This window comes from Grus americana, chromosome 3 (assembly GCF_028858705.1).
Source record: "Grus americana isolate bGruAme1 chromosome 3, bGruAme1.mat, whole genome shotgun sequence".
In the NCBI taxonomy this organism is placed as follows: Eukaryota; Metazoa; Chordata; class Aves; order Gruiformes; family Gruidae; genus Grus; species Grus americana.
This window is the reverse complement of record NC_072854.1, coordinates 12,059,317-12,131,405: the sequence shown is the minus strand read 5'-3', so window position 1 is coordinate 12,131,405 and position 72,089 is coordinate 12,059,317. Positions and strand designations below refer to the sequence as shown.

At 41.9% G+C, this 72,089-nt stretch overlaps 2 protein-coding genes across 3 annotated transcripts; both read right to left on the bottom strand.

Annotated features, from left to right (window-relative positions):
* Nucleotides 1-22,785: 22,785 nt before the first annotated feature.
* Nucleotides 22,786-28,405, bottom strand: RDH14 (retinol dehydrogenase 14). The gene is made up of 2 exons (XM_054821599.1): nt 27,996-28,405; nt 22,786-24,609 (listed from the first exon to the last, which is right to left on the bottom strand). Exons 1-2 carry the CDS (start codon nt 28,359-28,361, stop codon nt 23,992-23,994), a joined length of 984 nt encoding a protein of 327 aa, XP_054677574.1. The 5' UTR covers nt 28,362-28,405; the 3' UTR covers nt 22,786-23,991.
* A 6,852-nt stretch (nt 28,406-35,257) lies between these two features.
* On the bottom strand, nt 35,258-42,826 carry NT5C1B (5'-nucleotidase, cytosolic IB). Of its 2 annotated transcripts, XM_054821596.1 has the most exons (6): nt 42,474-42,816; nt 42,224-42,391; nt 38,980-39,109; nt 38,346-38,468; nt 37,170-37,354; nt 35,258-36,188 (listed from the first exon to the last, which is right to left on the bottom strand). In XM_054821596.1, the coding sequence occupies exons 1-6, from the start codon at nt 42,600-42,602 to the stop codon at nt 35,850-35,852; spliced, it is 1,074 nt and encodes a 357-aa protein (XP_054677571.1). In that variant the 5' UTR covers nt 42,603-42,816; the 3' UTR covers nt 35,258-35,849. The 2 variants fall into 2 exon arrangements, with proteins under 2 accessions (XP_054677571.1, XP_054677573.1); XM_054821598.1 differs by lacking the exon at nt 42,224-42,391 and having other exon boundaries at nt 42,474-42,826.
* Nucleotides 42,827-72,089: the final 29,263 nt, after the last annotated feature.

Below are 72,089 nucleotides of genomic sequence, written 5' to 3'. Positions count from 1 at the left end.
TGGAGGCCCCATCCCTGGAAGTGTTCAAGGCCAGGTTGGATGGGGCTTTGGGCAACCTGGTCTAGTGGAGGGTGTCCCTGCCTATGGCAAGGGGGTTGGAACTAAATGATCTTTGAGATCCCTTCCAACCCAAACCATCCTATGCTCAGCACTGGCCATAAGCCACCAATGGGTAATGAAGTCATGAAATTGAACACAGGTCAGCAAGCTTGGTTTTCTATGTAAACATTTGTACAGATCTCCAGCACCAAAAGTCAGTGTCATCAACTGTTTTATTTGAAATCACATCTTATTCAAACGTTTTTTCTCAATGTTTGATCTGAAGTAATGTTTCCTTTGCCATGTGCTTCCTTGGAACATGCTTATGCTGCAGCCTGAGTTGGTACTGGGGTCATGTACTTAGACCAACAGTCTTAGTTTGCCTCAATATGGATTATGTACTGGGCGATATTAACTGCTGCAGATTATTGTAGTATTTTGCTCTTTAACAAATCTTTAATCTGGAAATCCTTCAGGAACTATACAAATTTTTACTGAAGTATGAAAAGACTCCTGAGAAGTTGGGTAGCATTAATTTAAGTATTCTGCAGGTGAATAAATATGGCAGACCCTAGGGTATGAATAAATCTAAGCAGTATCAACTTCCAGTCTCTTGCCATAACCACTAGATAATATTACGGAAAATACACTAGGTTAAACTAAGAAGTCTTATTAAAAAGTCTTTTTGGTTGCATTTACATCATTGTCATACTGCTGAATTCAGTAAGTTTTCACTAGAGGTTTTTGTTTGGGTGTATCAGCGTGCCCAAAACAATGATCATTCAGTTAAAAATCTTCATGGAAAGCTGTGCTCAAAGTGAGATTTTTCTATTTGGTTCTTTGGCTTTTTGACTTCTTTTCCAGGACTTTCTGTTCTGTACAATGCGGAGGTGCTTCCAAGATGAGTCTCAGAGATACTCACGGTGCTCCTAGTTTGCCGCCAGTGGGCTTTTGGCCGGTTGTCCCAGCCCACAGAACTGGCAGAGTGTGCTCAGAGCTATTGGCCAGGAACCCAGAGCCATTCCCAAAGTAGAAAAATAGTCCTTAAAAAATAGTGGTCTGGCCCCCACAGCTGAGGAACAGTTTCAGTACCATGCTTATAAGAAGTAATTTTCGTTTCCATCAAAAAGTTTTCTAACTAAACCCAATTAGATTATGGCTGCAATAGGGTTTGTATCAACTGCTCAAAGACAGCTTAGTGTGACCCGTTAGATACGGTCTGGGAATCCAGCAAACTGATTTCTACTACTGGCATATGAGTGTTCACGGGAAAAAATATCTGAGTTTTCTGCTCTTTCAACTCCTGTGTCTGTCCAAAGCGAGAAATGACATGGACTCCATTTATGAAGCACCTTGAGATCTGCAGAGTACTACTCTAACAGCTGGGTGTTATTATTAGTCTGTTCAGTTGATGTTTTATAGTATATCCATGGCAATGGTAATCTGAATGACTTCCAAAGGTAAAAGTAAACAATGTGGTTATTTAAACATTATTTCTCCCATAAAGGGAGATGTGTATTTATTTTTAGTTCAATATTAACAAATATTAGCAAAATCCAGATTGGAAGGATATGCAGAAAGGAAAGTGCAGGGGAAAAGGTTGGATTTGGACTGAAAAGTGATGGTGAGAATTGTATAGTTCCCAGTGGAATTAATTTTATGATTCTGATTTATAAATCTTACCTTATGTACATGAGTTTAACTGATTGAAAAGTTCCCAGAGAAAGGAGCTTTTAACAATGGTTAATATCTTGATGGTGGGAGAGTCCATCACATACTTTAATCTCTCTATGCAAAAAAAATAACAGGGGTTTATATTTATGTATCATTAATAAATGCTTAATATTGTGGGGAAGGCACCAGACTTCAAAAACTACAAGTAGTTGGTAGGAAGGCTTGACATTTGACCAAGGACAGCTGCAAACTCTTTTCCTCCTGTATTATGAAAAACAGTTAGAAAGATTTACCTGAGACTCCAGACCAGTGCTTTGGCAAGTTTTTAACATCACTTCAGAGTAAGTTATAGTTACATGTTTATTCTCTTGTTGTACTAGATTGCCTCAGCATCAATTTTAAAGATTCCTGACAATACTACTTGAAGAGTCACCTCCACATCTTAATCTATCAGGCTTAAAAAACCAACAAGTCATGAAGTACATGCTGTCCCTAGTGATGTATCCGATTTCTCTAGTTGTACTTTCATAGCTCCTTTGTTGTCCATCTTATCCCATGAAAATTCACGATGTTACAGGCATAGCTCTGCAAAAACTCTTCGAAGGAAGGATGAGGAACTAGGCCATAGAGGCTGCTTCTGTTGCTATCCTATATGCTAAAAGCATTTGCCCCAGGGCCTGATCACCCCCCAGTACAGTCACAGCCAGACTGTCCAGAGCAGACTGACCATACCCACACAAGATAGCACTTGGCCATGGGTCTCCTCTGTCCCGGTGTGGTACTTCCGTGGCCTTGAGACTTGATTATTTTATAACTTTTATCAGTTTATATGTTAAAAAAAATTCCGGGCTCTCCTGCAGCCCACTAGAATAGTACCTTTATGGCATGAGACAGATGTAATGTCTCTTATACCTTGGCGCATGGCACGATAGCATATGGGAGTGCTTGAAATCTCCAAGCAGCCTGCTGGGAGAGGGTTAGAGGTTAGTGTAGAGCAAAGAGATCCAAGCCCGGTGCACCTATCTGTTCTGCTGTCTGTGAGCAGTCTCGGAGCAGAATTTCCCCAAGAAATGCACCTGATGTTTTCTAAGTGAGCGAACTAACCTACTCCAGAAGGAAGTCCAGAAGTGAACTGCATTACATTTATACAGGGTATACTGCCAGGGGACCACGATCGGTGAAGGAAGTGAGGACATAATCACTTAAGAGTACAGACATATCCAGATGAAAAAAGATACGTACTCATGAGCTGAGCTAAGTTATAAATGTAATTAACAGACTCTGTCCTTCAGAAGAGTCCATAGGGAGAGCACAAAGACAGCTCCCTAAAGCAGCCAGTGGGACTATCCCAAAGAGCCTGTGGAAACACAAGAATTTGAGCTAAAAGAGAATGATCCCAAAGCACCCATTTCTTTGTTTCTTCTTCTACACAAATGTAAATGCTTTTTTTCTTATTACCGCTGATGTCTCAAGTGTCAAACACCAGCAACTGAGTCTCCATAAACAGTTATTTTGGAAGATAAAATATGTGTGGCCAATTTTCTCTATGAAAAGTTCATTTGATCTGCAACTGTGGTGGGCTGACCCTGTCTGGAGGCCAGGTCCCCACCAAAGCCGCCTTGTCAGTCCCCTTCCTCAACTGCACAGAGGAGAGAAAATATAATGAAAGGCTCGTGGGTTGAGATAAGGACAGGGAGAGATCACTCACCAATTACTGTCACAGGCAAAACAGACTCATCTTGGGGAAATTAGTTTAATTTATTACCAACCAAATCAGAGTAGAGTAATGAGAAATAAATCCAAATCACAAAAACACTTTCCCCTCACCCCTTCCTTCTTCCTAGGCTCAACAGCCCCCTCAGCAGTACAGGGGGACAGGGAATGGGAGTTGTGGTCAGTTCATCACACGGTGTCTCTGCTGCTCCTTCCTCCTCAGGGGGAGGACTCCTCACACTCTGCCCCTGCTCCAGCATGGGGTCCCTCCCACGGGAGACAGTCCTCCATGAACTTCTCTAACACAAGTCCTTCCCACGGGCTGCAGCTCTTCATGAACTGCTCCAGCCTGGGTCCCCCATGGGGTCAGAAGTCCTGCCAGCAAACCTGCTCCAGCATGGGCTCCTCTCTCCATGGGTCCACACGTCCTGCAAGGAGCCTGCTCTAGTGCAGGCTTCCCACAGGGTCACAGCCTCCTTCAGGCATCCATCTGCTCCGGCATGGGGTCCTCCATGGGCTGCAGGTGGATATCTGCTCCACCATCAATCTCCGTGGGCTGCAGGGGGACAGCCTGCCTCACCATGGTCTTCTCCACGGGCTGCAGGGGAATCTCTGCTCTGTGCCTGGAGCACCTCCTCTCCTTCCTTCTTCACTGACCTGGGTGTCTGCAGACACATATTCTCACCTCTCTCTTCTGGATGCTGCACACAGGTTTTTTCCTCTTCTTCACTCTGTTATCCCAGAGGCGCTACCACCATCACAGATGGGCTCAGCCTTGGCCAGCGGCAGGTCCATCTTGGAGTCAGCTGGCATTGGCTCTGTCAGACATGGGGGAAGCTTCTGGCATCATCTCACAGAAACCACTCCTGGAGCCCTCTGACTACCAAAACCTTGCCACGCAATCACAATACAGCAGCTAAAGCAGGAAGCAGGAATCTGAAGCTGCAAGCGGGAGAGCAGAAAGGGAAGAACCAGGTATTATAGATTTGTTTATTTAAATCAAATAGTCCACTTCGAACTGCAGCTCTGTCAGACGTGCAATTCACACTATATGAGTGCAGGCTGAAGTGTTGATTCTTGCTCAGAGTTATTCTACAGCCTATTGTCACTTCTGCCATGTCAGGACACTAGCTTTTCCCAGCTGTCATACTCCAGCAGTGAGGTAAATGCAATCAGATTCATCCAATCCAGGGCAAAATGAAAATTGCAGGGACATCCTTTGTGAAAGATTCAGTTACTGCTCATTTTTAACTATAGTACATCGGATACAATACAAAGATTTAATAGCAAAGCCTGTGGAAGCTCCATCTCAGAATACCACATAACACAATGAACACCAATTATTTAAACACTCAAATAGCTGGAGATCTGCCTGTAAATCTCATCTCCAAAACAGGCAGAACCTCAGTTCAGTCTAAGCATTTGGGTATCATAAGGAGTTATCCTTTTCAGGTTTTCACACCCAAAGTTGTCCTGGTTTAGAGACTTCAAGAAATTGTTAATGGTCATTAAAACAGCATGTGGGATGAACTCAGTTCTGTGCAGGGCAGCTGAGGGTCAGCTCAGCCTCTTCAGCATTTCCTTCTGACTACTGCTGGGGGCTTCCCACTCTGGTTGTTGAGCTCTGGGATCTCAATCTTTGATGCTCAAGTCTTTCTATCAACTGTGCAAGGAGACTGGACAGATAATTTTTTGCCTTCTGATTTTTGTAGCCTGGGACATATCTGAAAGTAAAGCTTTGCAACACTGAGTTTGTCCATGCAGCTGAGAGTAGCACCCTAATATGCACTTGAGCCACAGGTAATCAGTCTAGGGGCATCTAGTGTGAAGTCAACCAGAAATACTCCTTTCTATGCCAGAGGATTGGCGTGGGCTCTTTACCTGTGACTAGCCATGCACCCCTAAGGATGCATGGCCACCATGGAGAGAATGGTTCCTAGCAGCACAGTGTCTGGCAAGTGAGAAGGGCAGTTTCTCAATCTCTTACCTGGTGTGCTCAGTGCAATGGCTGGAAAAGGAAGGTTAAATCACAACTGAAAGTACTCAAAGAATGATTGGACTTATCAGTAACTTTAGCAAGTTTCTTACCACCTGTCAAGGATCAGTAAGTGGCTTTTGAATAAGAACAGAAGCCTGCCCTGTAAGCATTTCTAATCCACCTCTGCGTACTCATTTAAGGTCCCTTGTTTGCCTTTTGCCTGGATGTGGAGCACCCAGACAGTTGATTATGGATCAAAGGCAATTTAAGGAACCATTAGCTCCAAGGTAGGCAGGTCTCTGGTTGTAGCAACATCCTTGGCATTAGCACACACCATCACACTGAACGTGCCAAGACAGAAATGGAAGTGTGAGTGAGCTAGTGCTGGGATACAGACACCCTGCCTTGTTAGCCTACAGGTTTGATGCCCAAATACCTCTTCAGATACAGCCCTGATGGCTTCTTTGTTGGGTGCCCAGCAGGCAGACCATAGGATGTGTGTGGCTATCAGGACAAATCACTGACCCAGTGATCTCGCCTTGATCACCTTTTTTTTGACACTAAATAAATCTGAAATAGGCAGACATTCACCCATATACATATATTATATACCTAGTGTTTCAAGAAAACATTACCTTAAGGTATACACACTGCTGAACTTTCTTTATTCTAATGAAGAAGGAAAACAATATTCTACAATGTGTCCTACTTAGTGAGAAGGTCTATGCTCAGCCAGTGTAGCTGAATTATACTTGACTAGTAGAAGTGTAAAGCACCAAATGAAGCACCAGTTTCTTCTAAATAATGACACCACAATTAACACAAGTGTTTCTCCATTCCTCTACAATATAGCTGCTTGTGAAGTCCACTTATAATAATGGCATCTGATGGCTTGCAAGCCAACACAAAATAGTTACTCCATTGTTTTATATGAAGTAGAGGATAATTATTTTTGGAATTTTTATTAACAGACCTAGAAGCTGCAGTAGTTTATGCTTCCATTGAGGCATCAGAAATGGTGGATAAAGGAACAGTTCGGTTTACATTTTCTTTCCACTCTGCTACTGCACAGGGCTGGGGAGAGCTGAGTCCCACTGTTCCTACAAAGTGATGTTATCCTTACAGCTACTTGTGTCAGCCAAGCCATATGGACCATGTATCTGAAGACTGACCTCTGTTCAGGTTATATTTTCACAAAATTTTAAAAACAACAGGATCGTTTCCTTTTGTTTATCTGTTCCCTTGTTCAAATAAAAGAAGTTGAAATAATATGAAACATGTCGAGTTTTTCTATCAGTTGGACTAACTTACATAGGCATAGAACTATTCTAAGTATTTAGAGCCTTTAATTACTATGTTTTCATAAACGGACATTTCTAATCTCTTTGGACTTTCAAGCAGATGTTTTTGAATTAAAATCATTGTATTTCAAAAGACATCACTGGGCTTATTATAATATTTAAATAATACATTCTTTTGATCATGGTATTGTGACATTCCTCAGACATCTTCATTGTTTGTGCTATTTCTTCAGAGCACCAATGAAAGATGATACTGTGCTGGCATTGAATCAACTGGTTATGCTGGGCACTGCTCTATGTTATGCAGTGTTTATTAAAATCAACCCTATAAACAATTTAAAGCTATTATTATTACACAGGAGGCCTTTAAATTAATTTGTGCTGACAGAAGAACTACAAACTGTGACCTGCTTCAGCAGTTTGCCTGAGAAAGCAAGAGTAATTTTTCAAATGTCATACATAAAAGAAAAAATTCTACATTTTATGATACCTGTTTCAGAAATGACATTTGACTGAAGAAAATATTCAACCAAAATAGCAAATGTGAGCAGAAAGAAGGTGCCAGGTACATTTCAAATGGACTGGCCAGTTCACTTTGGTTTTACTTTGGCTCACATCTACTGTATACATAACATATTACACACTGTTATAGATGTGAGATTCCTCATCACTGCTGCAATACTATATTTGATATAATTACTGGCACAACTGGTTTAAAAAAGAACTGCCATTCCTAAGCTGCCATTTGGATGTCTCCATTTTCTAGAGAAAGCAAATCTATTGTCTGAGGAAGAGAAGAAACAAACCTTTTCGACAGAAAGGTTTTAGCAGGTAAAGGGAGACCCTACCTGGAGTACTGCATCCAGCTCTAGGGGTCCCAGTACAAGAAGAACATGGAGCTGTTGGAGAGAGTCCAGAGGAGGGCCAGGAAGCTGATCAGAAGGCTGGAGCACCTCTCCTATGAGGACAGGCTGAGAGAGTTGGGGTTGTTCAGCCTGGAGAAGAGAAGGCTCTGGGGAGACCTAATTGTGGCCTTCCGGTACCTGAAGGGGGCCTACAGGAAATCTGGAGAGGGACTGTTTACAAGGGCATGGAGTGATAGGACAAGGGGTAATGGGTTTAACCTGAAAGAAAGTAGATTTAGATTAGATATGAGGAAAAAAGTTTTCACTGTGAAGGTGGTGAGGCAATGGAGCAAGTTTCCCAGAGAAGTTGTGGCTGTCCTGTCCCTGGAAGTGTTGAAGGCCAGGTTGGATGGGGCTTTGGGCAACCTGGTCTAGTGCAGGGTGTCCCTGCCCATGGCAGCGGGAGTGGAACTAGATGATCTTTGAGGTCCCTTCCAACCCAAACCATTCTATGATTCTATGATACTATAAAAATGTTTTATGTTTATTAGCTATTGTCTCTTGATATGAGTCAAAATTCTTATATGATAACAAATATTCAAGATATATTAAAGGATGATTTTCATCTGAAATGAGCTTAACTCTGTCCCAAGTAGTCTGAGCCTTAACTCAATAAACACTTACACATTTTTTACACTTCAAAGGAATTTAGGCATGTGTGTCAGTACCCTGCTGAATTTCTAGATATTGTTTTCTTTTCTGTCTTGTTTAGCAGCATTGCCAAAGCTCTAGGTTTCAGTCTCGGTGACTAGAATGGGCACAATGTGCACATAGTAAATTTAGTCAAAGAGGGTATTTCACTGCAATAGTCCAGACACCAGCTTGCAAATAGAGCAATGCCTTCTAAGAAGTGAAGGCACCAGTGATATCTGGCCTCTGTCACATGCATTTCTGTTTGCCAATGTATTTTATACAAAATGTATGATTAACCCTTCAAGGCATACAGAACATTACATTTTCAATTTCTCCCTGTCTTCTTAAAATGTAAAAGAAAGGTCTGAACATACTCTTTTTTTCTGCCCTTTCTAAACTTTAGAAATATCAGAAACAGGACATTTTACTGGAAAATAAGTTAAGTATATTTCTTTAACAAGAAGTTAAACAAACAACTTCCTTTACTCAAAATGTTCATTTGTTCAGGGTTTGATAACACATTTTAAGCAGTCTGATTAACATCCTTGACTTTGAAAACCTCCCAGCCTTCAGTTATTCCTCAAGCCCTCATTTCATTGCCTCTCCATTCATTTATCAAGTTTTCCAGGCAACAGAAGACCCAAATTTCTTACCAGTGAAAAGGATGTAGAAAAATAAAACCATATTTTGTGCAACACATCGGCAAAAAAAAAATTGAAAAAATCCATAGATAATTCTACAGGGTGGGGTTTTTTGCTGGTTACCTTCAGAGGCTGATTATTGCTATTAAAAAGTTCAGCAGTCATGGCAAATATGCATGAAATTATTTCATTTCTTCCTTGAAATCTCACTGGATCCTGAACTAACATCAAACTCAGGATGAATTCATAGGAAGTAATGAAAAGCAATTTTGTAATTTATGAACAGAGAGCAGATCCATCCTTGAAGCATATGTACAAACACATGGCCATGCCCCAGTGCAAATTTCAAACAAACAATATGTTTCATAAGGAACAGTCAATTTGCTCATTTCTAGAGAACTGGCAGCCACTTTGACTTGCTGAAAGATCCAAAAAACATAATTTAAGTACTGTGTTTAAAGTTAATCTAGCTAACAAAAAACAGGGATAAACTTTCCTACACTAAAATTGTAAATTAGATGCAAATTGACAATAGGAGTGGAACTTTAATGAAGTACGGTATTCCCCACTGCTGAGGAAGTTAATTTGATGGTTAATGCCATTCATTTACACATGGCTTCATTTGCCGACTTCCTCCAGCACAATGGCACTAGCTACCCTGTTGGTAGTTAGCAATCAGGAAGGAGGGATTTTTTTTAAAAAAAACCTAATCTAACAGAATTAGGAACAAACAAACAAACAAAAAAAAGGAAAATCAATGGGACTGACACTTCTGAATTTCCCCCAGTGAGCAGTGGAAAGTTTTAAGCAGAAAGACCAAAACTTGATGTATTTCTCTAAGGCAGATGCAAGTGACTCTACGATGCTCTAGGGGTACACAGTGGCCTGCCTAGCGGGATGCCACATGGGCATGTGGGGTCTATTGATGAAGCACACTCAACCCATTGGAGCAAGCCCATCACAATTTGGAGGAGGTGAGAAAAAAAGAGGAGGAGTCTGACTTTTACGGTCACAAATTCCCAGGCTTTTTCCAAGCCAGCCCAACCATGATCTGCCCATTACCATTTTCTTCCAGTCATTCTATACAAGCCCTAACAACGCATTCAACAAAGCTGTGACCAAGACCTTAGCTCTCTCTTGGCAGAGATCAAATCAATAGCACAGCAAATAAATTACTGAGTCAACAATGTAAATGGATTTCTCACTATATTAACTGGCTGACTATTGACTGTGCCCTACTTTATGCTATTTCAATCATCTTCAAGTAATGAAGCTCCAACTTGCTTAGCTGCTCGGTTTCCCTACCAAAAAAAGAAAGCACAGAGTTTATTAATAACTCTGTGAATTACATTGGATTTTGGACTGTTTTCTATGCAATATTATTTATTGTGCATAGGGTGCGCAGGAACCTACGGGAATGGAGTTCCAGCATTTTAACAGCAGCAGCTGAGGAGAATTTTTTTTTTTTTTTCAGATGGTAAAATACATGTTTTCTGGTTTTTTTTAATTTGAACAAAACAAAGGGAAGATTGAGAGAGAGGAAAAAGTAAAAATGAGAAAGACTTTTATTAGATTCTTATGAAAAGATTTTGCCATGCATACTTTGTTTCAAAATATATTAACTGTAGACTACTAAGATCAGATCAAACTACAGCATAAAAAAGAGTGCATTTATTTTCTCTATACTCAGTAGGATTATTCATATTTGTTGTTTCATCAGACATTGTTAACATAATAAATTGCACATGTTACACTAACTGGCCTTTGTCAACATTCCTAAATTAGTCTTCAAAGAAGCATCTAAATGATCTTCCACTATAAAGGGAAGAAAATGCTGAATGTACAGTGCACTAAAAATAACAGAGCAGCATCATAAATGTCTGCATGCACGTTCATTTTTGCTAGCCCAGTCTGCTCAGAGGGCCTTCATTGCCAGGGCTCTGTACAGCCAAACTAGACCAACGGTGATATATGTGCCCAGGAAGTACGTGTTTTAAGTAATCTCACCACTTTGATCAGCAGCAAAAGTGCCAATCTAAAATCAACGGTGGCAGAACAAACCTTAGAGAACAAAGGCTTGCCAGATGGGCAGGTGCTGAGAAATATTAGACTGCTGGTTTAATGTTTAACCTCCTTACATGGTGATGAAAGAAACACTGTATGTGTCATTGAAGGTGATGATAATAAAACCTAATGAAAGTAATAATGAATCCCCACTGTATGTCTGCAACAGGATTTTGTCTGGCTTATGCCAAATCAGCTACCATTTCAAATTATTCCTTAACACAGGTGCTTTTTGAGGTAAGAATAGCAATTTACGCTTTTTCTGTGTTCACATGAGTTAATATTAAAGCCGGCTTATAAGTGAGAAGAAACTCAAGGCTCCTATTTATGCTTGCTGATAGATTTATCTTGGGGACTGAAACAGTGATTATACCTGCCATCCCTTCCACTCTTCCTGAAGAGTTACCGTACTGCTCAACAGAGCAGGAATTCGATCCAAAACTTCCACAATTCACAGCCCAGTCTACAGCTGAAACCAGCGCCAGTCTCTGCAATGAGAGTCTCATATTCACAACTTGAATATGTGAAGCAAGGAGCACTGTCTCTTGGAGAAGGTGAAGATCAGTTGCAAGAACCACCCATAGCTCTTACCTAACCAGGCACATGCACGAATGAAAGCCCTTTATGTTGCCTACAGCCTCCATTTGACAAGACATTAATACAAGTTGTATTTCAAAAGGCAAGTCTACAGTGTTGAATAAAAAGGTCAGCCTTGGTCTCAAGACCAAATAGTGCAGACTAACGTGCCTCTATACTGCTTATGCTTAGCTCTCTCTAGACTGGATGTAGACAGTATGATTTTACAGCATTAAATGTAGCTATAAGATGCAGAGTGGGAACACGCAGAAACATTTAAGGATGCACAACTTGCTAGAACACTGTTGGAAGACTACATCAGCCAGCCTCCAAGTCTTGTCCACCCATCCTGTCTGGAGACAGTTAACCCCACCCCACGGCATGGAGGAAGAAGTTTTAAATTCAAACCAGAGTCAAGATACATGCTAGAAATAAGCCAGGGTGGACAATCAGTGAGACAAAGTTATACTTTTGCTCATCATTTAGTACTGTTGCAATGGTGTTTGCACCATTTTAAATACATTCCTTTAGTATAATACCTCTAAATTAGCATGACTGAATACAAACAAAACAGTGACAAATTAAAAGTCCAAGATATATTTTTGATGTAAATACCCTTACAAAGCAAACCAGCTAAGCTCAAGTATACAGGTAAAGAGTTTACTAACGAAAATGAACCTAGGTGTATACTGAAAATGTTTTGCTGTGTCTGAACTTAACCTCCTGTAAGAAAGAAAAGAGATATAGCAGGTTTTTCCACTTCTTACACCAGAACAACTGGATCTTTCCAAGCTCTTCTGGGAGCTTGGAGGTTGGGAACTGACACCACTAAAGTTATGAAATCCTTCAGCTGATTTCAAGTGTTTTTATTTTTTTAGATTGGAAGAGAAAATAATTAACACACCCATCCTGTCTGAGGTTTAAGGACACGGGCACAGACTATCCTCCTCATTCAGTGTTCCTCGTAGCCTTTTCTGGAAGGAAGGAGGTGGGAGCGAAGAGTCTCAATCAGCAAAATGTCTACACCATGAAGACACAGGTTAGTCTTGGGACCAGCAAATGTAGGATCTGTTGATTATTTCTTGTATTGCTGTATCATGGGAAGCACATTTAAAGGAGAGTCTAACCCAGTGTCTGAATTTTGAAAACTCAGAATAGGAGGCTTCATTTCATGTTCAATTCCTACAGTAAAAGTCAGAGAAAATTAACTACAAGTCTGTTAATCATATCCATCCAAATATATCTATCAGTAATATTTTTTTACAAAAAATACTTCTGTGATTCAGATGCATAAGTGCCATAGATAGGAGTGATCCCCATAGGAGTAGGAGTCATTGCACAAAAGTGAAGCTGAGTAGGAGTCATTTCACCTAAGTCTTGTTGTGAAAAGTTAGACTTGACTTGGGCTCTTGATTGTCCAAGTACCTTTTTATCATCAGTGGTGAGGTGGAGAGAGGCTAATCTACCAGACAGAGAATCTGTTCAAAAATAAACATCTAAGAGAAATGAGGTGAATGAAAATCAGGAGATGCTGGTCTCTGACTTGACAATGTCTTCACCTAACCGAGGTGACCACATATCTGACTCCTAGGTTCTTAAAGTAAATAAGAGAAACATGTATTTATTTCATACTTTCACTAAATCTTAAAATATCGGTGATGCTTTGAGCATAACTGGGAAATCTTAAACTACACTACCGAACACAAATATGCCAGAAAATGTTCCTAGGCATTAGTCCTTGAACATCTGTACCACAGGATGGTAATTTTCATCCCTGGCATGATTTTGGCCTCTGCCAGCATTTTCCCCGATAATTCCCAAACACAGCCAAAGTGTCAGGAATTGCCAGGAAGCATTCCCGAAAAGGAGTTTGGATGCAGACACCCTGTCATGGAAGGTAAAGAGCTTTCAAGAGTAGAGATGCAGACTGTGATATGCCAGCCAGCCTGAGTGTCAGGGAGCAGCCCTAGGCACACTTAAATTAGTGATCGCCTTACAGCAACAGAGGGAAAGCATTGAGAAATACTAGGGTTGCCTATAAACGGACCCATGCTGAAGTATTACATCCAGTTCTTGTTTCCTCATTTCACCAAAGAGGTAAAAAATTGGATAGGACGTGGAGGAGAGCCACAGAAATTATCGGAAACCTTGGAAAAGGGCCTTGCAGTAAGATATTAAAGGGGTTTGGTCTGTTGAGTTTAATAAAAACATCTAGTGATGATTTCAGTGATTACAATGTGCGAGTATTACCACAGGGAGAACATACTGAGCAGTAACAGCAGCACTCTCATCTCACAAAAAAGGCATAATGAGAGGTGATAGCTGGAAGTGAAAGCCAGATAAATTCAGGCAAGAATCAAAACACATTTTTAAGAGTGAGGGTGATAACCATTGGGTTGCACTGCCAAAGGAAGTGATGGATTCTCCAACTACCGATGGCTTCAGATCTAGACTGGACACCTTTCTAGAAGATAAGCCTTAGCCAAACACAAATTGCTGGACTCGACGCAAGGCTAACTGGGTTAAATTAAATGGCTTGTGTCATTCAGGAAGTCAGACAAAATAATCTAAGGGACTTTTCTGGCTTTAAAAAAAAAAAATCTATGGATCTATAAAGTGCAACTGTGTAACTGTGAATTCTAGTCCAAGAATAACACATTTTGATAAAATAAGATTTCCATAGTCCAGTGCTACGTTAGCGGACACAATTCCAAGAGATCAGACTATAGTTATAAAATTGAAAATGAATAAAGCATGATGACATGGTGATATTAATAACAATACTGATTCTCCATGTGTTTACAGGGTCAGTCAATAGAAGTTGCAGCAAAGTCAGTGGAATTTTAGCGCTATAAAATTATTAAGAGAAAATATGCTTCAGTTTTCCAGAACGGTCTCTGAATATGATGGAAGTAGATTGAAAAATCACATCTATTTTGTTAACACTTGAGAGAGGAAAGAGGGCATTTTTTGGCTATGCTTATTCCACTCTATTAAAGAGTGACAGGGTGCCAGCCCAGGCATTGAAATTCGATTATCTGCACTGTTTAATAGTTAGGGCAGTTCTTGGCACAGTTTTGGCTCTGGCCAACTAATGCTTTTTGAAACGATACAAAGATGAACCATTCAGGAGCCAGCACGGGCCAAAGACACTCCTGGCAAGCAGTCTGGATGTACCCATGCCTCTTCTGGGGGGGGAATGGAATATGGTAACATTGCTGCACATCCCATTCAGCCTGTGGTTCGGGAAACAGGTCCTGGCATTAAATGCTTAGTGATGCAGATGCAGCCAGTGAGTTCAAAGTGTCAGCTGCTCTGCAGGAACAGAGCTGAGCTCTCAATTCCTTCCCTACCTTGCTACAAAATTATCTACACTGTATATATTTTAATTTACCATATAAATTATATTGATCTATCTCTGAACAAAATCAGCACTTTAACTGTCCTTAAAATCAAAAAGTCAGCTTCCAAAAAGGACAATTGCAAATTGAACCATAGCGTTAACTTTTTGAAGTGACCTATCAAGGCCAGATCCAATTAAAAAACCGGAACTGACTACAAATAAGGCACAGTTAATATTTAAATCTTAGATCTTTAGACCTCAGAGTGGAATTTGCAGCCAAAATAAGAGACCTATTAGGCACACAGACTTAGGCACTGCAGAAAAATCACTCAAAACCCACATGTTGAGAAGGGAGCCATTACATTGTCTGGAGCATAGAAGAGCATCAGAATACCAACCCCTCCCTAGAATTTAAGTACAAGGATGGACGTGAATGCCTCCAGCTACTCATAGCTTGGAATCTGCTCCTGAAGGCACAATCTTCTAATTATTTTGCTTCCCCAAATAACCACTCAAGGCTTGCTCTTTCATATTGCAGCAAAAGGAGACAGCCTAACATTAATGAAGTAGCTAGATCTTTTGCCTGTTAAATGGGAATATCCTGATCTGGAGACAATTTTGGTTCAGGTTAGGAACTAGGAGAGCTCCTTAACCACAAAGCTACTCATTACAGCATACAGCTGTCCTGCTGAAGCAGCTTTACTTCCCAGCAAGAATACAAGTGTCATGAGGTCGGAAAGGGACCTTACAGGAGCAAACACAGTTATCATCAGGGCAAGGATACCAACCTAGGGATGGATGCCAAGTGCTCTGGTCCCATCTGAGCTTTGAGGCTACATGTAAGTGTTGAATTCAGTGGGCTAAAGCCTGAGGAGAACTGGAGTGAATAAAACCATGAAGAGAATGAAAAGGAAACATCAAGCTCAGTCTGGGTAAGGAAAATGCTTAAAAAAGGTAAAGGCATGACGAATTTGGCATATCCTTTTCCTTAATATTGTTCTAATTTTAAACAGTCTATTGTACTGTGCTGTTGATAGCCTTGTGTGAGCCATCTAAGGTTCAGCCAACTCAGCTGCATGATCAGTAAAGAGACAATGCTACCACACACAGGGTTATTTGGATTAGTGAATACCATACGCAAGTAAATCATCTGCCAGATGGCATCGGAAGAAAGCTGCAACTCTCTCACTTTCATTTCCACAGCAGCAAACAATGTTCCATGTTTAAAATAAACTCTTCCAGATGAGTAAAAGATAAACTTTGTGGTTCTTTTTCTTGGTCTTCTCTTTGACTTCAGCTTTTTTTTTCTTAAAAAAACCCCCAACACAAAACCAAAAAAAACCCCACCCCACCTACTCTGATTGGTTACATTAATGAAAAATCCCAGTTTAGACCACCATAGTACAAAGCTGTCCCTCTAGGCAGCATCAAAATTCCATGCTATTTACTGAACAAAAGACAAAAATGAAATACAATATTTTCACTCATCAACTTCTGTCAACAGAACCCTTAAAAATGAACACCTACCACATTAAGCCATTTCCTGTCATTTAATGGGTTTTCCACAGTGAAGAACTGTGCCACTCTGTTGAAACATGACTGTTTTCACATTTTCCGCAGTTTTAACCTTTTTTTTAAAATAGTAAATATACAGAATTAAACACAAAAAACCCCACCTCAGAAATAGGAGGGGAAAAAAAAAACCACACAACAAAAAAAATTCATCAAAGTTTTTCAGGGTTGGTTTTTTTTTGAGTTTTCGGGTTGCCTCTCTTGCATCTATAGATGACAGCTCATTATCTCTTATTCTGTTCTACTGTCCCAGGACTCCAATGTAGGATGTGCCTCTGAGATGCAATTAGTTCATAATATCATCTGGCCACTATATAAAATGTGAAATCATGATTTTTGGAAGTCTCTGCTTACAGCAAAATTTTATGGACAAATACCTCCATAAAGCAAGCTTACATTGTTTCTCAATATCTGCAGAGATGCATCTGAGATGCATTTAGACCTCTGGAGATTTGCAGGAGGGGACACTGAATATAAGGAAAATGATGCTCCTGCCTCTTCCTCCTCCCTCCTCCCAAGTATTTTCGAAGCCAGGGGAAGTCTCAAGCAACTAGAACTACCAGTGACTTCAACTGGACCTGTAGGATCTCAGCCCTTCAGAATAGCAAATGGACTGTACTGAATCACTTCTTGATCTGCTATGTTTAACCCATGGGCTACATCTACTGTGCCATACATACAGGTCTTCGAGGCAGGTTGAAGTCTAAATTACCTTTCCATATACACCAGAGAAGGTGTTCCTGCCTGTGAATGAGGATGATACCAAGCCTACTTGTTGCAGTGCATGTAGGTTCTGTGCCTCCAGGTGTGTCACTTGCCTTTCTGCAGATGACTCCTTTCTTGAAGCATCTGGAAAGACCCTGACATTGCTTGTCTCAATAGCAGATGGGATTTGGAGAGCGAACGGTCATGCAGTGACTTAGGAAGGGCCCAGGACACTGACCTACTGCCAGGGAAGGTTGCAACAGGAGTTAAACTGAAATAACATCACTCATCACCAAACTGCAGTCCAGGTGGCAAACTGACAAATGTCCCAACAATTGCACAGATGGGTAGACTTTTTTTTTTTTTTTAAAAATACACACATTTCTGGAGACTGTTGCATAATATTTAATATATACATAACACCACCACCCCACCCTTAATTTGTGAGGTATTTTTTAAAAAATGACACACATAAACAGAAGCATATAAAGCCTCATTCATCAAGCTTGGAAGAATCATCATCCAACTGGCTGTAAGAGTCCTACTGCCCAAACCTAAAGCCAGGAGGATCAAGATCAGGAAAAATATTTAGGTGTCTGACTCCCAATGCTTTTAGTGGGACCAGGATTTCAGACTGCTTGCTTTGGCCATAAAGCAGATGGCAAGAAATGCTCAGTGAATACTATTGATTATGTGACACACTTCTGAATCTTTCATGGCAAATAAGCTATCGATTCCTTCCCTATCCAGATCAATTAAGTTTCTTTCACATTACCTGGAAAGAAGTGATAATTCTTAAATGTAGAAAGAAAGAGTGATCAACCTTGTTAGGTGGTCAGTGTGCCAGTCTTCAGACAAAAAAGCAATTAGGAAAGCGCTCCTTTCTCTGTGTTACATAGGACATTTGGAATCAATTAAATATTCAAATTAATTTCTCTGATCTGAATCCAGTTACGGCAGGTGTGAGGCTGCTAGTGGTAGCTAAAGCGGTAAGTAAAAAGTCTAGAGGGAGGTCGTCATTTTCTGTTATGAGAAATAGCAGCACCATTCTGGGACAGATCAAAAATAATAATTCAACTGTGGAGGCCTCCTGGATCGTTTTGCAAGTCAATTACCCTCTAAGAGATTAGTTTGGAAAAAGTTATGTGAAAAAGGGAACAGGCCTCCCATTTTAAAATTATTTGTATGACTCTTACAAGTTGTTTATTTTCTTTATAGCCTTAGGTGGAAAGAAATAAAGTGTGCTTGAAGTGGGAATTATCCACATTTTTCAGCAAAAGCATAATCACACCGCACATTCACAGGGCTCAGGCTTTGAAGCCTGTGAAGCATTCACTTACTAGGAAGCTTAGGCAAACCAGGCAACCGCTGAAGAAAGAGAGGAGAGTTTAAATACTTCTGGTTTTATTGCATCATGGAAAAACTGATCATCTATCTCATTAAGATGGAGAATTTTTACAGGAGAACCCCAGCTAGGTTTATAAGCTTGCCTGCTGTGTTGACTGTAGTAACTGAAAGGGCAGCGTTGTCCCTTTGCCTGGGATAGATGTTGGCCTTTGTGGCAAGGTAAGGAAGGTAAATTGGTGACAGATTCAGAATTATTTTTTTTAAAACTACATAAGTCTCCCTTGACTTAAACAGATGTGACATATAAAATAAATACGTGCAACTGCAATTTAGTTCACTTACAGAAACCTCAGTTCTAATAGCTACCTGTGTGCAGGGAGGACTGGCTTACAGCTAGGGCCTGGGACTGAGAATCAAGAGAGAAAGAAACAAAGAAAGAAATGTAAAAAAAATAAAAAAGGAAATAATTTCTTTCTTAAACTCTTGGTCTGTCCATGAGGGAAGTTGGTCACAGGGGCACTTTCAAAAGTACCATAGCCAAAGATGAATAAATTATGCTGAACTGGTTAAAAACCATTCCCCTTAAGACACTTATAACCTGTTTTTCTTGACCACTACACAGAGATGTTTCCTGCCCTCGGCTGTGCCTGTGTGCTCTCCGGAAGCAAAACCAGACAGGAGGTATGTCTGGATGCAACTTGAAGCAACTGAGCTCAATACTGAGCTCAACCAACAGATCTGCCCCCAAGCTCGACGTCTCATCACGTACCAAACCGGCACAAGCAGCAGGTGACACTCCCATGCTAACAACCAGCTCCCTTCTCCCCTCAGTCCCTTGGTAAATCCCTGACAGCCCTCCCTGTCCATCCTTTAAAGTGAAGGATTAAATGGCACCTACGCACAATTTTAAAATAACCCTTTTAGAGTACGGTTAGTCTGCGATGTTGTTGCCGTACAAAATGCGACCATCGAGAAATGTGGCCACTTAGAAGCGTTTCCACTCACTGCTGAGACCGGCCAAAGGCTCCAGTGGCCAAAGTTTGCAAATAGTCAAAGTTAATTGCTGCTCTGGCCCTCCGCCTCTCAGCTATGGCAGGGCAGAGGCCTTGCCCCTGTGAAAAGCAAAAGGGCAGGGGCTATGTTCTCGGGGGTCACTGTGCCCTGTGCACATCCCAGCCAGCTTTTAAATCCCCAGGGCACAGATACGGAGTGCTGGCCCAACACCGCTGCTGGACCCAAAATCAAACACTCAAATTCTAACAATTTAGGTAAGATAGCTGAAGGTACATTCTGACTTTGGAAAGAGTTGCTTCATAACATTTATGTTTACCAAAGACCTCAACAGGCTGCCTTAACCGCAGCTGTGGCTTCCTTGGATATCTGTAACATACTTGCCAGCAATGCTATCAGTGTCTGTACCTGCCAATGAAAGCTGCATTTCCATGGGCTTTCCATGCTATCCCTGGTCACTGTCTGCCTCTTTCACCCCTTATTTTTTAACAAGTTTAATTCTTCATGGGAAATAAGTTCAGTTTGAGGGTGGTGGTGATCATATGGTTGTGACAGTAGAAGGAGGCATCTGGAATGCGTCCTGGTTTTGGCTGCATGCTCTTGACATAAACTGTTTATGTAATAGTAACATACAGAGCTTGTCACATCTTATTGGAGGCACTGTGGTATTGGGGTGAAGTGTGAAGGTGCTGATCTCCTCCTGGAGTATCCTCTACCATCTCCAAGAGGAGACATTCGGCAGACAATCCTCAAATCATACACATGTACCTGAGCTTACTAAGATCGAGTAGAGCAGAGCAGAGCAGATACTTCCTCAGGCAAAATGCTTGCTTCTAACTTAGATGGAGACAGCATTACTGTTTGTGAAATAAGGTCTTTTCTTCAGTTTTGCACTTATATTTTGCAAGATCTGTTGACCTATGAGGTCTCCAGTTCCCAGATGCTACTAGAATAACAAAGGCATCACATAAACAAACATTGACTGCAGTCTCAAGAAAGTAATCAAAGCTTTCTGGTCCACAGAGGCTAAATTACATTCAACCTCAAAAGTGACAAATTTACTTATTTCAAATGTTGAAAAATCTTACCTTTTGGTAAGTTCCTAACAATCCATCCTTTTAAATTGTTTTCAGGCAATATTCATTCATTAATATTCCATTAAGGATATCACTGTCCTACTCTGGAACGAGGGCTGTAATTTAGTAATGATCGCAGGAATGCAATCCGTTTCTGACAATGGCTCTTATTTCTGCAGTGTTTCAATAGAAAATAAAAGCAAGCACCTGGTAGATGTCTGAAGCATTACACGTTACACAGGCATATTACATGGCTGGTAATTCTTATTCCACATCTCTTATTTCAATATAAATCCACCTTTGCCGTTTTGAAGACTAGTGCATGTGCCATGTTGGTCATTCAGTCTGAAAAATTTTATATTCCTCTGCTCTCCAGACAGTTTCAGTGCAGTTCTTCACTACAGTATTTTCAGACTAGCCATCTTCTCCATTTTCCACCTTTGCACCCAAGGCTTTCTTTGCAACAGGTATACACGTTTCAGCAGTGAAACAATACAGTAGTGTTCCTTTAGTATTGCTACAGTAGTACTGAAAACACAAACCCGAGTTTTGCTCAGCTTCTCTGTATCTCTTTACAGAGAAGTTCATGTTAATAAACTTAATTCTTTAGCTAGCTGTTTAAAGGTGCGGTGTGCAGCTATTTACAAGAATTTAGAATGAAAAAGTGAAATGCACTTAAAGAGTTGAGGTCACAGCTCGATGTTCAAGTGGAGAACAGTGACGAGTGGTGTTCCTCAGTGGTCAGTACTGGGACCAGCACTGTTTAACGTCTTTGTCGGTGACTTGGACAGTGGGATCGAGTGCACCCTCAGCAAGTTTGCCGACGACACCAAGTTGTGTGGTGTGGTCAACACGTTGGAGGGAAGGGATGCCATCCAGAGGGACCTTGACAGGCTTGAGAGGTGGGCCCATGTGAACCTTATGAAATTCAACAAGGCCAACACAAGGTCGTGCACACGGGTCAGGGCAACGCCAAGCACAACTACAGCCTGGGCAGAGAATGGAACAAGAACAGCCCTGAGGAGAAGGACTTGGGGGAGTTGGTTGATGAAAAGCTCAACATGAGCCGGCAGTGTGCGCTTGCAGCCCAGAAAACCAACAGTGTCCTGGGCTGCATCAAAAGAGGCATGACCAGCAGGTCAAGGGAGGTGATTCTGCCCTCTACTCTGCTCTTGTGAGACCCCACCTGCAGTACTGCATCCAGCTCTGGGGGCCCCAGTACAAGGAAGACTTGGACCTTTTAAAGCAAGTCCAGAGGAGGGCCATAAAGATGATCAGAGGGTTGGAACTGCTCTCCTACGAGGACAGGCTGAGAGAGTTGGGGTTGTTCAGCCTGGAGAAGAGAAGGCTCCAGGGAGACCTTATAGCAGCCTTCCAGTACATGAAGGGGGCCACCAGAAAGCTGGAGGGGGGCTGTTTACAAGGGCATGAGTGATAGGACAAGGGGTAATGGCCTTAAGCTGAAGGAGAGTAGACTTAGATATTAGGAAGAAATTCTCTACTGTAAACAGTGATTCCTTACTGGAACAGGTTGCCCAGAGAAACTGTGGATGCCCCACTCCTGGAAGTGTTGAAGGCCAGGTTGGATGGGGCTTTGGGCAACCTGGTCTAGTGCAGGGTGTCCCTGCCCATGGCAGCATGGGTGGAACTGGATGATCTTTAAGGTCTCTTCCAACCCAAACAATTCTATGATTCTGTGATTCTATGAAATGCAACACTGAAGATCAAAGCAGAATCTTCTCTAAGCATGTTACACACCTCCCTCCGGCATTACTTAGAGAACTTTAACACACAGAGTATGCTTTGACAACATGTCCATCTCTGCACCTTGCCTTACAGTGAGCAGTGCAAAGCTCAACATGTTACAAAAACCTGCCCCATTTCATAGCCTGCCTTGTGATTTTCTGGAATGCCACCTTCCACTCCCACCCAAGTCACTTGCCCAAGAGCACAATCTTTCAGGAGAAGGGTAAGGATAGATCAGGTCCACTCCACTGTGCGAAAGTTAAAAATATGCTGAGAGTCTGAGTAAACCAGAGAAAGAATCTCAAAAATTTGGTTAGTTTCTACTTGAAGTGCAGAACTGATATGTACTGCTAAGTAGGTCATAAGGATCTACTAAATACATCATTTATTATTGATACTCCTTCCCTTGAGCAATATTTATTGATAGATCACTCTAAATCATTCTTCCATATTTAAATATTTTAACTGTTAGAACATTTTATTAATGTACAGCAAAACACAAAGTCATAAATGTCAATATGAAAACATGAGTTATATGACTTAAAAATAATAAATCAGTATAGCTTTGCATAATACCCATGTATTTATTTGGAGCCCATTTTATTTCTACCAACCCTACATGACAGACTCCCTCAACCAATACAGGTGAATGTTCTGCTTTGAAACTGTGTCAAGACTGCCAGTTTCTGATATATCCACCACAGTGAAAGAACGAATGCTAAGTCTTTTTTTAAAAGATTTTTATTAAAGAATATTCAGTAAGCTCTATTAGACAGATTTATCTAATCTCATTACTGAGTTAAAAGTGCCATCAGTCAAGCCAAACATGCTGAAAAGCATATTCTCTTCGGTCTAATCCACGTGAGGTCTTGTGAACTTTGTATGCACACAATTTGTGACATGCAAAGCCCTAGCAAGACCATAATACATCTGTCAACTACATTTTTAATGAAACTCAATGTGTCTGCATATCAAGAAATCACAAGTTCAGCACACATTAAAATAAAAATACAGCCTGCACAATCAAGTGTATAGACTCATTGAATAGCAATGACATCACTAAACAAAGGTGACTTTGTGCTTCACAGCTAAACTGTATACGGCTCAACAGTTTGGTTCACTGAATCATTGGGGCTGACAACAAGTCTGAATGGCACTCAGAGGCCCAAATGATTACAGTGTGAGATATCTGTAAAACTGTTTATTCTGTTTTGTCATTGTGATGGCTCAAAAAAGACAACAATCCTATCATTATTATTATTATTAGAACACATTTGCAGATCTTTTTTACAGGACAAGTGTTTTACCATCAGTACCCTGCATTGTCCAGCCCAACTACAAGTAGTGGAACATGACAAATATGCATATAAATTGCAAAACACAGTTTTAATTTTTATTTTTGAAACGTGAGTTTCCGAGCAGATTTCACCAGAAATTATATTCACACCCTCAAACTCTATTTCAGATTTTTTTAAATGTCTCTATTAAATAATCAAGATTGTCCTTTATTTCAAAACAGAGTTCCAGCATAAATCACTCCTCTCTTTAATACTTATTGAGCAAAGTAATCTGTACTCCTACAGCATTTCAAGTAAGAATTGCACTGTTGCAAACATGTATTACATAGTTATCTGCTTTTTTTTTCTTTTGCAGATACACCTTGGCACTTATTTCAATAGACCAACCATAACTTCACTGATATCCCACAACTTTCTGGCAACCAAGTTATCCATGGCTTTGGGCAGGAGTTCCTCCTCTTTGCAGTCCCCAAAATGTTTTCCCGACACGCCTTCAACATCAGGAGAAGAGGCCAAATAAATAGAAGTCTGGGCTCCTTCCAGAGGTGTTTTGAAGAAAGCCCATGACACCAGGTTGAAGAGGGGTTTTGCCAGCAAAGGAATATTCACATATCTGCCTAGATTTGTTCTGACAATCCCAGGATGAAGTGAATTGACAGTGACTCCTGTTCCTTCTAACCGACGGGCTAGCTCCCTTGCAAACAATATGTTAGCCAGTTTACTCCGACTGTAACAAAAGCTTTTATTGTAACTTATTTCACTGTTCAAATCTTCAAAGTTGATCTCTCCATATTTGTAAAGCTTTGAGGATACTACCACAACCCTGCTTGGAGCAGAATTTTTGAGGAGGCCCAGAAGAAGGTTGGTGAGCAAGAAGTGACCCAAGTGGTTTACACCGAATTGCATCTCAAAACCATCCTCTGTCTTCATGTACGGACACTGGAATATCCCTGCATTATTTATCAGAACATCCAGCCTCGGCTCTTCCTTTAAATAGGAAAGAAAAAAATAATTCCATTTTAGAAGTCATGCAAAACATACTATTATGCTTAGTATTTCTCATTAGCCATTGTTAGAAATAAATAATTTCATTCCTAGTTTTCTGAACTGTAACTCACTAATATTCTCTTAAAGCACTGCTGAAAAAAACCATGTAAGTTGAACTACCACAAAACTGAGGACTTGACCCCAGCAGGATGCAGGTACATGAGAGTAACTCTGTATCTACTCTTAACGCAGGCAGAGAACACAACCGCCTGCTTCTCCAGGAGCATCTTTTCTATAGCAATTCAGTGAGAATTTACCTTTGTGATGCAGTTCGTTTTTCTCTAAAAAGTAACCTGCTTATTGCACTGCAAAAGCACACACATTAATTTATGGCAAACCTCAGCCATAGGCAAGGGGTCTGCTGTGCAGAAGACACGCAAACATAGAACAACAAGTCTTAGCTCAAAGAACTAACCTCAGGGTTAAAGACAAACTTTTACATTGTAGACCCACCATCTCACTGGGGTGATGCAATGAAAAACTTTGCAAAACAATGTTCTCATGTTTGAACACTACCTTATTTTAAAATCACTATATGTCATTGTGCTGCTTGGTGAGAACTGTGGAGCAGAATGCATCATAGAAAAGTAACATTCATGTTTCATACAATTTGAGTCTAATAGGTCTACCCAAGAACTAAGGTGTGTCTATGGGACTGAGGCTTGAAATACATGATGGCATGTTCAGTACATGCTATTTGATGAATCAGTGGTCTGGTACAGGTCAGTAGAAAACAAAGACTCAAGGATGCATGTTATACTCTACAGAATCAGGAAACATAAGTAATCAACAGAAAGGGTGGTAGGGATAATTTAAATTGATGTATAATACATCATGCACCTCATGCTCCAGCATCCACTTAAAAATTAAGAGCCCTCCAATTTACCCAAAACAGTAACTTTTTCAAAAAATACAGATTAAAGCTGCCTAAATAAGCTCTGAATTCAACACTTTCACCCACCTCTGACAAAAGGCTGTGAAAGTATCACAGTAAACTTATACTTGCATGAATCAGAAGCAAATGTATTCACTTTATAGAAAAAGCAGGATGAGTTTTCTTTGCTGCTAATTCTTTAAACCCAATGCAGAGACTGGAAGGCAAGCTGAGATCGTTTTGACGATACAAATAGAGAACCTCAAAATGAATTTTGCACCATTTGCCTTTTATTTGACTGTCATCAACAGCAATGATACAGAGAGCAAAACCCTAATCTGCACTTGGCATTCAGTTAATGATGCTGGCATTTGATCACACAAAACATCAAGTACTTCCATTTCAGACTGATTTCCACAGGACTTGAGGTTGCTCAGTGTCTCATATAGTTGGGTCGCTGAGGCATGATACAAACAGCATCAAACTCACTTCTCCTCTTCACCCAAAGGGAACATAACGGTTACTATCACTAAACAAGGATAGGACTGAAGAAGTACTGACTGTAGATCTGCTCATTGAAGTGATACTTCTTTCTTCTATACAGGAAAAACATTACTTTAGAAACTTTCTGTAGCATCTGACTGGAGGATTTATTTTGCCAGACTTAACACCTCAAGAAGCAAGACCTCCACTTGTGCTGTTTTTTGAGACTCCTAAATTTAGTAATCTAGAGTAATGTGATCACTGCCAAGCACACAGCTGCGACCAAATGCAACAGAGAGCACAAAACATTGCTTTGATGGGCAATGCTATTCCTTGTAGCTTCTGAGCTTGGCTCCATTTTTCCATGGAGCCCTTCAACATCTCTCTTATTTTTTGCAGTGAGGCTAAGGAATGAAAGATGTAATCACTTGCAGTTCTGGAAAGGAAAAATCCCGCAAATTGAGTTAGGCAGTGGGAGTGCATTGTTTCCCCATCCTGCCGATATTTAAGTCATCTTCATCTCATACAAAGAGCATCAAAAAAACCCCACAAACAAATGGCTCCAAAAAGGAGACACAGGTTAGAGAAGGTAACATGAATGTGGGTGGGACAGCTCTTGAAAATACTACTTGAACTCACATCCCCTGTCATTCAGCTGCTTTTGGAATTATTTTGAAAATGCAAGTTAGAATGCAGGTGTCTGCAGCACTCTGCAGATAAACACACTCCTTTTCTCTACCCATTTCTCACTCAAAGTCACTTGTACTGGCTTTACCAAGGAACTGAAGCTAATAAATTTACATTTGGGGGTATTTTACACTATAAAAGATATAATTTTTACAAGTTAGGCAGTATGTTTCTTTTCTGCTGTTTATTCTGCATATCATTTTGTATATTCATATTTTCCCAGGACACAGAAGCAAGATTAGAGCTTATCACTGATTTGTATGTATGAATGTACATAACCACACTGAGCCCCACTAGAGAACTTAAAACTTGACTTTTTCCACACATTTAAGTTTTAGAAAAGCTATTTGAAAATTAATGCAATAAAGTCCCGCTCTGTTTTTCTTCCCACTCACAACAGCATCGAAGCATCTTTCAAGTACTTAACAAGCAGTTCTCTGAGCAGCAACAGCAGCAGAATGTATCAAGCCTGGCTTCCCACGACTTTGTGTCTCATGGCTTGTGATGCTCGATGTGGTGAGATGAGAGTCCCCACTGATGCTTTTCATGGGAATGGAATAATTCCTCCCACAATGCCTCCGTCTGCTCTGTGGTATCTAATAACACAGCAGAACTCATCTAGTGGCATTTCTGTCAGGATAATCAACCGGATTTCCTAGTTTTCAGGAAATCTGCAGAAGCTTTATATATTCAAAAATGTCTGTCTACTAAACTTAGCTAGCACTGGTCAAAAGATTCAAAAGGGGGTGGGGGGGTGTCAGTCTGGGGAGGAGGCAGAAGGATGGCTGGAGCTGGGAGCAGTGCACTCATGTGAACGTTTATTTCTTTGGCTGAGACCAGGATGAGCTGCAACACTAAAATAACAAAGGCAGGTTACTGTCGAGTGAAAAGGAGGGAAAAGAAGGCAAATAATTTATCTCATACAGAAACAAGTGTTTCCTTTTCAGAACAGCAAGTCCAAACTAGTATGAAATTCGTGCTTCGAGATGCTGATTTAAAATCATGGCCAATTTCCTTATACCCTCCCTCCAAAGGCTGCGGTGAACTCGCAACGCCCCCACCCCCAAAGCGGAGTGCCAGCAGGAGGAACGAGCCCTGAAAACACGGAGGCCCGAGGACGCGGCCACCACCGCGCCGCTAGCACCCAGCTCACCCACCCCGCGTCCTCTCACGGGGAGCCCGGGGCCTCCGCGGCTGCCCAGCGCTGCCCTGTAGCTGCCGGTACCCCGCCGCGGGAGCCCCGGCGGGCCGAGCCCCGCGCCCCGCAGCCGTCCGGCCGTACCTGGAGGACGCGGTGGCAGAAGGCGCGGACGGAGCGGAGCGAGGCCAGGTCCAGCTCACGGACCACCAGCTCGCCGCCGCCCTCGCCCTCCGCCCGCTCGCCCAGCTCGGCCCGGATCTCGCGGGCCGCCCGCTCGGCCCGCGCCCGGTCACGGCAGCCCATGATGACGCGGGCCCGCATCCGCAGCAGCTCGGCCGCCGCCGCCCGGCCCAGCCCGCTGTTGGCCCCGGTGATGATCACCGTCTTGCCCCGCATGGAGGCCCCGGCCCCGGCCTGGGCCTGGGCCCGGGCCGCGCCCCGCAGCCAGCGCCAGGCGGCCAGGAGGAGCCCTCCGCCCAGCGCCAATGCCGTCGCCGCCGCGGCCATCCCGCTGGGCCGAGCGGCGCTCCGCCCGAAGTGGCCCGCCCCCGCCTCGCCGGGCGGCCGGCCCCAGGGTGCGCTGGCATTGGCCCGGCGGCCGCTGGGCATTGTGGGGAGTGTAGTCCGCGCCGCCCGCGGAGGAGGGGCGGGCCGGGGGCCGAGAGGCCGTCCCCGAAAGGTGCTTAGTGAGCTTAGGGCCTAACTGAAACGTCCACCGGCACCTCGGTGGTCTTCCCGGCCCTAGCGTGGTCCCGAGGGCAACCCAACTGCGGGTCACGGTCAGAGTTACCTCTGCAAGGCTGCTGCTTCCTTCCTGGCTCAAAAGTAAAAGGCAGCAGGCTGTCCCTCTGTCTGTCCAAAGGCCCTTTTGCTAATAGCAATGTCCCTGCTCGTAAATTAACTGTACGAATTAATGAACTGGTGCAGAATAGCCTCTTAAACCTCCAGTCGTCCAAGCTGGTTCTTGGTTTTCGTCCCGTGCTGACTCGTGCCGTGTATCCTGGGCATCGTCCAGCAGAGAGCTAGCTGGCCTGGGCCAAAACCAGACCAAGGACTGTTCTAACAGCTGCAGAATTAGGAGACGATGACAATTTAATGACCTAGAGATGGTCGAGTTCTAGGGCCCAAGAGCGTTTCCCAGTAGCATTTAATTGCTAGCAGAGATTTTACCAAAATGTTGTAGTAACATTTATCAGTCTCACAGAGGTGACTCCATCACAGGGAAAACAGACATTAAGGGCACCTATAATATTTCGTTACCAGTCTTTGGGTCTCATGGCGGACCAAATGCGTCCGGAAAAGCCACGTTCAATTCTGTCTGCCTTGGGTCTTCAGCTTGAGACGGAGCTGCTGGAGCAGTAGCTGAAGCAGTACCAGGCCAGGAATGCCCAGGCCAGGAATGCAACATCTGCGCTGTTACACTGCAGCAGCAGCCTGTGGCAGTTTTGGCCCAAGGCTGGGATCTGGTTAGGGCTCTCCCACCACTCGTGAGCTCCCTCTAGGCAGTTTGGAAGCAGCCGTCATGTTTGGGAGAGTTATCGTGCACATGGACTTTTCCATGCCATCCGGCCTTTGTGCCAATGAAATGTTCTGGGAAAGTTTAGTGTAAGTGGAGCAAGAGAGTATATCAGAGTGGTGTGCTGAGACCTCCCCCCATGCTGCCTTCAAGACCAGATATCTTTCTTAGGTATTTCAACAGGTTCTGTGGCTCTGGATCAAGTTGGATTGTGTGTTTGAGCATAGCAGAGGTGTTAGTACAAGGCCAAGCATGTCTTGATAACCTACCTGCATGTTGCAAGCAGAAGCAATGGAGTGTGGGAGCGTTACAGAAGTCATTATGGTGGTGTCTGCTGTGATAGCTACTCTAGAGTCTGAACATACCAGTGAGCTGACAGTCAGCCCTGCTGAACACTTGCCTCTAGGACCAACTTCAGCTAAGTAATATTAGCTTAGACATAGCCTGTTTGAAGTAACCAAATTTAGTGGACTTCAGGACTGAGGGGATCTGCCCCATCGCAGTCTGGTAGACGGGAGGCTGCTTGCAGAACACATGCGTACATCCAATCCTTCACAACTGGAGAGCCAGGGAGTGATCAGCAGAACCTGCTCACCCTTTAAGAGCCTCATGTGGCCAGTGCAAAAGTCTATGGAGAGTGGAGACTGACAGTAGACTATCACGGCCTGAATGAAGTCACGCCACCCATGAGTGCTCCTGTGCTGGGCATGCTAGAACTTCAATATGAACTGGAGTCAAAAGCAGCCAAGTGGTACGCCACAACTGATACCATGAATGTGTTTTTCTCAATCCCTTTGGTGGCAGAGTGCAGGCCACAGTTTGCTTTCCCTTGGAGGGGCGTCCAGTACACCTGGAACTGACAGCCCCGGGGGTGGAAACACAGTCCCACCATTTGCCATGGACTGATCGAGACTGCACTGGAACAGGATGAAGCTCCAGAACAGCTGTGATACATTGATGACATCATCGTGTGGGGCAACACAGCAGAAGAAGTTTTTGAGAAAGGAAAGAAAATAGTCAAAATCCTTCTGAAAGCCATTTTGCCATAAACCAAAGTAAGGCCAAGGAACCTGCACAGGAGATCCAGTTTTTAGGAATAAAATGGCAAGATGGGCATCATCAGACCCCAGCGGATGTGATCAGCAAAATAACAACTACATCTCCACCAACTAGCAAAAAGGAAACACAAACTTTCTTAGGTGTTGTGGGTTTCTGGAGCATGCACATTCCAAATTACAGTCTGATTGTAAGCCCTCTCTGTGAAGTGACCTGGAAGAACGATTTTAAATGCAGCCCTGAGCAATGACAAGCCTTTGAACAAATTAAACAGGAAACTATCCATGCAGTAGTCCTTGGGCCAGTCCGGGCAGGGCAAGATGTGAAAACATGTTCTACACCGCAGCCGGGGAGAACGGCCCTACCTGGAGTCTCTGGCAGAAAGCACCAGGGGAGACTTGAGGTCGACCCCTGGGGTTTTGGGGTCGGGGATACAAAGGATCTGAGGCCCGCTACGCTCCAACAGAAAGGGAGATATTGGCAGCATATGAAGGGGTTTGAGCTACTTCAGAGGTGATTGGTACTGAAGCACTGCTCCTCCTGGCACCCCGACTGCCAGTGCTGGGCTGGATGTTCAAAGGGAGGGTCCCCTCTACACATCATGCAACTGATGCTACGTGGAGTAAGTGGGTCACGCTGATCACACAGTGGGCTCGAATAGGAAACCCCAGTCACCCAGGAATTCTGGAAGTGATCATGAACTGGCCAGAAGGCAAAGATTTCAGAATATCACCAGAGGAGGAGGAGATGCACACTGAAGAGGCCCCACTGTATAATAAACTGCCAGAAAATGAGAGGCAATACGCCCTGTTCACTGATGGGTGCTGTTGCATTCTGAGAAAGCATCCAAGGTGGAAGGCTGCTGTATGGAGTCCTACGCAATGAGTCACAGAAGCTGCTGAAAGACAAGGTGAACTGAGTAAGTCTGCAGAGGTGAAAGCCATCCAGCTGGCTTTAGACATTGCTGAAAGAGAGAAGTGGCCGATGCTCTACCTCTATACTGACTCATGGATGGTGGCCAATGCCCTGTGGGGGTGGTTACAGCAGTGGAAGCAGAGCAACTGGCAGTGCAGAGGCAAACCCATCTGGGCTGCCCCAGTGGGGCAAGATATTGCTGTCCAGCTAGAGAAGCTGCTTGTAAAAGTACGTCATGTAGCCCACGTACCCAAGAGTCGGGCCACTGAGGAACATCAAAACAACCAGCAGGTGGATCAGGCTGCTAAGATTGAAGTGACTCAGGTGGATCTGGACTGGAAACATAAGGGTGAACTATTTATAGCTCGATGGCCCCATGACACCTCAGGCCATCAAGGAAGAGATGCAACATATAGATGGACTCATGATTGAGGGGTGGACTTGACCATGGACACTATCACACAGGTCATCCATGAATGTGAAACACGCTCTGCAATCAAGGAAGCCAAGTGGTTAAAGCCCCTGTGGTATGGAGGACAATGGCTGAAATATACATATGGGGAGGCCTGGCAGATTGATTACATCACACTCCCACAAACCTGCCAAGGCAAGAGCCACAGGAGGGGAGTGATAGAGCGGTTTGGTGGGCACCTGGCACCTAGCGAAGTTCAACCCACCACAGCAACTGATAATATTTTTCAATAGGGGGAATAGAGAAGAGTCCTATCATTCTGGACTGCCCTATCAGCCTGTTTATAGCACTGTAAGACAGACTCATGAAAAAGAAACTGTCATCCCAGCTGAAACCTGTAAGAGAATTAATGATAACACAGATCGAATTCTGTGCTGAAACACAGCCTCGTCAGGCAAAGCCGGTCCTTGTCCCTTTAGCTTCTAGGTTCATGCACCACATCACAGGGAAGAGTCCAGGTAAGACAAAATGGGAATGTCTCCTACTGCTACCAATTCCCATGGATGAAAGCATTGGAAATAAGATCCTGAAGGTGACTTTTTTTATTATTTTATTTATTTTTATTTTAACTACTGTAGCTATAGCACAATTAATACAAAGCTGCCATTGCCTCGGTCTCTGTTCAGGTGCCAAGGACAGTGTTGGGTTGACTTTGGCTGGACACCAAGTGCCCACCAAGCCGCTCTACCACTCCCCTCCTCAGCAGGACCATGAGGGGAGAAAATAAGATGGAAAAAACTCATCGGTCAAGATAAAGGCAGTTGAATAAAGCAAAAACAAAGGTCGTGCATGGAAGCAAAGGAAAACAAATTTATTCTCTACTTCCCATCAGCAGGCAATGTCCGGCCACTTCCAGGAAGCAGGGCTTCAGTATGCGGTGGTTGCCCAAGAAGACAAACGTCATAACAACGATTTCCCCCCCTTCCTCCTCCTTTCTCTTAGCTGTTATTGCTGAGCAGACGTTATACGGTATGGAATATCCCTTTGGTCAGTGTGGGTCAGCTGTCCTGGCTGTGTCCCCTCCCAAGATCTTGCCCACCCCCAGCCTACTGGTGAAGGGGGGTGCTAGAGAGACAGCCTTGATGTGTGCCAGCTCTGCTCAGCAGTAGCCAAAACCCTGGTGTGTTACCAACACCTTGCTGGCTACCAGTACACAGCACAGTACTGTGAAGGCTGCTGTGGGGAAAGTTAACTCCATCTCAGCTACACCCAATAAAGTTGTTGTAAGTGTGACTGGCTTAGGGTTATGAGGTGCTAGGGCATAAATTCATGGCATCCTCATGAGCATGAGAAGCAAGGATTTTGGGTTTTTGTTTTGTGGACTAGAATGCTATTAAGAGACAATTCTCGTCTGTGTCTACAAAAATAGAAAACCCTTTCTCTCAGCTCACATCCCATTTCAGAGAATGTTCTTGAAAATCTGTGCCTTGGAGCAGAAAACAATAATTATCATGTGAAAAGACTACTTGGCAAGCCCAAGTCTCCCCAAACATCCAGATTAGTCTGGAAGGGCACTTGCATGAACAAATGAGACTTCACTCACCCAACATGCTGCCAGAGGGATATGTGGAGAAGCAATCATCAAACCTGCGACAGTTGCCACACAATTAAGAGGCAGTGTATAATCTGAACAAACATCTAAGGGAATTTTGCGCAACTGACTTAGGAGAAGTGATTGTGGACCTTAACATCAACTTCTGGACTTTAATGTCAATTTGAATTCTATGACTAAGAAAGCTACTATGTACATTTAACATGTGAACTCTTCATTTGTCTTCACACACTTAGTGCTGCCGTCAGCAATGACACTGCAAGAGGTAGTACTTTGTCACTGTGTGTACAGATGAAAAAAAAATGCAAGAACTGGAAGCTTCTAACTAACAGTAGGTTTCATTTTTGCTGTAGGTGGATGGTTGATTGGAAATGAAGGTAAACATAATAGACCAGCTGATTCAGTTTCCAGTTTATTCACTGATTTACATGCTTACCCTGTCAGGCATGAGACACTCACCTTCAGAGTCCCACAGGGATCAAGGATCCCATTAGCCCTTTTCAATATCTAACCTGAATTTCTATGTACGATGACAGTCAAGTGCCAGCAATCTTTGCACAACATATATCCTTTATGGTTTTCTCCACCCAACACCTATAGCTCTAACAAGCACACAAATGAAAAATGGCCCATCCATGTTCTGCTTCAACAAGGCAGCCCGGCGTTCCTGAAATTTGCAGCCATGCTTTTGTGAAAAAGGTACACACACAATTTATATCCCACAGCTAAGGAATATTTTTGGATTCCTTGCTGATTCAGAGCTCTCACATAAAAACATCTGCTAATAACATTTTTTAGAATCTCCATTTGGTGAGGTAACTCTATCCCATCCTGGCAGACATTGACCAGGCCTCAGTTACTCATGTCTTCCTCACCTCCTGGCTGGGCTGGGAAATGTGATACATTTTGGGCACAAAGCCTTTAGCACTTATGAAATTCCAAGTACACCAGAACTCTGTAGTGCATCCCATCAACACGACATGCTGGTGTGAACACATAAAAACTTTCTAGTGGTCTCTGTTCGAGTTTCATGCAGGATCAAGGCTTTTGCCTTTGTTTTCAAAGAATTTTGTGGCTTGGACCCAGAACATTTAAAGGATTGCCTGTGTTTCTGGGAGGGAAATCACAATTAATGCAATGAAGCTTTCTGCAATAACAGGACAGTTCATCCGGACAGAAGAGTCCAAACTTTCTCTGAGGCTAACGTGAGACTGTGGAGTGAATTCCCCCAGGAACCACAGATCATCACAAGCCTTCACCAACTTCTACTCCCACTGCAAAGCACATTCTTTTGGTTTGGTCTCTTCTGGTATAAAAACACAGCAACAATAAAACTAAAACAGGACACTTGTTCCACTAGGGAGAGAAAGAGAACAAACACCACCTGACAGATGTTAGTTGTGTCATTTGGAAGGCACTCAGATACATGGATGACACTGAGATACAGGAACTTAGCCTGAAAGAGGTAGAATAGACCTACGGTGTAAATTTACATGAATTCATGTTGCAACAGGCACTCGTCCCCTGGAAACTCATGTGAGGTTGCCAAATTGAGTTCACACAGATCACAGAACAGCTGTAAATCCTAAGTGAACCTAGTCAAGAAACAAGGAGTTCCATCAACAGCATTATTTAGGTTAGATTCTCTGCTGTTACAAAGGTACATTCTAAAGCTTCAGTCTTTGTCCCAGTCAAGATACTCATCTCTGACTTCTGCCCAGCTCTGTGAAAACTGTTGGGACTTAAGTGTCTTTGAGACTTCCATCTCTCTCTCAAATTTGGCTGAAAATGGTCATTTCTGGTTCTAAATATCCAAAGGAGACAAGAGACACAGAGACACTGATTACACTAACTCTGCAAAGGAAATTATGCTAAAACCTCTACATGGAAAATGACAATGTTCTGTAAAGCCAGCTTTATTAGAATAGGAAAACAATATAGAAAAATAAAGGGTTGCTGTAAACACAAGATCAAATAAGCTAACATTTCACTGGAAGCTGAAACTTTTGTGATAACAAACCCACTGAACACATACTTAACAAGAAAACCACCAAAAGGTAAACACTTATATGTAAACTGTGCTTTTGGTAATTTCAGAAATAACTGTCAAGGACTAGCATTGCAGCATGATTTTTGTTATAAATAACCCATCAACATTTTTTTTTAAGAGAAAATATAACTGTTCTCTCTGTCTCGCAAAATATGTCTCAAGCTATAAAAACAGTACAAATCTTTTCCCAATATCAAAACCACAGTGTTAGATCCAGACGGTAAAAAACCTAAACTGCTTAAGAATGCTATTAAAATAACTCTATTAAAAACTTACCTATATTAAAAATATTTCCTTTAAAGGCTGCTCTAGCCAGAAGTTAAACCTTTAAATATAGTGCTTACGATATACAAATGTAGAGGTTTTCAGACATAACTATTGGTATATTAGAGGCTGGCTGAGTTAAGAAGCTTATCGTTAACGGTGCCATCCTGTCATGCAGATTTGTGGTATTTCTGAGCAATGCCATAGGGAACATGGGCGGCTATGGTGCCTAATTTCTGTGCTCCTTCGATGTGAAACATCTGGTCATCAAAGAAAATGTGAGGGCGGATTTTCACCAGGATCGGTCCTTTAGGAGCTCCTGCTAGGAAAAGTGCCTCATCAATCTCCAGACCCCAGCTACGGAGAGTCTTCAGCACTCTGGCTCCAGAGCTCGCCGCACTTCTGGCTGTCACCAGGAAGGTCCTTATAGGACAATTTAATCGTTCATTTTTTGCATAGAACTTCTTCTGGAGTTTCCCTAGGTCTTCCAGAAAACCTTTCAAAGGACCCTGAGTATGAAATACCAGAAGCATATTTAGTATTTGTCCACAGCTCCCAAAATCATTTTTTGCTTTATTCCAGATTGCCAGTTACATACAGGATTCCTTCCCTACGCTGCGCTACTCAGCAAATTCTCTCATATGTCCAAATGAGTCTGCACCTTCACTAGCAATTCACAAACTGGAAAAAAGTTAAAACCATAATCCTACATGGTATGATCAGTAGGAAACTCATTCTCACTCTTATAAACATATGAAGTTATAGTCTTTAATAAAATGTTCTTTAAAAAAACTTAACTTTTTACTATGAACCACGAGGTGCAATTTTTTTTTCTGTGCAAAAACCAGAGAGAGACCCAATTACATAGACATCACTGAACTCTTTCCAGATTAATGACAATACTTCAGAATTACACCCCAATTAAAAGAAGTAAATGATAGTTTGGGTCAAATTGCAATATATTGCACTGTCCGGTACTTTCATAAATCAAGCTTTTATTCTAAATTTATACCATTTTTAACAATAACAGAATTGGTCTTTCAATTTAAGTTAATGCTAAAATATTTGTGTTATTTAGACAAATGGCATAATTCTTCTTGGGAATAAGCACAGATATTACCCTTTTCAATAACCAGAATATCCCAGTGATTGAAATTAACATTACCTACACAAACTGATAAAAAAAATAATTAAGGAAATCAGTTGTAACCTTTCCTTTTTCTAATGATACAATTAAAATACAACTGTAAGTCACTGTCCTATACATGCAGTTCTCTCAGTAAAGTGGCAGATCTGGGGAAAGGATCACCAGAATGGTGGGCTCTTTTATGTCAAACATGCATTTTAATGATTATCCTTGAAAAAGGAAATAAATAAGGCAATCATCTTCCACAAAGAAGAACGCATACACACTAGGGAAACTGGAGAAATACAGCAGCAATGAAAATCAACAGATGTTTTGAAAACTCACTGATTCAACAAGTACAAACCTGTGCAAGAGGCTTATTTTCATTCAGCTGTTCATGTTCAAAAAATCTGTCTAATCCTTGCTCTTTGACAATCTGTTCTGATTCATCAGAAAAGAGAACTGCATCCCCATCGAATGCCACCCTCAACTGTGTATCCGAGTAAGCAACATCTTTGTTGGCAGTGAACATGGTAGCTGATGCGATGCCTGAAAATGGATCAGAGAACCTCAGTTAGCATGTCCTGCAAAGTTATTCATTAAACTGCCAGCAGTTTAGTTCCAACAACTTATTCGTGGTGACCTTTTTGTATGGTGAGCAGAAACAATGACTAAAGCTAATTAGTAATGGCCATACTGTAACACAAATGCATGGAAGCTGTGAGGGAGGGACTGTTTATCAGGGAGTGTAGTGATAGGACAAGGGGTAATGGGTTTAAGCTGAAGGAGGGTTGATTTAGATTAGATGTTAGGAAGAAATTCTTTACTGTTAGAGTGGTGAGGCACTGGAACAGGTTGCCTAGGGAAACTGTGGATGCCCCATCCCTGGAAGTGTTCAAGGCCAGGTTGGATGGGGCTTTGGGCAACCTGGTCTCGTGGAGGGTGTCCCTGCCCATGGCAGGGGGGGTGGAACTAGATGGGCTTTGAGGTCCCTTCCAACCCAAACCATTCTTATGATTTTGCACATTGACATAACTTCTTAGACATGCTTCCTTCCACTTCCATATAAGAATATACAAAACCGATCCCCAAGGTGTGCTGCCAGTGAGACAAAGCAGGAAATTCCAAGGAGACTGTTGCGTCAAACTATTTACTATTTTTTAACAAAACACAGAAGTTGTTTTTTGTGAGTCATATCAAAGAGATGACTCTGTTCAAACAGAAGTTGAACAGAGGTGACAAGGTGTGTATGGGAGGTCATTTCCTGTAGGTTGGCAGCATAGGACAAGACAGAAAGGTGTGACAAAGGTAGATGTTGATTAAGTTGTCATTATCAGCAGGCTGAAGGGTCAGAGGGGAAAAATACAGAGAAATAAGCTGATTTTATTTGATTAAGTAAAAATAAATGGTAAGTTTGCAGCATGCACAATTGTGACTTTCTGCATTTGATGAAGCAGCACTACTTGCTGTGAAAGACACACAAGATATTCATTTTTTAACAAGCTCAACAGAAATATAGCAAAAGAAAGTCAATTCAAACCTGCTTCTATAGCTTCTTGCACTTTTTCAGAGTCTGCAGAGAGGTACAAGTTCGTAAGGTACGCAGTCAGGTAACCAATAGGGCTTTTTCCTCCCGTCATACAGAAACGTTCAATTGTCAAGCCTGAAGTAAGAACAGCACAACAAGGTGTGACTCTGCCTTGACACTACAAACCTGTAAAAGGAACCTGTGGAAAGGAACTCTAGCCTACAACCGACAGTAAACTTAAAAAAGAAAAATCTGTTCCCTGTAATTCCAGCAAGTTAGACAACTTAAACTGACTACAAGGTTTGATCAATCCTTCTTGAGAATTTAACACAAAATCCCTCTAAGATAGCAGTGTAACTGCTGTGAACATGTATGTATAGGGGGCATAAATGCCAAACAACAAAAAGTTTAAGGACTTTTCCTCTGAAATTAAGATTCACACCTGACATATCTAGAGCTTTGGACCAAATTCTGTTTAATGCTATCTCACTTATGCTGACACCCAAAGATAAGTATCATCCTCTGAGGAACGGGTGTCAGTATCAAAGAGGCTGCTTTTACCAAGGTCAGAACAGGAAAAATAAAATTAATTCATTTTATTAAGTAACAGCAGGCAGTTCTACAAAGTAGTATTTATTTTACTTACCATAGTGATTGATGCTGTTTATCAGTCTCACTCCCACTTGGGCATGGTTATTAGTCATCAGAACAATATCAAATCGTTCTTCATCATCAGGGTACAGCTCAAGAAGCCGGGCATTGACATGCTCCAGTGCCTGCAGGTTAAAAATGCGGAAGTCAACAGACAAGTGGAATGTGCCTCGTTTCTTAATCACTATGGTTTTAGTGATAGGACTGTCTTGAAGGAGAATGTGAAATATCTGATAGTTTGACTTGCAGAACTTGTTTTATTCCTCTTTGCTATGCTGCTCTCAGCAGCCATTAGACTGGGTTCATTTGAAGGGAAGCAAGAAAGTTTCTTTTGCTGAGTTACAGAATTTAACTTTATCATGGAAATCCTTTTTCTTGGGACACCATGATCATCCAGAATAAATCAATGCATTGCTGAACATTGTCACAATCCCTATTAATCTCTTTTTTTTTTTTTCCTTTAGCTTAAGATGGTGGAGTTCCATTTGTTCTAGCTAATTTCCCGTTGAATTATTTATTTGTTTGCTTGTTTTGGATACCAATCTTTTCTTCCAGGAACAGAAAGGTCTGTTTTTCAGAAATGTACAAGTTTCTCGCTCATACTGCTTAATATATTTTAAGGAAACATTGCTGGTGAATGGTAGTATGCAGACACTTTCTTGTCCACTTGGAAATTGTTCTTGTGAAATCGAGGAGAAGGTGTAAAGGAATTTACATGTGCAACTGCTTGTTTTGCAAGCATGAATGTGAATTTGGGCCACATACTTACGCAAAGATTTACTGACACAGTTCAGGTGGTCAGGTATTAAAGGCTGTAATGAGTACCAGATCATATCCTGTCAAGCATGATTCCTTTGGACATTTCTAATTGCAGCAGTGAATGAGACAGATTTTGATTCATTTAAGATCTCTTAAGACAATGGGCCAACACATTATATGCACAGTTTGGCATTCTTACTTCCTTGACCTTCCATCTGCTCATCTCTCTTTGTAACCATCTGTTCTTTCATATTTTTAGAATTCTATCCTTTTGGAGTAAGATTTGCTTTTAGCTCTAGCTTTATACACAAACCTCTACTCTGGGATCTTGGCCTTGAGTGGAATTCCTTGGGATTACAGCAATGAAGTCAACAATGAATCATCAAATGAATGCAAGATGGGTTGATTTTCATTAAGGTGCTTTAAAAAGTCAGACCAGTTGTTAAGAATTAAAACATAGATTTCATAATTAAAGTCTGGGAATCTCACTTTAAAAAGCATGGCCGTGTCACATGTGGCTATGCTTAGGAAAACTCTTAAGTGAGAGCCTGGTATAAGGCCTAGGAAAAAATCTTCGTATGTGGTCATAACCCATTTCTATTGCTAATAATCTACTAACACTGGCAATTTATTAAAATATTAGAGAATAAGTAAGAGTGGAGGAGGGGATGCCTTTTTTTTTCCCAGTGCCTGTACACTTTGCAGCCTAAGGAGATCCTGGCCTGTGATTAAGATTCTTAAGTGCTACAAGCATGAGATATAATACTTTTAAGTTGGTGTTTTAAATATTTCAATAAAGGAATCCAAACAAAAATATCTTGTTTCTTTTTGCCTTGTCTCCAAGTTGAAAGCATCACCCAACAAACTTGCAGTTCTCTAGCCTAATGATTCCTGTGACTAACTAATTTATGAATCTCTTAAAAAAATACAAAGAATTTGAACGCAAACAGCATACTACAGGGGAACAGAGGTCAAGGTGCTTTTAGCTGGGCATAGCTAACAGCTCTGATTTTCAAAGTGTGAGGAGTTAGTCAAATCTTACTTACATTCCAAGTGCATTTGACACTCACATCTTTTGAAAACTGACTGTGCTAGCAGGGCTGCTATCTCTAGCTGCTACAGATAGGAAAAGATGCAGTAAGTTCGCTAGTCAACATAGCCTTGCTGGTGTACAAAATTAATTATTTTATGACAATGCTTTTATGTTAAAAACACCTTTACTATGCTTGTACTATTAATGCTATTAACGCTATTAACAGCTGTTATATTTAGAACAGCATGGGCACTGACATAAATAATTTTTCCACTATGTATTTCCAAAAAGTGATCAGCAATGCTAAAAATGTTTTAACTTCCTGAGACTAAGACTGAAGCAATGAAATCTACTTTTAAAACCTGAAAGAAGTGTTTGGCCACAACTCTACTGTCAGCAAGTATGACTGCTAATTATCATTTAATACATTTTCTAAAATTGCTGAGGTAGAGGTTATTAAACAATTGTGCATGGGCATAAAATGAACTCTGTAGATGGCATTTTTTTCAAGTCAGTCTCACTAAAACCTGTGTTCCTCAAAACCAGACATATTTTTAGGTTTTTTGCATTTTTTGTAATTTCACTTGCTTTCCATGCTGGAGGCTGTTTACCTTGGTCATTTCTCTTATCTTGCACAATTAAAGCAAAATATTCCACTTCACCTCTGCTTAAACCCTGACTCCCAACTAGAGGGTCTATTTCTTTTGCTGGTCTTCAAGAACAATTTCCAGGGTCACAACAAAAGCAAAGAAAAATTAAAGCTGACCAAAAAAGAAAAAAAAAAGGTTCATTTCTGAATAAAGAAATCTGAAAAATATTGAATTAGCGCTGTTTTTAATCATAGTACGTATTATAAGTGAGACATAAAAATGGAATGAGGAACTAAGATGTTTTGGGTTTGGTTATTTTGGGAGGGGGGAAGATGTTGCAACAAACTTACAACAATTTGGGGCCTATCTTAACTGAAAATAGTCTTAAAAGGGCAGGCACCCCGTGCGCCCCGTGCCCGGCAGGAAGCGCGGGTTGCTCCTTACCCACGCCTCGGCTGTGAGCCGGGGGACACAAACCGGGATGCTGGGGGTACAACTCTGGTCCCGGTGACGCGAGCAGTACGTGATCTCCCGCAGGCATTTGGCATTAGTGCCGGCGGGAGAGGAGAGGGGAGGAGAAGGGGGGACAGAGGGAAAGAGGAGGGGTGACCGCAAAGCCGAGGCATGGCAGTGAGATGCGGAGATGATGCCGGGCTCCCCGGCCGAGGCGAGCTCCCCGCTGGGGGAACAAGTCCCCAGAACTTCTCCCCGGGGCAGCACTATCTCCGCCCAAGGAGGCTTCGAGCTCCTCCTCTTCCCGAAATTTGGCCTTGCAGCATCCTCCGTGCCCCGCCGCACACCTCCCCACCTTTCCTCTCGCCGGGCCACCGTGCCCCGGCTCGCCCCGGCCCAGGTACCTTGACGAAGTAGAAAGCCGGTCCGGGTTTGAGGGTGACGTTCTCGTTGTCCTGCTGGTACTCCACGTACTTCTCCACCCCTTGCTCTTCGTAGATCCGCCGCTCCTCCACCAGGTCGAAGAGGGCTCGGGAGGAGACGGCCACCGTGATGGCGTGCTGGGGCTTGGGCTGCGGAGCGAGCGGAGGGTAGCGCCGGCCGGCAGCCCCCAGCCTCCGGACCCCCCACCCTGGCCCGCCCGCCCGCACTCACCGGCCGGGGTCTCTTGGAAACCAGGTTGTCGTAGAACGCCTTGGCCGCCGCCCAGTCCTGCTCGGCCTCCTGCAGCCGGATCTCCGCGGCGTCGCTGGGCTGGGGCGTCTCCGGGCCGGAGCCGCTCATGGTGCCTGGCGCGGCGGGGACGGGGCTGTGGCGGGGAGAGGGGCGCGGCCGGACCCGGCGCGGGCGACCTGGAAGCGGTGGTGATGGCGGCCGGCCGCCCCGCCCCGCTCGGGCAGGGGGAAGTCACCCGGGCGCTGGCTTTCCCTTTCGCTCTGCAGCGCCCGGGGCTGGCCGGACCGGCCCTGCCCTGCCCTCGCACGGCTGCGCCCGAGGCGGCGTTTCCGAGGGGCGCTGGCCGCCGCTGAGCCCTCAGCACCGGCCCCGTGGGGCGGCGGGGCCGTGGCCTCCCCGCATCTCGCACCCCAAGGGCCGCGGCACCTCTCCTCATGGAGCGGTTCGTGGGGTGAGCAGGAACCGGGGCTGCAGCCCTTCCCCACACCCCGTCAGGGGCAGCGGGGCGCAGACCTGCAGCCTCCCCTTTCCAGCGCGCTGTGACACCCACTACTGCTCTCCTCTCCATAGTGCTTCGAGTAGTGGTGCACACAGCTACTTAATGTTAGGCAACAGCCTTCAGCACTGATTTTGTCTACAGCATTAGAGATTTATTATTTAGATGCAGTGACTTAATTGATTTTGCAGTAAAATTGCAACAGATTTCCAGACATTTCTTAGGTGTTTGTAGCAATCAAAATGGGGTGGGTGTCAGTGACCTGGGGTCCTTTGTTCCACACAGCAATGCTGAAAGCACCTTTTAGGAACAGTAGTTTAGATCATAGTGTTGAGAGCTTATGCTGCGTGCACAATAAACTTACTCAGGCATCTGGCTTGGGTGGTCCTAAACCCCAGAATACCACAAAGGGCTATGGGCTACTTATCTCACACACACCTCTCGGAAATGCTCACGGCTGCCTCTGCAGACACGCTTGTCTGAACCACAGCAAAGTTCCCCAAACTGATGAGCTGGAGGAGAGAATGCAAAGTGAGGAAGGAAGCGGCTTTCCTCCTGAGCTGGGATGGGGTCTGGCGCAGCGGACCTGCAGCCTTTGCAGGTGTTGGTGGCCAGTGGCTCAGTGGTATCTGTACATCATAGCACATGTAAGCACCATTCAAAGGGCTCTTAATATTCTGAAGGGAGACTCTAAACATTGCTTCTGACCCTGATCACTGCATAATCTTTATTAGATTATTGTCAAGTCTTTCTGCCTCCATCCAGTCTCCAAAAAGGAGCATAATTATTTTTGCAACTTTTGCCTGTTTTGTTGTGGTTTGGTTTTGGTTTTTTTGGGTTGTTTTTTTTTGGTTTTTGTTTTTTTTTTTAAATCTGGCTTCCCAGTGAAAGGAGGCTTATGTGATTATACCATCTGTCCGTCATTCCCCAGTGACGTCCAGTTCCAAATGAATTTGACAGAAGGATAAAGATCTCAAAGAGATTAAAATTCTTAAAACGTTTAATGAGAATCAACAGCAACATGCAATTTGTTGCCCTACTGGGGGAAGGACTGTAGTGCAAATGCAGCATATTTATCTGCTTGTTCTTCTGCTACATAATAGCAAATGAACGCTCCCTGGCTGATCTGCCATCTCCAAATCTGCCACGTTGCCTATTGCCCAGCTAACCAGGGAAGGATCTGGAAGCAGGGAAGTGGTAGAAACTGGAAGGTTAGAGTAAATGGGAAATGGGGTTGAGACCGTACTGGGGAAGGGGAACTGGAAATATGAGGTAAAAGGAGAGATACTGAGAGTAGTGTATTAGGAGGACAGATGTGAAGAGAGGAGTTGTGATGATTGTAGGTGGCTGCTGTCATGGGAATATGTAAAAGGCATAACATAAATCTGAAAAAAAATATTTTAGTAGCTCTGTTACTGACAGATATGCTTGTTTTCCTTGAATTTTGATCCTGAATATTTCACTCTAGCGTCTGTTCTCAGAGCCGTAGCATGAAAATACCTGCTCCCTTTTCAGCAGTCAGGTCAGGCACATCCCTGCTTTCAACCGTCTTCTCCATGAGCAGCTGCAAGCCTGTCACCAGGCTGAGCAGACAGGATTGGGAGAAGCTGGAAAAAGGGTTCAAGCCACAGCACAGCTGCTCCTAGTCCCGGTCACCACCACTGTCCTGCTCAGAGGCTTCAGCATCAGTCTAAGGTGGTGATCTGTAAGAAGAAACTATCCATGCATCTAATCCTGGTGAAATATTGCAGGTGGATCTGTTGCTCTTGGAGAAGAGGGGAAAAGAACAGGAGGGATCAGGAACCAGTTCTCTGGTGATTACAAAACTGAACTGTCATCTCTCCATCTGCGTGAGCCAGTGGCAATACATTTCCCGGAGCTGTGCCCAGGTTGAATGCTTGTCATGCTGTGCTCCCCATCACTCCGCAAAATCAGAGGAAAATTAGAGCTCCTCAAGCATGTTCTCTGGTTTTATTTTTGTTCCCCTCCTCCCCGTCTGCCCAGGAAAAGAGCCATCACTCAAGTGATGAAGACTCCTTTTAACCTTTGCAAGACACCTGAAAACTTAAAAGATGGTAACTTGGTACTGGGCCCGAGCAGTGCTGTTGAAGTGCTGCTGCTGAAAGCAATGCTATGCTAACATAAATATTTTGCTCTCCAGATCCACATGGTATCTCTACATAGCACTCAGCTGTGCGAACACAGGCACTGAACTGAGATGTCTCTGTTCTGTGCTCGGTTGCTTGCTGCTGACATACCCTCCATTTCCTCTTTTGCTGGAGATTGTGAATTGAGGGCCTGACATGAAAGCTGCCCAGTTTCAGCACCTTATAAATGAAATCTTGACTTTCCAAAAGCAGAGTGTAGCAGCCTGATCTACATCTAAAAAATGTAGTAATGCCCATGGGGTTCCAGTAAGAGCTATGTCTTGCTTTTACTAAATCTCCTGGGGACTCTGAGAAATAGGAATGGATCCAAAATTAAATGAGTTTGTGGCTTCTGAGCTAAGTTAGAAAGGAAAGGAATTTTCTGCTACCACCCATTAATTTGTAGGGCATTTGCATTTAAATAAACAAAAAAGAATGTGTGTTGCTATCTTTGTGTGTACTTTTTTTATGGTAAGTGTGCAGCAAAAGTAAGTCATGCGCATACTCTGAAGTCTGTTATAAGTAGTAGAATGAAAAGAAAGTTCCTCTGCCTGAGCTGCCGATATTTTTCATATGTGTAGAACACCACTAAGTAAGATTTATATGTTCTTGTTCAAGAAGGAGCTCAAAATGCATTACTAATAAAAAAACCAAGTGTGGGGTTTTTTTTTCTTCTTCTTTTGATACTTACTTCTATCTAGAAAGATGTGAAATATTTCCAAACATTTAAAAGAGTGATATCAGAAATAAGGAAAAGATTCTCAATGGAACGACTTTTTCTCCCTTTAGATGTATAGACCCTGATATGTATGGTGCATGATTATATCACAAACACATAGACTCTAGGGCCTAAGTCTCCCATAGTCGTGTCAGGGTCACTTCAGAGTGTGATTGCACTCACTTTTACTTCATATATACATTGTGATTTTTCATGCTGAGACCCCCAGACTGGTAGCATGAGTGTTCCCAGAAGGAAGGAACCTGAGAAGGGCTTTGATCTAGGTCAGCCTGCCATGGCACAATGTCACATTAGAGCTGACCTGCCAGACAAATAATTTGGAAAGCCCTCCTATTTGTAGATAATATAAACACTTTTAATACAATCCTAGAATTCAAGACTTGATTCATTAAAACAGTTAACAACTGATTTTCTATGTTTCCTGCAAATCCTCAATGTGGATCTTGGGCAATCTGTATTCCTTTAGTTGCCTGCCTCCTATTGATCAAACTTAGTCTAACACAGCCAGAAGTGACAAAAAAGCAGTTGGTTTGTGCCAAAGATATGCATGATGAAGCTGCATCATGCCTTGAAGGCATATGTATTTCACTGAATAAATCTTCTTATTGTATCGAAGTATTCACTTTCCTTTTTCATCTCATGATGCTTTCTAGTTCCTCTAACGGTGGTTCAGGTTGCTTTGGTCCCTCCTCAGTAGTGATTTCCATTCTCTCTCTCTTCCTCCCTCTTCCTCCCTCTGGGTTTGTGCAGGGAAACAAGAATGCAAGAATTTGTGGCATCACATTGTAATCCATGGCAACTGCCTTGTATCTTTTCCTGGCTTTGCTTTGCTGCTGGTCTTTCTTTAATAACATGTTCATTTGCAACAGCCACGTTGCCTAGTGACACGGATCTTGCGTTCCTCTAAGGTGATCTATTCCATCTCCATCCCTTTGAGCACGACTCATTCCAGTGTTCATGTGACAGGTTAGGTGACATGCAAAGCTGAAAGCAGCACGAGTACCAAGGATTGCTACAGAGGATCCACAAGGTTCGCTGGCCTGTGATCTCTTTTCCCTAAGCAATCCTGTTTAATTATCGCAACAGAAGTTTAATTTCTGCTGTTACTGAAGTTTACTATTCCTGAATCTTGTCAGGATGAAAGCAGCAGCCAAGTTGTGTGTTTCACTTTTTGGACATTTCTTCTCTCTAGCAGGCTTAATGTAATTTTTCCTAGCAAAATATGATCTAGCACATATCTGTTTTCTAACTCTTCTGAGCTGAGCAACAAATTATGAGCTTGTTTTACCCCAAGGAAGGCTCATCACATAATTGCAAGGTTTCAAAACAAATTCAAGTAGAATTCTGAAATTCAGAAAAAATACTATTTTTACCTAGATGTTAACGAAAGAGATAGGAAAACAGTGCCTTAGCTCCAACACTGAATATGCCTACCCCACCTAGTAGTTTGCCATTGGAAGAATTAAGAAGCATTCAGTGACTTCTCTTACAATAAAGCAGGAGTCCGGCTTCAAGCAGTCCTGACCGTCTTGACAAGAAGAACATGGAATATGACAAATAAGACAAGAGTACAGTCTTGTTGAAAGTCTCCAGTTAAAAAAGGCTCAACAAAAGGCACATATGCTATCACAAAATAATTACATTGGTATTTTTTGAGTTAGAAAAGAATCTGTAATAAAGTCATAGCTTCTGTATTAAAAAAAAATCAACAACAGTAACAATAGCAATAATAATAGGCTTAGCTGGTTAGGATTTGACTTGCAGTACTGGACTTACTCTATAGGCACTTACAGAACAGCTGTAAAGGCACCACAGAGAAAAAAAAAAAGAACAAAAAAGATGCACTGCGGGAAGGTTTGTCCCTGTTCCAAGCTTATACAGAATAATATTTGCATTACAAAACAACCACACATAAGATAGAAGGTGGATAAATTATACATGCAAACCCTATGGAGTTTGTAGCTCCTACTGAATAAAAAGTACAATATCATGAAAAATTTTAAATTCAGCTCTGTATAATAGAGACAGTTGTTCAAGTATTTTTCATTATGCACTAATTATCCCTTTAATAATAGAAATAAATGGAAGCTCCAGTCACGCAAACAGCTCCACACAGGGACGTGTCTGTGCAAGACTGAGACCTAAATGTTGCAACCCTATTGATTCATTGTACCATAACAAAAGAAGTTAAACTATTCTAAGATTCACTCTGGCAATTACATGTTCTATTCTGCATTAAATACCCATGATTTAGCTATTAAGTTGTGCTAGCTTCCACAAGGGTTCAAGTTAAGTATTAAATTAGGTTAAAATCTTCAATGAGAAAATCATATTGAAAAAGATTCTTAGGTCATATTTTTGTGTGCTGGTACAAAAATACCATAGATATATGATTTAAAAAAAAATGAGAGAACAAGACTGTTAGATGTGTTCACCCCCCTCGCTGCCCCCTGCCCTTGGGCATATACAGAAAACCCATTCAAGCAAAGTGTGGTTTCCCACCCGTCTCCTGCACGGAAGAAGTTATCAAACAATGTGCACGCTCGAGTGACACTGATGGGGGCTACTGCACGGCCCCTGGTGCGACGGCTGAGCGGTCCCACAGGCTCTGGGCAGCAGGAGCAATGGCAAAGCAGAACCATTGGAGCACAAAAGTCCTCAGATTGTGTTATGGCACTGACTGTCTTTCACACGTATGTTGGGAAAAACAGATCCAGTGTTTTCCTAAAACAGAACATCTGCCTTCCCTTTTTATGTACACAGCAAGTCTCATTCTAGCCTTACCCCGTGGCGTAACTCACAAATAATGGGACCTACACAGCATATCGGGAGACAGGATTTTTGTTCACATAGCCAGCCCTCCTTCTACTGTCCTTGAGGACAAATCTTTTTTGTTTGTTTCTTATGAGTATGTGAAAAAAAATACACTTTCCACACACTCCTAGGCAATGAGGGATAGAGATATAGTCAGAAAGTGAACAAATTGCCCCAAGCAAGGGGTGTGGAACGGTGTGATTGTACCTATTAATAAAGGAGACAAGCTTTAATTGCAGTGAGAGTGCTTTTGACCGTGCAGAGTTACCACCCAGTTCCAAGAAGAGGATTGTAAGTGATTAGTGCAGCGCTCCTGAGGGAGAAAGAGGAGCCAGAAGTGTAAATACAAGAGGAGATTTAGGGCTTCTCTAAGCTATGGCTTCAAACCTGTCAGCAACCTGCACACGATGTCTCTGTTATTTAAGTTACGACGTGATTCTGTTTTGCAGGGAATGTGTATCCCATTTCTGGTTCAGGTCCCTTCCCTCCTTTTGGCAAGTTAAGGATCTGGGAGAAAATGAGTAAGGACTAAAAGTGATGATAATGTATTATTGTTTGTGTTATGCTAGTTTCCAAGGGCCTCAAAAAACATCGGGGTGCTGTTGTGTTTGATGCTGTAGGAACACACAGGAAGGCACTCCCCGTACAACATCCCTCCTCTCCTCTTGAGTCTTCTCAGTAGAAGGAAGATTATTTTTGCAGACCTCCCCAAGCTCAAGCATGAAGTGTGAGGCTTGCACAGTCGCCCTTTTCTGCGTGCTTTCCCACAGCCAGGCTGCCGTCTCGTGCATTTGCTTCAGTCCCTCTCCTGCACTTGGCCTCTACACAGCCAGAAATCTGGGCTGACCCAGTCGGTGTGACTGCTAACGGGAGCTGCCTGGTGCAGAGGGTCATGAGACGAGGTGGTGGGACTCAGCTGCAGCTGAAGGTGAGACCCACACTCAAAAGCTCCTCGCACTATTTCTTCTCCTTTCATTGTGTAACTTAAACATTCCTTGGACATGTTTATCAGTTCATGTTATGCATGCATCGGGGTAGAAAATACTCCAGCGGTCTGCTTTTAGTTCCCTTGAAAGCTACTTTCAAGTTGTATTATTTACATCAAAGCAGCATGTACATTTCCCTGTTTTCAATATTTTTCTTGAGGGCACAGAAAGATAATAATAAGAGCAGCAATGACAAGAGTAACAACAACAATAACAACATAAAAGCAATGTTTCCAGTAGGAGGCTTTTACGATGTATAGTTCCATAAATGTCTACATCACAAAATCCAACCCTCGTTTTACGTGGTGCTATAAAATCACAGAAAAAAAAGATAAACTCAATGGGATTTCAGTAGGCCATGGATCATATAACTGGGTGATCTGAGTTGTATTATCAGCTTCAGCTCCTGACTTTGAACAAAACACATAAGCTGTCCTGCTTTCATCCTGCGTTCCTTCCGGTACAGAAATTTCCAGGTTGGATGCAGTCATTATGGTCTTCCTCTGTAGAGAAAAAGGTATGGGTAGAAGACAGTTCATTCCACTGAAGGTTTAACTTGTACCCTGGATGCTCTTCTCTTTCACATGGAGAGCCAAAGCTGACTGTATTGCTGAGGTCAATGCCTTGGGTAAACATGTGTGTAATGCTGGGGCAGTGGCGGGGAATGAATCCAGACCTCTCAATCCAAGACATCTAAACAAGATTAATGTTCAGTTTATCGAAAGGTTCTGCAGGCTTTTTAACCTGCCTGGCAAGCCCTCTGTAGGACTCAAAAGGTAGAAGCTACAGGTCCACCAAGAGATGGAGAGTCTGAGAGAACTGCAGTCAAAGGTAACCCAAGGATCTTCACCCAAGGATCTTCAAAATAGCTGTGTTGGGTGCTGGTTTGTCAATGTGGCAGCAGTAAAGAGCACAACACAACTAGCAGGTGTTTTTACAGCCTAGGCTGGCCCAATGCTGCTGTGCCTGTTCCTATCAGTATTGGATAATTCAGGTTTGTCCTCATGGGCTGCAGTCACAACCTTGTCAACCTCCTGCTGTGCGAACATACCTCAACAAGTAGTTTCTGTTCTTCTGAGGTGCACGTTCTGTGGTTTTTTTGGCTTGTATGTATATTGCTGTGTGAAACGTGGTGGTCTGTGGCATGAGGGAGGTTATTCAAGTTGATGGGAAGGGTTGCTCCTGGTTTAAACTCAGTGAATCACTGTGAGATGGGATTGAGCAGAGTGTTTGGAGAGACTCAGGCTGAGAGATGTGAACGTGCAGGGACCAGGGCTCTGACAGTTCCCAATGCCCTGTTCAGATTTGCCAGTTCTCTGGTGATAGTGCCTACAACTGCCTGCATTTGGTTTTAATTAAATTGCATTGAGTGTTTTTGTGACTTGCAGCCATGTCCTTTTACACTGCCCTGTCTGCTCGCAGAGGCTGAAAAGATTATTGTATATCAGGACTTACGTGATGCTGGGGTGCAACTCTTGAGTCAGAAGGCTGAGCTGGTCCTGAACTCACCTCCTAACAACATTACTGCAATACCCACTGCTAGGTGCTAGTCACAAAATTAAGGCTGAAAATCTGGTCCCTGGGTAAATTTCAGTTTGGGAAACTAAATATTACCATATACTGCATAGAAAGTAGAAAAAGCAATGAAGAGTAAGAAAAGATTTCCCAAGTCTATTTCCTTGAATTGGCAATAAAGTGAATATATACACCACTGCATATATTAAAACCGACTAGATTTCTTTTGTTCCCCATTGAAGTTGGAAAACTGTTACAGAGTCTTAATCAGACATTTTCTCCCTACTTTCCAAACTGAAGCTAGTGGATATATTTGTCTTACCAGAGCTTTTCATTATGTTACCCTTGTCTCCGGGGTGGTGTATCTTTACAGCCTTTATTTTGGTGAGGTGTTTTCCCCACTGATTCCAGCTGTTCTTCTCTGCATCTGTTCCAATTCTAATAAGCCTTCCACAAACCAAGAAACCCAAAATTTGTCTTACCAGGGATTACATTGGAATAACATTTACCAGAATACCAAACGTTATTTGGATTGCTGCAGGTGGTTGTGAACCACTCATTCTTCAAGGCTCTGTGCAAACGGACATAAGCCAAATGCTGTGCCTCAGAAAGCTGCCAGTAAGCAATTGAACAGAAATAAGAAATTTGGGCTCCTCCTTAGCCTTGACTTGTGTGTCACTTTGATATATACTCATTGCATTTTAGCCGTATTTACTAATTATCATTGTTTCTTTATTAACAGCTTTGTTAACCACTGGGATGCCAGATTTCTTGCTGATCTCATAACTTGTACCATTACATTTCATCTCATTTTTAATCTGCTAGTTTTCCAAGTCATTCAACCTTACTAAACAAATAAAAGCCAACCTGATAAAATTTGCTGATTTCTCAAAATCAGGAAAGATTTTGATTAATAACTAAGATCATTAACAAAATTAAGTAAAATCAGATTAATGAATGACTCAGGAGTAATTAACAGCAGACAATGAGTTTCCAAATGTATTATTTAGTAGTTCCTTCCCCATCCTAAAATTCTTTTAATAATATCCATTTTTATGTATAATATGAAAACTATTTAGTAATAAGTCATAAAATATGGGGTCATATCACATAACTAAAATAAACTTTTCTATAGAACTTCAAGAAGATTACTTCTGAAGTACTTCCTCTGTATAAAAGTCAGATATTAATAAAAAAAAAAATATTTATTTGTGCATGACCTGCCTTTCTTATGAAATGAATGCCATTTTTCTTTCTTTCTAGTTTGGACTTAAAACTTTGAGTACTACTTAGTATCTTCAATTCATTTTCAGCTGACTAGTTGTTTGATAAAAAGCTATCTATAGCTATCTCTGTAGATACTGCTTCTCTAATATCCTCGCCATTTATACTAATCAACTAAAAATAACATTACTTCTTATCCAGCCAGGAGGTGTATGATGAAATCTGTTGTTTATCAAATCCAGAAGTAATTAGCGCTTATCGTTACTGGTACCATTTGTTCTCCAGTCCGTATCCATTTGTTCCTACCAAAATGACATAGTTCCTGGTGATACTTATATCTCTAATAATATCACAGATGTTTGTATATGGCATTTCTCACTGTCTTCTCTAATCAGTTTTGTAGCATTCCTCCTTATGCATGATCCTCTTCCACATGACGTCTTTCAATTAAAGTCAAAATTCTGTCTTTCCTGCTGGTAGTGAGATATTTTCATCAGGAGAATTTCACTCTTCCAGAAACTGGCTTCTCTGTCCTGGAAGAGGCTCAAATGGGCCACAGCAGATCTCCAGTGACAAGGGTTGCATGCAACCTCCACAGAAGTTAAATCTTTAACACTTAATAGACCATCTCAGAAATGGAAAATGGCATAGGAATAACTGGGTTTGTTCTGTTGCCTACAAATTCTTTTGAAAGGGAAAAGCTGCACTCTACCCAGGCAATAGATTTCTTCCGGTTCTGTAAGATTTGTTTATGTTAGAAACCCTGTGTGTAAGTCCCTTAGATCTCTAGTTCAGCTGAATTTCATCAAATTATTAATTCTCACCAGTCGTGAACATTCAAAAAAATACCACTGAAAGCAGGGGGGACAAAAATAATCCTGTATTTTGTTATAATTTTCCTCATCATAATAGTTTCTGAGTAGTACAAAAGCATTGTTCAAAAGTTTCTTGATAATCTAGAATAGATTTTGCTCTTTTTTTTTTTTTTTTCTTTTTTTTTTTTCTTTGCGTTACAGCATCTTGGCAGGAGGTTTTTGGGCATCCAGGTGAGAATAAAATATGCTCAGTGCAGATTACCTCTTCAGCAAATTCTTGCTAACTCAAGTATATCTCTCCTGAGCACGTGTAAACAGAACTTGGCAAATTTAAGTTGATTTTCAGAAGTATGGCAAAAGTTACTTTAAAATATTAATGTAAGCCAAACAATATATTGTTCCTAAACTGCATTCTAGGAGGCAGAAGAAAAAATTTTGCTGAAATACATTTACTCAGTCCAGGTTGAATTTAGAATAATAATAATAAAAAAAAAAATTGCAAAGAACTACAGTTTGGCAAAGTGGAAAATATTAGTCAACTTAAACTATAGCTATTAACACATAGTCTGCCAACAATGTATTCACTCCAAAATGGAAGAACTCTGCAGTGGAATGAAAAGCTGTGAAATAACTGATAGCCACATTCTTGGATTTTATTTAGCGCCAAGAAAAAGACTCTAAATAGCAGACAATGCACCGCATATGATGCTGATGAAATGCAGAATAGGGTAAGTAGTCAATTAAATAATGGTACAAAAACATAGCTAAAATTAATCTTTCAGAGGATTTGGACACCAGTTTCATAATATGTCCCAATAAAGATAGGCGATATTGCAAATATATGTGAAAACTGCAACCGTAAAGTTTGTCATACTAACTATTATGATATCTTACAAAAAATTATGAGCTGTAACAGGCACGTGTTCTCCTATAAGCCACTCTGAGGCATTTTTGGTGAGATGGTCTCATGGTGTGTTGCATCAGTAGAGTTCAAATCCTGTTACAATTTCAAACCACTTCCTATTTCAATCCGTAAAATTGCACTGAGGTCATCAAAATTCCTCATAGATTCAGCTAGTAAAAAACCCCAAACAGATAAATATCCCTTCTTATCCCAAACAGACTTAATCCAGCTCATCCTAAAAGCCCTTCTATTTTTAAAATACCAAACAAACCAACAAACCAAACAACCAACCAAATGAAAAAAAAAAAAAAACCGAACTTGCCCAGATGCACCTGAAATGACACAACTACAGGTTTGATTCTTGATGTAGTGTTTCAGAGCAGCATCAAATGGTATTTTCCCAACAAATAAGCTACCCCATTCAGCTCACATTTCTGTTGAGGTCTACAAATGAAGTAATTTATTCAATTAGCACAGAACAGTAATGATTTGCTTGCATAGGATCCTCTCCATCTTCCACTAAAATCACAGAGATTCTCCAAGTCTCCATTTCTCCCTCTGGACCTGCCAGGGGCCCTCCAACTCCAAAGCACCCGTGTTGTGCTGGGATAGTAGCTCCTCATCCTGTGATGCCACTGAGAGGAATTTGGCATCAGGACCTCCATGACCCCTGACTCCAGCTTTTGTAACTGTTTGTAATGCAGTGGCTGCTCTCAGTTGTTGAGGATGCATGTTGAGTGCCAGGTAATGAGTAAGAACACTAGAAAGTTTCTGGCGCTCCATCTCCTTTCCAGTCCATCCGTGTCCTGTCTATTAGAAACTGAAATTCCTCCTCACTCTTGCTTTTAGAGTCTTGATTTTGGAGTCTTATTGAATGACCTTATGGAGAATGAATGAAAAACACATCTAAGACCTTTTAAAGTGTGTTTTTCTATACCCAGCCACTGCTAAAATAATAGAATCATAGAATCGTTTTGGTTCAAAAAGACCTTTAAGATCATCAAGTTCAACCATTAACCTAACACTGCCAAGTCCACCACTAAAGCATGTCCCTGAGCACCACATCTACATGTCTTTTAAATATCTTCAGGGATGGTGACTCAACCACTTCCCTGGGAAGCCTCTTCCAATGCTTGATAACCCTTTTCATGAAGAAATTTTTCCTAATATCCAATCTAAAATAATTATAAAAAAATAAAAATAATATTGCACAGTAATTTAAAAAATATAAAATAAAGTAATTATGTAATATTTTTAGTTTCAAATTTCCTACCAATGACTTTCCTACTGTTCTGAGACTGGCTTGGCCTTTTTCTTTGTATTTATTTTGCAAGGTTGCAACATACTTAAGGCAAAGGGAAAAAAAGCAAAAATATTTATATTATAAAGTAATAAATGTGTACAATATGAGATGTGTGATATAAATCATGATGATGACATGAATGATTATTGTTTCTCTAGAAAAAATGTAGAGCTAGAAAATACAAACAAATCTATTACGGCAGGCATATACATTAAAGTGGCTTGCTCATATTCAGAAGAACCTGTCTTTGGGTGTGTTTGGTTTTTTTGTTAGAGGCTTTTTTTTCCCTCCCATTGGTTTTTAAATGTAGACATATGAAATAGCTGGAATATAACTGTGAAAGGAAGGTAAACTGATGAAAGGAGTCCAAGCACAGAGCTGGGTGCAAGTCTGCAAGGCCACGGTCATGTTAAATGTATTGAGAGAATGATCTTGCAGATAGTGCTAATGAGAAAGGAGAGGAAAGTAAAGCCTCCATAAATCTGTCCGTTAAGAAATGCTCTTGTAGCAAATGACATACAGTACAAGTCATGGTCCTTCTGCTTACGTTGACTGGATGGTAAAGCCCAAGCTGAAGAGTTTGGAGGTGCTCCATTTTCTGATGCTTACACATTTTACTGCTGATGGCCACAGGAATGCTCATTTCCTGCTACTTGCTAAAAAAAGCTTAATTTGAATAGTCTACTCATGTCACGATCAAGGCTTCTGCATTCAGGTATCTGGAGGCACCTTTGCCTGTGCGACCTCAGTAGTTAACAATATCAGGGTCGATATGGAGCAATATAGAGCAATATTAACTCATTGTTAGTGATATCTCCATCATTTAGCAAAGGTAGCCTCAGACTCTGTGACGTATCTCCCCCTTCCCAACGTGTCCAGTAACATCTATTCAGTATTTACTCCTGGAAAAAATTATAGAGATAACAAGGTGGTTTTTTATGACTTTTTGCTATATTTCTTCCTAATCTCCTGACAATGAAATATATCATCTGAGTTTTCCACTTCAACAGAAACATTTGTTCTAACAGGGTGTTTTACTCCTCCGTAAAACTGAGATGATCAGAGTCCTGGCAGGGCAGTGGTCTGTCCAAGTGCCAGCAGAGAAGCTCCAGCCTGATAGCAGGCTCAAAACTTCTGGTCTAATGGATGATGGTGGTGCCAGCACGTGTGTCTTCTGGGAGATAGGAATGTCGATCTCACGCTGCGGCAGGATTTCTTTCCCTTCACAACGGCTCTGAGGAGCACCAGCGGTGGCATTGATTCCAGCTGCTGCCGCCCCGCTGAACGCCAAGACAGATAAACTGTGGGATGTTCTTAGCAGCTCCTCCATGAGGTAGTAAGATAAACATGAGAAACATAAGGAGATATTAAAGAGTAGATGATAATCCATTTTCAGGAAACAGCATTTCTCCAGCAAAAGAGGCTGAACTTTATCAAAGGGAAAACTTCTCCTGTAGGACTTGCCAAAGTAAATCTCTTTGATGCAAATGGTTTAAGCAAAGACATTCACCTTAATCTACTGTGTGGTGACCTGGTCTTCTGATACAGAGAATAATTACGGGAGTTTTCAGAATTGCTGTGGTCTGCAAATCCTCCAGACCTAAAATAAGTACTTACAGTGTTCCCACTTCACCACTCTGATCTTAAAGTCACCTATGTTTCTCTTGAATTTAATAACACCTAATGCCTTTAGACTTTGCTACTTGAAAGGACTTCACTGCCTTGTGAAGGACAGATTAGAAAAATGCAAGTCCTCATTAACAAGTTTCTTTCAGATTTATAGTTTTATTATTGTGCCCGTGCTAAAAGGGATAGCATCTAATAAAATGAATGAACCACAGATAACTTGCCCAAAGGGTAGCACAAAATGGCGAGGAAAAGATCAGTGTTTAGCTGTTGAAATTAGTATTTTATGCAGATTGATCTTTGTGCCAGTTTGCCACCCCAGACATTTTCAGTTTAGTTTATTTGTGTTACGTTAGTAGTGACAATGTAGTTAAATATAGCCTCTGAAAACAGGATCTCTGCTTGTTTCATTTGTATTCTACTGTTCTTTCATTAAACATTTCTTCATCTTTGCAGAGCCAAATTCTTACAATAATAAATCAGAGACACCTACGGTTCTTGCCAAGTCAAATATCTACAGTTTCTGGCAATTATGTAATTTCCAGATTTGCTACAATGGCTCTTGCTGATAAGTCAATTGTCATAAAAAGAAATGTTCCAGACCAATCTTTATTAGGGTGTCCTTCACTGATCTCTGTAAAATAATCCCCCTCCTGCCCCACTCTCTTTTCTAAAAGAGAAACATAATTACAGCTTTTTCCCTTGCTTTGAATGACTCTTCATCATAACAATTTATATCTGGAAAATGTCACAAGAAAATGTGAAAAAGGTAAGTTTAAACCAAAGAAATCAGGCACTGCTGTTATTAATAGAACAGCTCAAAAATGTTTCCCATGATGTGTTATAATGGCTCTGTCTTATAATAAAATTTAACAGTGATGTATTTCCCTTGTTCTCAAGTTGATTTTGTATTAGAAGTCCAGACAAAAGTAATTTGTAGCAAAGGTCCCTGATCCAATGTCTGTATACGGAAAAGACTCAAAGGACTTCATGCCCATTTAAAAGCCCTTTAAAATGATTAATGGCTAAATGCATTACAAATTATCAAGTATTTCACACTGACAAAACAGAGGACTTGTTATGAGTTTTGGCCAAATTTTCCTTCCTTACTGCTTAGAGTATAATATCACACAAACAAACAGTAATTGTGAGCACCCATTCAGAGTGCTGATGAAGTAAGGGCAGGTTAAAAAAAAGCACAGCATTTTTTTGCTCATTTTTTTGGTTTTGTTTTTTTTGTTTTATTTTTTTTAATGTAGGTCTTTTATATTTAAAAGTGTCCTTGCAATCCTCATTATCACCTCTGCTGCGAAGCATTCTCTGAGTCCTTCATCATGTTGCAGGCAAATGAGGAAGAACAAAATGAAATCCCAGGACTTAGCTGCAAGTTCCCAATTTCTGGTCATACCTGGAAGTGATTCTGGCACCAACTCTGAAAAAGAAGTCTGTCCCTCTTTGCACTTAAAATCTAATGATTTATTTTCCAGCTCTTGTAACATTTTTTTTTTTTCCTTAAGTAAAAAGGCAAAGCTGGGATGTATAGAAATGGGGCCTGGCCTGGCTAGTGGAGTTGGCCAATCTCATTTCCTTCCCATGGTTCACCTTGAAATAAAGTCCTGAAATATTATCATTGGTTTTGCACAAGCAGAATTGCGTAGTCTTAACACAAAACCAGACAAACATGAACCCCATATCTTTCAGCACTATTCAAAAAAGAAAACTCTTGTTACAATTTGCATTCCTTGTAACCCCCGCGTTCGCCACTGATGGCATTTCAGACTTCTTGGTGCTGGTGATGGGCACACAGCAAAGCAGGGATATCTTCACATGCAGCAAGCACAAACGCAGCAGTTGGCTGATTCGCGCGGCTGCGCTGGCGTCCCCAGAAGGCATGCTCAGGGCATCGCTCGCTTCACCTCTGAAAAGCTCCCTCTTCTATCAGCAGCCGGCACTCACAGCGCTGGCAGCGCGCCTTCCAGGGATCTGCTGGCCGCCACCTCCGCTTGAACTGCCACGTAGGAACACCCAGAGCCCAGTCCAAAACCTGTTGACAGCTAAGAATATATCGAATTATAATAGCTATTACATATATTTAATGACAGTGTGTTTATACAACTTTATTAGGTCATACGCTTACTTTATGAAGAGAGCTGCTAGCTGTTAACAAATGTGCAAAAGTGCTGATCTTACACGTAAGATCACCGGTATCTTTTCTGCAGTTGCAAGAAGTTTGAAACACACACAGGAAAAGCAAATAGAACTGAAATGTCTACCATCTCAGAAACATTGCGTGGGTCGTAACATGGAGGAGACTAATTAATCATGCACAAGACGCAGCCAGCCTGTGAAATATCACAGAACAAAAAAATGGACCCTGGTATGTCTGTTTATCCATTAACATATTATTTTCCAGTTTCTGTCTCTTTCTACAAAACATTGTTTTTTCCTCCGTTTGTCGTGCCTTGATACTGTGCATATAACTCAATAACTGTTCTGAAGTTTGGCAGGTTTCCAACTGCCCTCATGTCATCTTTATGAAATTTGAAAACATTAGGGTTGTACATATTATCTTTTGAAGTGATGATGTGATTCATTATCCTGCAGCTCTCATTAGCCACAAGGGGCTAAGAAATTTATATCATGTGCAAACTCAACTGTTTAGTGGTTTGTCCAGGGGCAATGCTAGGGTCAAAATTAAAAATGCTGAACCTCTCTCTTCCATCTTTCATGCTCTCTGCCCTCTCTTTATGAGCATGCTCTCTGTAATAAATAAATAAATTTTGCTCTTAGGTATTTGTAGACTTAAGGAAAAGTCTCAGCCAATGGAAAAAACCCAATCAAACAAAAAAACAACAAAACAAACCCCACAGTATTCATTCAAGCAGGCTGAAATTCATTACAGTGCTAATATTTTAGGGACTATGTGAAATAATTCCATTCAAGTCTTCCATGATAACAATGCCAACGAAGTATCACACCACCGTCAAGCTTTGGTATATGTTGTAAATGCCAACTTAGTGAGCTTTCAAGGGGACTGACGATAAGGGCAGGAGTGGTTCTCCACTGACTAATCCCCCACCCTCCAGTTGGTCAGGCACTTGTGTCTGGGGCTTGACCTCCAGACTAACATCTGCTGTACTCACGTCAGTAAGTTTTTTGCTGCTGGCTGGGGGTCCTGGAAGCCTTTTCCAGCAAAATTTTCTTTCTTCCCACTCTTGCTATGATGCTGGGCTGGATGGGTAGGTCCACCCTAGTAAATAATACCAGGCTGGGGAAGGACTCAGGCACCATCCCATGATTACCTGTAGTGCTTTACTGTCAGCATGCTCCTGGGCACAATGGAGCTGTGCCAGGCAGGGCTCTTCCCAACCATGCCCAGGCCTGCTGTGGGAATTTTATGTGGCATATGTGGCTTCTGGTAAGCTATTTCAATACAGCCACTCTGCTTTGGGAGAGAAGAAACTTTACCCTTGCAGACATGAGTTGTCCCAAGCACAACTACAGGCTGGGCAGAGAATGGGACAAGAACAGCCCTGAGGAGAAGGACTTGGGGGTATTGATTGATGGCAAGCTCAACATGAGCCGGCAGTGTGCGCTTGCAGCCCAGAAAGCCAACCGTGTCCTGGGCTGCATCAAAAGAGGTGTGACCAGCAGGTCGAGGGAGGTGATCCTGCCCCTCTACTCTGCTCTTGTGAGACCCCACCTGGAGTACTGCATCCAGCTCTGGGGCCCCAGTACAGGAGAGACATGGAGCTGTTGGAGCAAGTCCAGAGGAAGGCCATGAAGCTGATCAGAGGGCTGGAGCACCTCTCCTGTGAGGACAGGCTGAGAGAGTTGGGATTGTTCAGCCTGGAGAAGAGAAGGCTCCAGGGAGACCTTATAGCAGCCTTCCAGTACCTGAAGGGGCCTACAGGAAAGATGGTGAGGGACTGTTTATCAGGGGGTGTAGTGACAGGACAAGGGGTAATGGGTTTAAGCTGAAGGAGGGTAGACTTAGATTAAATATTAGGAAGAAATTCTTTACTGTGTGAGTGGTGAGACACTGGAACAGGTTGCCCAGAGAAGCTGTGGATGCCCCATTCCTGGAAGTGTTCAAGGCCAGGTTGGATGAGACTTTGGGCAGTGTGGTCTAGTGGAGGGTGTCCCTGCCCATGGCAGAGGGTTTGGAACTAGATGATCTTTTGAGGTCCCTTCCAACCCAAACCATTCTGTGATTCTATGATTCTTTGAGTTGTGCCATGCCAGTTATCCTCAGAATACAAGAATAGCCCCTGAACTGTTTTTTGTTGTAGATGCACCATAAAATCCCACTGAAGACTACTCTCCTCTGCTGTAGCATCATTCTTGGGAAAGAGAGGAGCACATCCAGCTGGGGGAAAGGAATATAGTATGTGGTCCCTCTTCACCTCTTCCCACTTCCAAGTGCTGGAGCAGAGAAGGAATTCAAGCAGTCTTATCTGTGCTATGGGACAGCAACCGGGGCAGGAACAAAGAGGTCACAAAGGGACTAGGAATAGAACAAAAAATTACCAGAATAAATACATCAAGTCTATTAACATCTAATAATTCTGGCATTGTTTGGAACAGGGGATATTTAAGACCATTTCCATGGTATTAGTGCATCTCCCATCACTATATTCAAGTATTAAAATATGGATTATAGTTAACATTAAAATTGCCCTCATGGGACCCAAGAGACCCTTTGCACCTTGGTGAATTACAGGAATGCTTTCAATGAAGTAGATTCATTGATGCAAATAGGGAAAAATCTACTCTTAAATTTATGGTTAACACCATAATACAAGCTAGATCTGAGGGATTTGTGTGTGTGTGTGTATAAAACTATATATCTACAGTTATCCTAGCAAGTAAAAACATTGGTTTTGCAGAATAGTTATCTTTTGGGTCTGTGGAACTGACAAAAAGTATCTCAGCAAAAGCAGTCTCACAGTTGCAATAGAGCCAATATCTTACAGCTGTGACTGTGCTAGGAGAACTGCCATCAGTATGGCAGTAAAAAAGAAACAAGCAGGAAATAGACTTCACATTCTGGCCAAATGTAACAGTATGGAAAAATGTTTATGTCCTGAATCAGGAAAAAAAAAATCAAAATCTAAAACCAACATGGGCTGTAAATCCAGAAGATATGGTTTTGGTTCAGATCAGCTGTAACATTTTGATTTGGAAACATTTTGGTTATTTTCAATATATACTTTGTGATTTAAGTTGCTTATCTTTGTCTATGAAAAGTAATTTTGAGCCATGGAATGGTCATTTCTGGAGACAAAGTCTCAGTTACATCAAAACCCATTTGCAAATGTTTTTCAATCCATTTCCCAAAACCAACAGTTCCCCTTGAAAAGATGTTGTATGAAGTAATCAATATGTTCTAATTTGAAAAGTAGAACAAAAATGTTCCCGACCAACTCACTGATGTATCTGTAATGACAGCAATTTTCCTTGGTAAATGAGGCTTGGAACAATTCATATAAATTAGACTCATGTATGTGGGTGCTGCAGAACTGGCAGTGATAGTTTTATATATTTTGATAGTTTTATAAGCTGTCTTCATTTGCTGGACTTGATTGTTACTTTTTATTTTCTGACAGTATTGGGGATTCTTTCTGCCGAACTCACAGATGTCAATGAGCAGAGCTATTCCCACTACTCAGTAATGATATTGGATTTGCTTTAGGTTAGAACAGGACAATTACAGCATCCTAAATACTAGGAGAGGGAATTTAAGGAGGTAAGGTAGATCAGAAATAAAAACTGGAATGGGAACTGCAAACATTTCTGCAAAGTTGTATCCCCTTTTTGTGGCTTGTAATACTTAAGAAAAACACATCTGAGGTGGCATTTTGGCAGAACTTTCTGATATATATTAATTTTGCTCTGGAGGATGACATATTCTCTCATTAACACACGTGCAGAACACCCACAAGTCTGCACACAAGACTTTCTCTGATGTTCACAGCAGAATTAATATTAGCTGAACAAAGTGCCATGTAATTAACAGAGGATAAATGATTAACAAATGTGATAACAAAGGCTAACTCTGTGATAACAAAAGCTAACCCTGGGCACAGAAAACCGGTCTTCTTAGGTTTCCTCCATGGTTGGCGGAGACCGGTGGATTCTTCTGGGGGATGATTCAAAGCAGAAACTTCCCATCGGGGCTCTTTGGCTGAGCCAACACGATAGGACTGACAGGTCCTACGGCGAAACCTTGCAGGCTCGGTTCATGCGGCACCATGGCCTCGTTCCAGCTCCGTGAGGGGAGTAGACGGGGTTGTGTTTCATTCGCTTGTGCATCAGGATTTCCTTCCAAAGGAAATGCAGGTCCACAGGTATAGAGAATATCATGTATCGTTCCAGTTTATTCCCCGAAGGGAAAAATCGTGGGGCAAACTGCAGAGCATATCTTCCCTGATGTACGGATGCACCTGGGGTGCACATCCTGGGATCAGGATTGCAAGGGGCACCGTGGAACGCCCTCATGGCATTGCAGAGTAGCCTCTTGCTCTCCAGGACCTCTGACTCCCTCAGTCAGCTACAGATGAAGTGTAGGGTGAATAAGTACTTCTGAATTTATGCTCTGGAATATCTCTCCCTCCAAACTCTGAAAAAACATAAGCTATGAACCAGTTATTGTTTCTTTATCATCTGGAATGAAGTCCAAGTACTATCAGCAAAGTCTTGCGTCTCAATTTTGACAGTGCATATTCTTTAAAATATGTTATCTCCTGAAAATAAATTATGGAGTTGTTTGCTGATGCTTTTCAAATGCCAGCTTTAATAATGACTATGTCAAAATAAACCTTCTCTGGAGACTGCAGATATTTAAAACCATGACCAAATCAGTGCTGATCAAACTGTTTCGCTTGATCTGGAAATATTAGACCTCCCTCTTTGTAGCTATCTGTGAAATACTTGTTTTTATACACACATTAATATGGTTTCTGGAGTATTACTTAAATAGTGTTATAATTCAGCTTAGTTTACCCAGTCATAATTTTCACTGCATGGTCCTTTGCTGCTGTGCTGTAACAGCTAGAAGCAAATGACTTTGCAAAAATGAAGAGAGAATCTTGAGGCCATTATGCTTTCTTATTCCAAATGTTGTTTTATATACCTATAGAAATTATATGTTAGCTAAACCATCTGCTAAAGTCATGCACAAGCTGTTATTTAACAGGGTCTGCAAATGATCAGACACAGCCTCACAAGCAGGTCACTCAGTCACAGCAAATTACAAATGCGTTTCAAATAGGATAATTTGACCAGCTGAAAGATATATAGAAATATTTTCTGAGGAGAAAAACACTAGAAACTGCTTGCCTGTTACTAGGTTTTAACTGAAAATATCTCTAGAAAGAGACTGGGCTCCAAACCACAAAATACAGAGCTGGATTTTAAAATCCTTGAATTTAGGAGATCTGGTCTGAAGTTTTAGTTCTGCTCATAGTTGAGGGGGATCTCATTTGTGAAATTCAGAGCCGCATCTGGGTTTGGGTTGGAAATTAATGCAAAAATGAGGTTATTTGCTTCCAAGAATCTTGGTTCAGACCCCACTTCTAATTATTGTCCCAACTGAGGAAGCACTGATGGCTAATGCACATCATTCAGGAACTCAGTACAAGTATACTTGCGCAAAAGTTTCACTTTACTCAATTGGAAGCAAATGTAATGCTTGCAGCCAGACCTGGTTTGGCCATGAGTAAAAACTGCTTACAACTCTGCAGAATGCAAAATTGAATCTTTAAGGTTAGCAGATTATAGTTTCTACAAGAAGACAAAAGGACATCACTTGTCTTGGACTTACTTTTACTATAAGAAAATACTCGGCTGTAAGTCCATTTTCCACCAAACATTGTTAAATAATGAACCAAAACTCAGGAAGTTCTTTGAAAAGTTATTTGCCTTTTTTTTTTCATTGATTTTCTATTGGTTTTTGATAGAAGCAAAGCCTATAGGATGACGTGTTTGTATCTCTGAAAGCTTTTGAAATTCTTGGCTAATTTCAGACAGTCCTACTAAAGATATCAGATTCCTACAGGTTTCAGGTAGGGGCAGTTTGAGAGTCGTCTCTGAGGAGAAGGCTGGAATGCGATAGTCAAAGGATCTGCCTTATGAGTAAAACATGATGAATGAAAGACAGTGGCAGTCATTGTTAACCCTTTCTGAGGTACTGAAGAATCCATCCCTGAAATCCCAAGCTTTAAAATATAACATTTTTCAAGAAGAATTGCTTTAATTCATTCAGCTACTTGGGGAAGGAGAATTCACTCATGTGGATAGCAAATAGAACTACCTTACTCACTAGGAAAACCACAGGAGGAAGAAAAAAAAAGACAGTATGTTTCAATTAATTGTAAACATAGTTTATCTCTTCCTTCTCAGAGGACAGTTTTCAATTTGAAAACTCTACTTAACATACTTGGAGAAGAAGGCTATAAGAACTGCCACAATGGATCAGATACATCATCTATATAGTCCAGCAGCCAGTACCTAACAGTGACAAATGACTAAAAGGAGATGCTTAAAGGGAAGTTATGATTCATCTCCTCTTTCCTCAAGTTCTCCAAACATAGATCTGTTTTAACATAATAATTAGAGATGGGTTTGTGCCCGGAATCACAGAATGGTAGGGATTGGAAGGGACCTTTAGAGATCATCTAATCCAACTCCCCTGCTAAAGCAGGATCACTTAGAGCAGGTTGCACAGGATGGCATCCAGGTGGGTTTTGAATATCTCCAGAGAAGGAGACCCCACAACCTCTCTGGGCAGCCTGTGCCAGTGCTCGGTCACCCTCACAGTGAAGAAGTTTTTCCTCATATTGAGATGGAACTGCCTGTGTTCCAGTTTGTGCCCGTTGCCCCTTGTCCTGTCACTGGACACCACTGAGAAGAGTCTGGCCCCTTCCTCTAGACATCCATCCTTTAGATATTTATAAGCATTCATAAGATCCCCTTTTAGTCTTCTCTTCTCCAGGCTAACCAGCCCCAGCTCTCTCAGCCTTTCCTCATAAGGGAGATGTTCCAGTCCCCTCATCATCCTAGTAGCCCTCCGCTGGACTCTCTCCAGTAGCTCCCTGTCTTTCTTAAGCTGGGGAGCCCAGAACTGGACACAATATTCCAGATGTGACCTCACCAGGGCACAGTAGAGGAGGAGGAGGATAGCCTCCCTCGACCTGCTGGCCACGCTCTTCTCAGTGCACCCTAGGACACCATTGGCCTTCTTGGCCACAAGGGCACACTGCTGGCTCATGGAGAGCTTGTTGTCCACCAGGACTCCCAGGTCCTTCTCCGCAGTGCTGCTTCCCAGCAGGTCACCCCTAACCTGTACTGGTGCTGGGGGTTATTCCTCCCTAGGTGCAGGACCCTACACTTGCCCTTGTTGAATTTCTTTAGGTTCCTCTCTGCTCAACTTTCTAGTCTGTTCAGGTCTCGCTGAATGGCAGCACAGCCTTCCAGTGTGTCAGTCACTCCATCCAGTTTTGTATCATCAGCGAATTTGCTGAGGGTACACTCTGTCCCCTTGTCCAGGTCATGGATGAATATGTTGAACAAGACCGGACTCAGTACTGACCCCCAGGGCACACAGCTAGCTACAGGCCTCCAACTAGACTGCTCCACTTACCACAACGCTCTGGGCTCTGCCATTCAGCCAGTTCTCTACCCACCTCACTGTCCAATCATCTCACCCACACTTGCTGAGCTCACCTATGAGGATGTTATGGGAGACAGTGTCAAAAGCCTTGCTGAAGTCAAGGTAGACAACATTTACTGCTTTCCCCTCATCCACTCAGCCAGTCATGCCATCATAGAAGGCTATCAGATTGGGCAGGTATGATTTGCCCTTGGTGAATCCATGTTGACCGCTCTCAATAACCTTCTTTTCCTCCACGTGCTTGGAGATGACCCCCAGAATGAGCTGTTCCATCACCTTTCCAGGGATGGAGGTGAGGCTGACTGGCCTGTAGTTTCCTAGGTCCTGTTTCTTGCCCTTTTTAAAGACTGGAGTGATGTGGGCTTTCCTCTAGTCCTCAGGCACCTCTCCTGTTCTCTGTGATCTTTCAAAGATGATGGAGAGTGGCATAGTAATAACATCTGTCAGTTCCCTGAGCACTCATGGATACATCCCATCAGGGCCCACGGATTTGTGGATGTCAATTTTACCTAAATGTTCTCTAACCCTATAATGACGTTTAGTATGTCAATTATACAAACTAGTTCTGCACAAAAGAAGAAAAGATGTAGGGATTTTTTTAAAAGGCTTAATGCTGACCTGATGATTATCCATCCTGAGTCAATGGGTTTTATTTTACTGTTCAGCAATAGTAAAATCACAATAGAAATGATCAGGGTTTTTTTAAGACTTCAGCCCAGACAGTCCAACACTCAACATGCCTACTCATTGCTCGCTACTGAGATTTCATTAAGGTTCCAGGATTTGTTGGAAACACTGCAGAGTATGCAACCTCCACTTTTAACTGGAATTGTTATTTTTAATTAGAGCTGAAAAATAAAGGTGACCTGAATAGCATTTTGCATCCTACCTCTCTGTACTTTATTTTATATATCTATATTTAGCATCAGAACAGCAGATGGATCCAATACTGGAAGGAGCTTATTCTCTGTTTCAGACATTCCTGAATCTCATGAAATCAGCCTCAGGATATTACTATTAATATGTCTGAGCATTTGTCCAATTTGCCCTCAAACCTAAGTTACAACCCTAACCTAGCTCTGGACACTATCAGCCCATTCCTAATAAAAAATGGACTTTCTTTATCACAATGCATAGTTTTATCAGTCGTGGTCCTTTGAGGCCAAATGTCCTAACATAATGTTAATTCTCTAGTCTTTTATGATCTCTCTTTTGTAATCATCTGAAAGCACTTTACAAAAATCACTTATGACATATCTGTGAAATACATAGTTGATATCATATTCTTTATGGAGAGTTCAGTGTCCAAAGACATCTGGAATCCAAAACACAAAGCTTGTCTGTTGCACCTAAGAAAAAACCCTGAAATCTAGCTGGTCTATTTCTGTGACCAGAAAAAAAAATGTTTCGTGATAGCTGAGTTGCTAAAACATTTTTTTTCTTGCAGTTTTTCAAGCTCCTGTGATTTCCCTAATAGCTACTTGGAAAATGTTAAGCAGTGTGAATTTAAATCAATGAGCTTCTCCATGCAGAAAGCATGGTGTATGAACTGAAACTACGTGATGATGGCACTAGATTAAAACACAAGACACAGAGGTTAACCTCATTGATTAACCGCAGCTTCCTGGGACGACCTTGAAAGTCACATAAACTCTTTGTGTCTAGGTATCTCTGTTGGTTTAGGGGACTAGTGGCACTTCTGATTTTTCATTTCTTGTCAGTCTGATTTTAAAATCGTTGAGAAAAAAGCTGCCATTCATTAGAAATCACAGTATCATCCCTGGTTATCAGGCTTAGATCTCAGCTGGGATGTGTTAATACTACTAGAATGCAAATTTGATATAACATTGTAGGAATATTACATATTTCTCTTGTATACTAATTTTCCGGCTCACAGAATTGACTAATAGGATGACTTATATTAAAGTTTTGAAGTGTTTCCTTTCATCTCATGGAAGCCAAAATATAGTCACTACAGTGTAAAGCGATTCTGCATCCTGCACTCCTTCTGCCGACGGACTCTCCTAGCGTGAGGGAGCAGCCACAGTAAATCCTTCGTGCTCCCTGCAGTACTGCTGCGTAACTCAGCGCCGAATGACCACTGGGTGGCCACCCTTCCCTTCGGCATCTCCCGGCCCTGGCCCCAGCCTGTCATCCCCATATTACGTACTTAGTAAGATGAACAATGGAAGGATACACCCAGGAATCTGGAAGTATTCAGAAACCAGGCTTCACCGGTCTCTTATTTGTACACTATGGCCCGTTGGCCCGTACACTGAAAAGTTACAGTGCTATTGGAAAACACCATCAAACGGCTATAAACGTGCAGAGGAGAAAGGGAAATACAGAGATGAGTTAGCAATAAAGTGAGCATATTCTGCACATTTATCTTGTTAGTGTCCGTGTCTTGGCCACTTCCCAATTTGAGCACTTCTGCTGGATATCCTACTAGTTCACAACTGGTTCAGATTTTGATTCCCTTTCCTATGCTGGCATTCACCAGGAAGCCTCCTGCCATGATCTGGGGTGATCTCCTGGTTAATGATATGAAGAAGAAGGGATTCTGGCCTCCACCACCCAACATCTCTTCATCTCAGCACCACCAGGAAGATGATCTGTTGTATTATGGAAGCTACACGTGTGAAATCATCAGTGTAGCTTCACAGCATTTCTGTTTTCAGGGATGAAACTTTCCAAACCAGACGCGTAACTGAAGGTCTATTTAAGCTATCTCCAAAGAGCTTTTGACACTGGGCAAATAATATTGATTATAAACAGCACCAACGTGAGCAGCAGAGCAAGCAGCTCAGCTATGACATATCCCATGGTATTGTGAGCTGGAATAGCATGTGTTAGTTTCTTAATAACGATTGCTGTAGACTGCCATGAACGGTCCCATTGGAAATGGGACTAGTTTTCAGTAACTCTTGGGGCTTTTTTTCCTATTAACTGAAACAAAGTAGGGAAAATGCATGAAATATTTTTTTTTGAGTGAGGAAGAAAAAAAAAAAAAAAAGATTGCATTTCCACAGCTAGGGCATTGCTGTAAACAGAAGGTGTTGTATCTTGGAAATGGCAGATGTTTAAAGTTTAAAAAGGAGAAAGAAAAAAAAATAAAATCTGTCAGTAAATGTTAATGTATCCATAATTTTCCAGCATGAATGGATTGATGTACCAATAAAATACCCACCCACTACACTCCCATTTCAACTAGAGAAAAAGTCAGGATATTAGGAGGGAAGGAGAAAGCAAATGGTGTGTTAGCGGAGCGAATGAAGTCAAGGAGCTAATTCTGGGGTTTGTAGGCAATGCAATTTCCAGTCTCTCAATGCAGGAATGAAAGAAGACTTCTCAGTCTAAATATAGCATTGGCTGATTTCTATGTGCTGTGCAGTCATGCTGAAAGGTTTCTGTCCTGATGGCCATGTGAGTGGGAGGCAAGCTCTTTGCAACCAGGCGCAACGCTGTTATGCATTGCTGTGTGATAGGATTTCCTGTTGTATTGAGTAATTTGTGCCAAGAGCTTGCAATAGGTAAAGGCTTTGTTTCAGTCTCTGCAATCTCTGCAGTCTTGGCAATCTGCTCACAGTCTTTAAAAGAGAAAGTTTAGGTGAACATCTGACTTTGTGATTTAACGCTTTCCTGCAGCCTAAGCGTTCAGCAGTTCTGCATTTATTCACTAATGCCCTTGTTCATGGGGCATTATTAGTCCACAGGGCCAGACGCAGCTGTGGTGTGAATGGCAGAAGGGTGCCCTAGACAGTCCTGTGGCCTCTCCCTCACGTAACGTGAAATGTGTCCCTGTGGGGAAACGCGAGAGAATGAGTGAATGGAAGAATGGGATTTAGCTTCTTGGATTGCTGTAAATCTGACCCTGTCCCTTAGGTGAAATTAAGGGTTATCTTTGGGCAGGTGAATTAACTCAATAGTATCTTGATTCTTCTGTCTTGTAAAGTGGGGATAATATATCTTATCCATCCCTGTAAAGGCTTTAAGATATGTGAATGAAAAGCGCTACTTAAACACTGGATGTTATCTTTAGCGTACTCTTCTGTCTGACACTGCCAGATGCAAATATTCATTCTTCTTTCTTCAAGAAAACATGCAGAAGATGAGATCAGAATGTTGGGGCATTTCTTGAGCACCTTTGGACACTGATTTGGGGATAATAGTGCCCTTTCTTTTGGATTAACGTCTTCTGAAGACAGGGGAAATACTATTCCTTAATTTTTCTCATTGATCTTCTTTGCTTCTGCATTGATTAAAAGTAGTGCTCTCTAAGAAGAGGTCAAATTTGTTATTTTGTTGTTTTAATTTTGAATTTCTGAGTCTCCCAGGTTTAAACTGTAAGTAAGAGTAGTGCCAGTATGATACAGCTGCTTGCCATATGTGTTGGGGGGAGGAACATGTGATTGTGAGGAATATGATGACATCCAAACCGATAAAACATTCATCCCAAGGTGAATGGGTGTATCTGTTATACATTTAGGCATTCTCTTTTACCAGCAGACTTAGAGCAATTTTAAAGCATAAAACCGTAAAAGGAGGAAAGATCATAAGGGTTTGTGAGGGAGACTGACAGAAATGGAGGAGAGGGCTTATCACGAGCTACAGTGATGAAAACAGTGGGAGGTATATAGATGGAGTGGAACCGCTCTGAGGTTCTCCTTCTTACACATAGGTTATAGTAACAATGGCTGGTTTCCAAAGACTTTTTTATCACCAGGAATATCTGTTTTGCTATTGATTGCCTTTTACTCCCTTAAAAAAGCCCATCTTTGTTCTCAATTTGTTTTTCTATCCCCCATCCTGTGTCTCGCTATCAGAGTCCAAAGCACCTCTAAAATTGGCACCAAGTTAAAACAATACTGACGTAGATCAGCACAGCATATCCTAACAGCCCAGCCTAAGATAATCCTATGACTTTGACATATCATAATGGACCATTGTTCGATAAACTTATATCTTTGCCATATGTAAAGAAAGAACTCAGCATAAAACAAATCTATGCCTTTGGTCCTTCTTCCCTCAGGGTAGGGCTTCTCCCTCAATGGAAAGGAGGTAAGCCCTGTGTCCTGGTTTTTGGCTAGGATAGAGTTAATTTTCACAAGAAGCTGGGAGGGGACACAGCCAGGAAAGGTGACCCAAACTAGCCAAAGGGGTATTCCATAGCATATGATGTCATATGCTGGCTGGGGAGGAGCTGTGGCCCCAGGACAGGCTGGGTGTCTGGTTCTGGGGTGAGCAAATTGCGTTGTATGTCATCTGCTTTGTATATTCTGTGATAAGTACTGTAAGTACTGTTGTTATTTTCTTCTCCCTTTGCTGTCCCAGTAAAATGTCCATAACCCAA

What these genes read in the sequence shown, in the direction of transcription:
- RDH14 (XM_054821599.1), bottom strand. Translation starts at nt 28,361, where the DNA reads ATGGCCGCGGCGGCGACGGCATTGGCGCTGGGCGGAGGGCTCCTCCTG. An exon ending in TCTGCCACCGCGTCCTCCAG is followed by an intron (nt 24,610 to 27,995) that starts GTACGGCCGGAC and finishes TCCTATTTAAAG; the next exon opens with GAAGAGCCGAGGCTGGATGT.
- NT5C1B (XM_054821596.1), bottom strand. Translation starts at nt 42,602, where the DNA reads ATGAGCGGCTCCGGCCCGGAGACGCCCCAGCCCAGCGACGCCGCGGAG. An exon ending in TTTCCAAGAGACCCCGGCCG is followed by an intron (nt 42,392 to 42,473) that starts GTGAGTGCGGGC and finishes CTCGCTCCGCAG; the next exon opens with CCCAAGCCCCAGCACGCCAT. An exon ending in AAAATAAGCCTCTTGCACAG is followed by an intron (nt 36,189 to 37,169) that starts GTTTGTACTTGT and finishes TTTCATACTCAG; the next exon opens with GGTCCTTTGAAAGGTTTTCT.